This window comes from Acomys russatus, chromosome 8 (genome assembly GCF_903995435.1).
Source record: "Acomys russatus chromosome 8, mAcoRus1.1, whole genome shotgun sequence".
Taxonomy (NCBI): Eukaryota; Metazoa; Chordata; class Mammalia; order Rodentia; family Muridae; genus Acomys; species Acomys russatus.
The window spans coordinates 59,812,135-59,884,223 of record NC_067144.1 but is presented as its reverse complement, the minus strand read 5'-3'; the positions used below and the strand labels follow the sequence as shown (position 1 = coordinate 59,884,223).

The window sequence follows — 72,089 nt, the reverse complement described above, 5'->3', positions numbered from 1 at the left end:
TAGATTATCCAATCTGAAGTGGTCAGCCTAAACATATGTAAATATGAGCAACACTATCAGGCTTAATAGGTATGTATATATACAAATGTCTATATATATAATTAACAACAATAATAAAAATTTTAAATTATAAAAATAATTATAAAATTATAATAATTAATAATAATTTTAAAGAACATAACCGATCAAGTGGGTATGCAGAATTTGAACAATGGAGAAGAATGATGGCAATTTTATTATATATATTGTATATATTGTATTTATTGGATATATATGTATATATAATATATATTATATATTGTATATATATATACAAATATACATATATCAGGCTCTTGTATATAAAATGTTTAGATTACTTATATAGACTAACATTAATCTACACTACTATTGGTTGTACAGAAATGGAATATACTCATCCGCTATTGAATTAAAGAAGAATAAATTTCATCAAAGGGAACCATTTCAATGTTTTTGAAGTTGCTGGTGGAGGTGCTCAGTCTGTGAACTATCTCTCTAAACTATTATAAGCGCACACACAAAATAAACAGAGCGTAGATCTTCACCACCTGTGAACCTTAGCATGGTGGTAAACACCTGTTATTGTTGTTAGGGATTAGGTAGCTAAAGGAAAGTCCCTCTATACAGCTACACGACCAGCACGGTCTTCTCATTTGGTGTGCAACACATTATTAACTAAAATAATAATAAAATAATAAAAATTAAAGTATATAAAAGCATTTAGCTCCTTTATAAAGAGTATTTACCTTGTGACTTAGAATTCCCGGACTAAATGTCCTTGAGAAGAACATTACATTCTTTCACTATTCGGACTTATTCTGTATCATCTTGTGCCACATGCTAGTACAGCTAGCAGAAGTGAAAACCAGAAGCGCTCACTTGTTTCTCTTCTTGTGGGAGAGCATCATTTATTCTTCAAACACTATTTGCGTATTTTAAACAAATATTTTAATTTAATTTGCTATAACATCATGAACATTGTGTATTAAATAGAAGCTTCATACCTTATCTATGGCTATCCTACTGAAGGAAAACACATTACATTTATTCAACAAGCTTATGCTATCCTATCTTCTACTTCTATATTGATATTTTTATTTCTATAGTTAGAGGGTATCCAATTTCGTATATTCCTCTTTTAAAGCTTATTTCCCAATGCCACATAAATAATAACCAGTAGGAAAACATTCCAAGTTAATAATGAAGATATCATGTATAATAAGAGAAATAGGTCACATACTACATATCTGTAATAGACTTTCTAGTATGTTATATAAAGTCATTTAATTAATAAAAGAGTGATCAGCACTGAATTGAAAGGTCCAGATAGACGGAAGTACTAGAGAAGATCTACACGTCCCTCATGAAATGCTTTCCCTGGGTCGCAGTCATGGGGGAGAGGAATAGAATGAAATCGGGAGGGAGGGAGGAACAGGAGGATACAAGCGATGGGATAACAATTGAGATGTAATCTGAATAAGTTAATAAAATAAAAGTTAAAAAGAAAATGCTTTCTCAACTGCGGGAATAATATCCTATGGTAAAAGTTATACCAACCTTTTCAAAATAATCTTTTTACTTGTTTGTTTGTTTTTTGCTTTATGGAAATTTTATTGCAATATTCCAACAGCACGTTACTTTTTCTCTTCAATATGTTGTTCCCCAGCTTCTTTTGCCCCTTTTGCTCCAATGTCAAAGACCCAGGCATTGGCCCGGGCCATGTGAAGACGGCAAAAGCCTTAAATTTCTTTTCTTCTGCGATGACTCTGGCTTTCTCCTTTTTGTAGATATTCTGGTTGGATTTCACGGGTCCCATTAACTGGGTGGACAATTTAAGTTCTTCAGCAGAGCTGTATCTCCCTTCTTTGGAGCAGAAGGCTTCCTGGAGAAAGTATGCTGGCCGCAGCCAAATGGACACTTGGTTCAATTAGCCAATATGTAAGATCTGTAGACACAAGTGGAGCTGGCGAAAGCATGCCGCATTGCCCATTCTCCCGCACCAGGTCCCATCAGCCCCATAGTGAAATGCCCTACAGTTAGATACCGCAGCAAGGTCCAAGCTGACTGGGCCTTCAGACTGGAAGAACTCCGTGTGGCTGGTGTCCTTAAGAAAATAGCTCCCGCCGTCCGCATCTCTGTTGATCCAAGGAGCTAAACAAATCATCACTAAAGGCAATATGCGAGTATCCAAGCTCATACTTTTACACCAAATATTCTTTTTATGTAAGCAAACTATCAGTAAATAAATCTCCTACTACAACTGACATTTACCAGCACCATGTTTTCATAAACAACTTTAACTCATTAAACATTGAGTCAAAAATAATTTTAAAATATAGATGTCATCTTGCCCATCTCTAAGTGTTGGTATCATGAGTGGACTCAGGTGGTAGTTTTAGAGTTGTTTAAGCACCCTAGATCAAGACTCAATTATTTGCTTAATTTTCTTAATTTCTTACTCCCTGGTTCTATATACCTCCATACAACATTTACTTTTGTTTTTGTTATTGTGTTTTTCTTTGATTGTTTGTTATAATTCTTGGAAATAAAGTAACCAAAAGGCTCATAGGTGTGCTCTTCATTTAGCAATATGAAGTAGTCACTAGTCTCTCAGTGGAAGCAAATCATATCAGTTTTTATAGTGATCTTGACCTCAATCTCTCTTTTTCTACTTTGTTTTGTTCCTTTCATTCCTATATTGGGTTATTATGTATTATTTATATGACAATAATCTCTCCCCAGTAATACCTGGGTAACAATTGTTTGTATTGAGAAACATATTCATGTAATAACTTTAATGGCAAATAAAACTTCTTGTCTCTGTAATAATCTATAAGGAAGCATAGAAAGCACAATTAATATCTTAAAATATAATTATACTTATCTCTGATATTAGTGATTGAATAAATATCTATTTAACATATTTTCATTGTTTTACTTAAACTCAAATACTTTTAAATTTCTGTTATTTAGAAATATATATATATATATACACACACACACATATACATATACATGGAGGAACGTGTTCCCCAAATTTAATTCAGAAAATAGTTTCAAATAAGAAATAAATGGTGTCAGGTTTTAAGTGATTATATAAAAAGTTAATGAAGAAAAAAATTAAAAATAAAAATATAGAAAACAGAACAAAAAAGAAATAAATGGTTCAACGTAGAATAAGTCATGAGTATTCTAACACTGGAATCAAAATTATTTTTGTTAAAATAATTTGACATTGTAATTTGAATTTTTTCACTCACTCTTCACAGGATAATAAACTTATCAAATCAGTAGGAGTTTTTGAAGTGTGATTTTTAAAAAAATAACCTTCCTATAAACGAAACTAACTAAAAACATGTTAGTGCACAAAAAGTCAGAAAGAATGAATCTTTTATTTAGATAGAATTAGTTGTGTCCTTAAATATTTGTAAAGAAAGCTTATAAGGGATTTTCTTATATGATGTTTTATGATATGACTTTTCTACCAATTTTCCTTTTATTCCTATAACTGTGATGCTTTTCAGTAACTTTGGATCAGAAACAAAGAAAAATTATTCATTCTGATAAATCATGTTTTCTTATGAAAAACATTAACCAGCCTATGAAACTTAATGAAGTCTATATTAAATAGTAAGACTTCATATAATCTAAACTTTGACAAACATTACATAATAACTTTGGGACATATTATGACTACATTAAGTACAGGTGACTGAGAGTCTATTATGTTCTTGTGAGCTTACATGCAAAATGATATTCTACGAATTGTGATAACCATTGTAGGTCAAAAATTATATTATTGTGATATATTTTCTGATATTTTTGCCCTTAATAATGTTTAAAAGATTCTGATATATTTCTTGTCTTTTAAAATATTTTAACTACTATATGCTAACTGTATAAAATAATGGGCAAATTATCAGTTTTATTAATTTATTCCCAGGTGCTTTTTTTTTTCACTTTCAATGTACTAGCCACTATTTCCTTCATCCATTTTAAATAATCATTACCAATGATTATAGAATCCAATCTTCTGCTTTTAAAACTGAGTCTCTGAAATAAATAATAACTTTTTAAAATTGTAATTATGTTTTTATTGGAAAAATCTTATTTTTAAATTTTTTATTGTGTTTCTTTTTTAACATATATATTTATATTATTACACATGAATAAAATAATTTCCATATAGCAGGAAGAACCATGAGACAATCAGGAATTATATAAATGTTACATTCATAGTGATTTGGCCATTTGTATTTGGCAAACATGATGTAAACATCTTTCTTATCCTGTTGAGTCTAAATATCTGAATGGAGATTATTATCTATCATATCTCACCTTTAATAACTTAAAATACCCACCTTGATCTAAAAACATCTTAACTCCTAACCTACTAAGCTTAATTGAAAGACTAAATTATCTGGTCTTCAAACCCACCAGAGACTAGAGAAGGGATAAAACTCAAATACCTGAGAAACCCGGTGTGCAGCTTCCAAAATGAAAAAATTACTGAGACACTTTACTGCCTTAGAGTCATCCAACACTCTCTATAAATGTGGAGCATCATCTTCTGTCTTCTGTCCCAATATAGCTGACAGACATACTTGTGAGGCAGAAACTATTAAGGACTTGTTTACCCTATCTTGACAGAGTGTGGCCCTCAACTCTGCCTGCATCTAAACTTGCCCATTTTTAGGGCAAATTCTGTCTGTGGCAGAAATGGGGACTTTTTCCCCATCTTACAACCATCACAATTGCTAAGATCAAAATCTCAAGTGACAGAACATGATGATGAAGATGTGGAGAAAATGGAACAATCCTTCATTTCTGTTTTGAGTGCAAACTTGTACAACCACTCTGGAAATCAACCTAGTGCTTTCTCAGAAAATTACCTCAAGACTCAGCTATTCCACTACTTGGAATATACCCAGAAGATACTCCAGCACACAACAAGGACATATGTTCAACCATGTTCATAGCAGCCTTATTCAGAATAGCCAGAATCTGGAAACAACCTTGATGTCCCTCAGTCAAAGAATGGATAAAGAAACTGTGGTACATTTACACTATGCAATACTACCTAGCAACTAAAAACAAGGAAATCTTGAAATTTGCAGGCACGTGGAGAGACCTAGAGACAATCATCCTAAGTGAGGTAACTCAGACCCACAGAAACACACATGGCATATTCTCACTCAGAAGCAGATGTTAACCACTTCATTCAGGTTAACCATATTACAATACAGATACGATGAGACAACCAAGGTCCTTCCATATGGGATGTGGACCTAGACCTCCTGATGAGAGGTAGTAGATGAGCAGAAAAGTCTTTGTGTGGGTCTCACAATATGTGTAGTAGTGACCACTTCTGACATGGATTCAGGTCTCCTAATGTTGTTCACTTCTACCCTGGTGGGGTGGCATTGCCAGGACACAGAGGAAGAGATTACAGGTAGTTTAGAGACACTGGATAAACTGAGGTCAAACATTAGGGCAAGAGGGTTTGCCTTTCTAAGGACTAGGGGAGGGAGGGAAAAGGGGTGAGGGAGCAGATGGGATCAGGAGGGGATGAGGGAGGGGGGCTTCAATTGGCATGTAAAGATTTCAAACTGCAGAACAAGCAGGTAACTAATATTGCTAATCCCACTACATGGGACTAGATCAGAGACTGCCTTAGATACGAAGGTTTATGCATAGACAAGGCTTCATGTTTGTCATAGATTCTCTGTGACTTATAGTTAGAGGCCATTCTTAGTACGGCATGAAGGGAGATTTGCAGATGATTCACTTCTGTTCATAAAACGAGCAGAGAACCAGCCTTAGTTGTTCCGTACATCCTGCACACTTCATACCATCACAATGGTAGAACTATAATGCTTGTGAGAAATTATATTTTCAGAACAGAAGAACTAGACACCAACACTGGATCAGACCTGACAGGATTCATTACTCTCAACAAGCTAAAAGCTGACATGTTGCACCTTCCATGTTTCAGCCCCAGGCACCTTAGTTTCTGCTACCCATCAGAACAGGACAGCTTCCAGGACAATGTGGTAGAAAGCTTCTGACCTCAATTGGTCCAGAAGTTCAGACTGTCCCACACAGGACTCCTACAAAGCCTGGATCATCACAACTTTTGAAAAATGGACCACAAATGCTATCTCTGGCTTACTTAACCAATTTCTTCAATTGGGGCTTCAAAGGAATTATTCCCCCCTAGCAGCTGGAGGAAACCTTAGGAGAGTGACGTCCCATTTCCTTGACGGGGATTGGAAAGGTTTCAGTTAACTTTCTTGGTCTACAGATGCTTATTTTCACTGGGAGTTGGTTATAAGTTTCCTCCTTTACAGAGAGGAAATTAGGTTTGACTCAAGGACATATCTCTTTTCCCTTTATCTTTCTTTTGTAGGTAAGGAGATAGGAGCTGAAAAGAAGGAAAGGGGGATATAGAAATATAAAGGGAGGATAGAACAAAAGTAGATTATTGAATCTACTCCTCACCTCTTGATTTTAATTGTTACTCACAAATAAGGTTATTTTTTAATTCAGTGGTGCTGAGTTTTGTATATTGATGCAAATCACGGTTGTTAAAAACTAATCTAATTTTATCACAAGAATATATACTCTAGGTCCAAATACTTTTTTTTTTTTTTGCCTACAAAATCTTCTGTTTATGTATTGTAATAAATAATTAGGGAAAGGATATTGACCTAAGGCATTTGAATGACGTCTGCACTTAAATTTCTGAAAGCATTAACTTTATTGTATCTAAATTATAAGATATTATGATCAAGTGAAATGACATTAATTGAGATCAGGAAGATATTAAAGAATAATGTGGTGGCATGAACTAGGATGATAACCATAATTGGATACATTACTTCAAACATTTTCATGTGGATTCTTATCAATACTTTCCAGTGAATGATTGCAACCTAATGATTCTCAACACTTCAGAATATAATTCTTATTTAAAATGATCACACACTGAAGCATAGATGTGCAAAATAGTGCACATACCATATGGTGCTGCAACAAAGAACACTGGGCCATCAGAATGTACTGCAACTCACCACTCCAATTGGGAAGTCAATATCTATAGTCATCACTGTTCTTGGGCACATAATCTTTAGTCTATAAAAGGCTTTATAGTGTTTCTTTCCCCTTCAAGTTAATGAAGCCCTCTCTGTAATATCAACGATATACAATGTAATCAGGAAGTCATGTAGTCCTCAAATAAGTCTAAATTTCTGTAGTTCTAAATTACAGAAAACTTTACATCTTTATTTTATATATTAGAATTATTTTTATCCGAGGTTAGTTAATTGTACATTAAGTTGTAGTGGCTGCTAAAATTTCAATTTCCATTGATAATGGCTTTATGATGTATTTATTGGTTTTTGTCAATCCTTGAATAATTAATTTCAGGGAAGAAGAGAAATACATATGGGTGAACATGAAAAACAAAAAGGAGGTAAAGGAATAACATAGGATTGGAGAATGCTTTGCAGATTTGTCAATTCAGTATGAATGTTAAAGTATAGGAAAAAGTTAATTTATAGATATGAGGACACTTTTACATTTAGTGTTAGATATGTGTCATGTTAATTTTTAAAATATTTCACAATGATTTTCTGCAAAGTTACATTTCCATTTTGGAGATCACAAAGGGTCACCATAATAACATAGGCAATTTTTTTTTATTTCAATTGTCTACTAGAACTCAATTAAAAGACCCTACAACTAAGGATACTACACAATTTGGTTAGATCATAGAGAAATAAAGCTGGAACTGATCTGGAAACTTTCTCTATATTTGTTATCTTTCATTGTCCAAAAGAGTTTCTGGAAGCTGCTGAGAGAAAAAAGTGTTGATTATCTTCCTCAGCTATGAACTTAAAGCCTGTGAGCTATTGTCAATGAGATGTGAGGAAAAGTGTACCCTCTGACGCAATAGAGGCACAACTTCTGACCTATTAGAGCTGAAACTTGCTCTACAAGCAGTGGAAATTTATGCCTGGTTCTACACAAAATATCAAGCTCCATTGACAAAGAAGGTCAGAGGCTTTATGGGGGAGTTTACTACTATGCTTTTGCTAAGCAAACATGTATTCAAAGTACCTCCTAAATACTAATTTTTATACCCATAAATGAGTTCTATATCCAGTGGTCATAAAAGAACTTCTACCTCCAGCAGGTGATACATAATTCTGAAACATATCTGGCTAAAATGTAAAGACTCGCTGATGATGGAGTCCTCATCCTCTACAGAGTTAGCGATAAAAATCTTCAAGACTACTCTTAGATTGCAAAGGAAAGGAGTAGAAAGAAATAAAAAGCCCAGTCATTTGCTACAGAGTTAACTATAAAGCTCTGCAAGACTACTATTAGATTGCAGAAGAAGTTATATAAAGAAATAAAAAGCCCAGGATGAGGAAATGTGCAATAAAAAAGATATTTTCTGCAAATGAAATAGTCATTGCACTCAGCAAGTCAATGCCACAACTGTTAGCTGTACAAATTTAATCCATCAACATTTCATCATGAATAAAAGAGGGGACCAGTACCCTCAACTGTATCAGAAAAACTATTGGTAACTAATGTTTTCTAAATAGCAGGGTATCACTCTCTTCAGTTTTATAGTAACAGATAAACTAGCCTTGCTTCCTTGAAAAACTTTAAACCAAACTCAGGCAAGCCTACTTGATCACAAAATAAAATGAAGACATAAAAATAAAGAATAGATTTCTTATGTACAAAGATCACAGGGAGAAAGCTAGGGGTGTGAGAGAAATGAGCTGAGAGGGACAAAAGTGACTGAAATTCATTATGTAAATGTATGAAAGTACCAATCAAAAATAATGGATAAAAAGAAACTATCAAGTAAGTCATTCCTCAATTCTTCAAATTAAAATCTCAGAGATATGCTAATGCTCTAGAAACACATTATTTCTTGAATTAATTTAAAATAGGATATCGGAAGATAGAAAAATCTAAAAATGAAGTGGCATAAACTAATGTAGTAAGTAATAGAAATCAAAGAAATAGTACAATTTTGAATTTTGTGATACACAGCATCAGTATTCTACTCTTCTGCCTTTATTCCCCTTGCCTCACCCTCTATGTGTTGACAATGCAGCTGGTAAAAGTAAAGTTGAATCCTGAGCCAGGAGACTCAGTAGATGAAAGTCTTGAATAAGGTTTTTATTGAAAACTGTGTGGCAAGTAAAAAATACCTAAAGATATGCATCTAACTTTCTAAGTGTGATCTTCACTACATTTCTGGAAAGATGCACAGATGTTCCAAGTATGATCATAGTAGATGCCACCAATAGATTATTGAATAAAAGATGCTTTGACTGGAAAACTGGATATGGTGAGATTTGTGTTTATATCTTATATTTATGTTTCTGTTGCACTCACTGTGAAATTTAATTAATTTTCTCCATATTAGAGATGATGGATGTTGATTTTATTCATAAAACTTATTGTGAATTTTACATTGACTTATAAGCTACATTTTCCCATTATTTTTAACGTATACATCAAATTTTAGCTATACTATTTTTATCTTTAACATAATCTAATATACTTAAATCATAGAACAGTATGAATGCACATAACATACTTGTTTGAAAATTTGCCTCTCTTTAATGAAGGAAAACATAACACTGAATATACAGGGGGAGGTAATCCCCCTCAGGAACAGTCATAGGGGAGGGGAATAATGGGAAAATGGGGGGGGGGAGAATGGGAGGATACAAGGGATGGGATAAACATTGAGATGTAACAAGAATAAATTAAAAAAAATATTCTCAACTCAATTGTTTGAATCAATTGCTCATTCTAAAATTCAAAATAATGGCCCTGTTTGAGATGGTAGTGAAATGCCATCCAAGTCTTTCTCAAGCACAGATAAGAATAAGGTCAGGAATGCAGGAACACTCCTTTAGTTAGTGCCTTTAGCAACCACTCTATGGCTGACTGACAGGACATTTGTTGAGCTTTAATTTGTACAAGGCCCTGGTTTCCATTTACAATGTTGATAATCTAAATAAACAAAAATAACATTGGTTTCATTCTGAAGTTTTGGTGATAGTCCATTCACCATCTAGGGAAGTCTGTGTTTTAGACCATCAGGGAATTTTATCAAGAAAATGAGGTAGGTTAATTTAGTTTTCTATGGTCAAGCTACTTATTTACATGTATTTATTACCTGTGACCCATGTAAGTCATAATTGGTAGAGACAGGACATGAAAAAAGATTCTGCCAGTAAGTATGGAAGTGTATTATGTGGCAGCCTGCGGCATCCTTATAGACATTCATGTCTGAGGAAAGTATTCCCCAACTACAGCTACTGAATGTCCATTTGTACTGAATTCCTGTTTTGTGTTGGTCTTTTCCTATCATTTGACTTAGAAAGAAAAAGGAAGCCCATACATAGGGTATGGAGTGAAAGAGTAAAGGGGTATTTTAGCTGAAAAACTGTCTACTAGCTTGAGCTATACCTAAGGCCTATATGTATGTCTGAGATATTTTATCTTTCTCTTCTGTCTAATTGCTATTAAGAACAGGTAGCTTTTTAGATTTTCTCAGTACTTTTCTTAATGTTCACAAGCACTGCCTTTGACAAATCTCCTAAATGACACATCCTCTAAATGACTTATTCCATCTTGTCCTCTGTCTCAGAAGTTGCAAGCTAACTTACAGAACTTAAAAAAAAAAAAAAAAAAAAAAAAAAAAAAAAGTAGTGAGACTTATACAGCATGTTAGCTTTTAGATAAGAGGTAGGGAGAAACAAAAAATTAAAAGAGAAGACAGGAAGTAAGAAGTAACTACTTTAGTGTACATGAATACCAGAGCTGACAGAACACAGACCACAGCTGGAAGCATGCAGATGCATCAGCAAGACTGTATCCCTGTCCCTAGATCTGACATTTTAAATATTAGCCTTGCTGGTACAGTTAAGTGTGAGACTATATCCAGAGGAATGGAAACTGTTTCTTCTTTCTTTGTTTTTTCATAGAGAAGCATTGTCCTTCATTTTTAGCCACTGCTGTTTAAGAGTTATGGACTCACATGAATAAAATCTAAATAAAGATAGAAAAAAACCCTTGTTCTGGGGTGGGCAACAATCTTATAGAGGATGTTCACAATATTATCATCTTAGTTGATTTTACCCAGTTTTGCATTAGGATTAGAAAAGTGCATTGAGAGACCTTGGTACTTTATTTTTTTATTTTTATTTTATTAATTTATTCATATGACGTCTCAATGGTTATCCTATCCCTTGTATCCTCCCATTCCTCCCTACCTCCCATTTTTCCCCTTACTCCCCTCCCTTATGACTGTGACTAAGGGAGACTTCCTCCCCCTGTTTATAGTCATAGGGTATCAAGTCTCTTCTTGGTAGCCTGCTATCCTTCCTCTAGGTGCCAGAGACCTTGGTACTTTATGAAAGTAAATTATCTGTCTGTCTGTCTGTCTATCTATCTATCTATCTATCTATCTATCTATCTATCTATCTATCTATCTATCTACTCAGATAGTTTATGTTGGCCACATACTGCTGGCCATGGGTCCTGCTCTAAAGCATGCTTTGTATACACAGTGAGACACTGTTAGAGAAAACTAGGTTTTTTGTTGTTGTTTTGATTATTGTTTTTTGTTGTTATTTTTGTTTTTTGTTTCTTTGTTTGTTTGTTTTTTGCTAGTGGTTAACAGTAGAAATAGTTTCTGGGTTAGGGATAGGACTCAATTCTGCTTCCTCTCTTGGTGCTGGTACCCCATCCGGTTTAGACATAAGCAGGCCCTGTGTCTGCTACCACCATGTCTGTGAGTTCATTATGCTATGCCTACATGTTTTGTGTTTTAAAGGACTTCTTCCTTGATGTCTTCAATTCCAAAGGGGTTTTCTATTCTTTCTACCTCTTTTTTTTTTGCAAAGTTTCCTGGGCCCTGAGTGGAGGGATTTGATGAAGTCATCCTATTTAGGACTAAGTGTTCAAAGTTTCCTTACTTATTATACGTTTCTAGTTGTGGACCTCTGTTTTAGTTCCCAAATACTCCAAGAAAAAACTTATTTGATAATTGTTGAGACAGATCCTTATCAATTGATTCAGAAGAATGTCACTAAGAGTCATTTTATTGCTATGTCCTTTATCAGAACAATTGTGTTTGGGTTTCCCATGTTTCTGGTCTAATTTTTTTCATGTGCTTGGTCACCCATGAAGTGCCAGGAATGAGTTCTTTCTGATAGAGTGGGCCTTAAATATTTTCAGATAATGGATAGTTAATCCCATAATTTTTGTGCCACTATTGCACCTGCATATTATGCAGGTAGGTCACTATTATAGATCACAGAGTTTGAAGCTATATTGGTAGTTATCTTACTTCTCCTGTAATTTATAGAGCACCTTTCAGTACCATGAACATTAATTAGTAAAGGTGAAGCCTCTAGTTACTCAGCATCATGACTTTCCTATGTTCAATGAGATGTGTAGGTGTTGTCTTCAGTAATACGGGCTAACCATCAACTTGTGTAGAACAACCAATACCATTGACAAAAGCATAAGTTGTTTCAAGGATTAGACGGTGTCTCTTCTCTTCAGCCAACAACTCAATTAGATGTAGCCCACTCCTGCTATTAGAGATTTTACATGGTGGCAAGAGATCATTAGTTTGGGATTTGTTTCTCCCATCATTTGATGATTCCATTTAGAGTCTCTCATATACGCATACATTTTAACAAGTATCTACTGTAATAGGTTTCTTTGTGATGTCCTAAGACTATGTAGGGGCAGCTGGGGAAAATTTCAACCATGGAGAATGCAGATGAGAACAGGAAGTGTTGGCTCCTTCCCTCCTCACAACCTAGCACCATAAAGTCAGCTGCCCCACAATCAACCATAGTGAGAATTCATTACCTTGACAGTTATGAGACATCACTTCTTGTTTGACTTACTAATGTTCAACCCGACCACTACCCTGCAGAGCCTGGGAAATTGTACACAGACACACAAATGTTGCCCCAGAGAGTCTGGCCACCTCACCAAGGGGATAAAGATACCTTGGTTCCCTCAATTAAGTGAGCTGTCTCATTGAAGCTATCTCTGGAGAAGGCTGTTTCTTGCACACTCACCACCAACCATGAATCTGCATTACTTCCCTCCCTCCCATCCAGCTACAGGACCTGGATACCCAGATAGGAGAAGTGGATATAAGGCAGATGGTTTCCACAATATGCTTCAAATAGTCATAGTGGTAGTTGTATTTCCTCATTCTCTTCCTTACCATCCTCTTCCCTCACCCTCTCTGTTTAATCCTCCATTCTAGTTCCCTCCCCTCTCTATAACTACTGTTTCTACATGCTTTTCCCGGAGAGATCCTTTCTTCTCTCCTAGTTCTTTACTCTATACGTTATCTTGTTGTTATAGGTACTATATCAAGCCTACAGAAAGGCTTAAAAGCTATTAGCTACATAGTATGATAATTTCCTTTTGGGATTTTGGTTACCTCACTCAGTCTATTTTCTCTAGTTCCATTCATTTACCTGTGAATTTTGTGACTCTTTTATCACATGCATGGTATATGTATTGATATCCTGCTCACTTCATTTAGTGGTATTTCTATGCATATGATTTCAGGGCTGATGACTTAGTATTGGATAACCAATTAGGAGACTTTTTCTAGCTTTCAACATTCCTATAAGTTGACTATAAGTCTTTGTGTAGGTATGCGATCCATGAAATGCCCCCTTTAATTTTATCATGTCTGTTATTTTACTTATCATCTCTACACAAAAGTGTAATATTAAAGAGAAAAAAATATCCTGATATTGCATTAAACTTTAGTTAAAATTTCAGGAGTGAAATACGATACAAATTAAAATTCCTTTGATACCATAAATAGTGATGGGTAAAATACTATGTCATCAAAGTCATCACCTCAATGGAGAACTGATAGTGAACAAGTGTGAGCCTTGGAAGAACTTTTGCAAATGTTCTGCTTCTTGATATAGTCATTGTTTGTATAGAGAGATTATTTTGTGAATAGCCAGCTACATGGACGGATAATGATTCTCTACTAATTTTCTGTATGTTCTACATAAATAAAAAATATCCACAAAATGCTATCATATGGTCTACAATAGGAGAGCTTCATTTAAGAGGGTTGTGGGGCATAATAAAATATTTGTAGATTCATTTTATAATTATTGTATATCAAGTTAATAGAACCCTTCTCTTTATGAGAACATGAGAACGTATGTAAAGCTTAATTCATATTTTCATGTGTTAGCTGTAAGAAACTTCAGTATAAAATTATGCATTTTTATACAAGTTGTCAACTTTTTACTTGTTTATCATCTAGTATTTTTAGTATGCTTTATTTGCAAGTTGTTCAAACTACTTGGAAGAAGAAAAAACATGCAAACATAAATTATTGGAGCTACCAACTGACATGTCTAGAAATATCTTTTCTACCTCATTTGCATAGTCATCAGTATAGTGAGTAGAAATAATATTCTCATGCACAGTAATTTTTTGTGTATTCTTTTATTATACTTCCAGAGCTATGCTATATAATTTTAAAATGCTACTTATTTAAGTTAATGCCACAATATACTAATTACATAAGATATAATAGATGCATTGGATGCATTGAATATAGATTTTTAAGTTATTAAAAGGTCTGTTTCTTTAGTTAGAACCTCTTTCTAGTTTGAGTAGCAAGTGGTACATGTAGGTCTTCTATACACCTGTAATAGTTAAACTTAAAATTAGTTTCACATAGAGTTGGGGTGGTAGCTCAGTGTGTGAACTGCCTGATTCTTGAGCCAGACTAGGTGCAAATCATGAGCACTTATGTAAAATTTGGTGTCTGTGTACTGTGTAAATTCAACAACAAGGCATGGAGATAGGTTGATCCTTAGTAATTTGCTGGGTAGCCAATCCAAGGTAAACAAAAAGATACCGTATAAGTCAAAGTATGTGTCTCAAAAAAGTAACATGAGAAACAATCAAGGAAGACATCCTGACACCCAGGGGTGTGGTGGCATGTGTGTAACTGCACACACATACAAGTCCACACAACTCACACATATACACACAAATACAAACAGCACATACCCATATACACACACACAGCACACAGGCAACATACACATACACACACCACCGACACATGCACAAACACTCTACACACACAAAGAAATTTTATGGAAATAAATTATAACTTAAATATCATACAATATAACTCAAAGACAGGGAGAATGTGGACTTTAAAAGTGTTTTTATGTACTCTGTAGGTCATTATTGACATTGATTTTGTTTATACTTTGCTTATGGGGAAATTGCTATCTCAGTGTATTTCTTCCTCAGCAACCTGGAAGACCTCAGAATTCAGTGTTAATTATTTAGTGATATGTTATCAATTCCATCATGATTTAAAAATCCTGAAAAATAGAGTCTCAATTATTTTATATTAATTCCATAAGTAAAATATAACTCCTAGAATATGCATTTATTCTCCTGGTGATGTTCTCTCACACTTTCCAATTTAAACACCATGAAATAGCAGACATAAAGTACTCATTGAAGCATTAGGTACCCATATTCCCATTTTTTACTACTCAAGATTAACAGAACTTTTTCATTAAATTCAAAGAGAGAAAACTGCACATGGCCATTTCTCCCTGAGGATTAGAAAGCAGAAAACTTCTTTGCTGAGGGAGATAGAAAGAAATGAACTTCATGTAGAGTTTTCCAACTGGTTTAGTATGTTCAGTAGGGGTGCCATCTACAGCAAAGCCAGAGGGAAAACAAGATCTTCCCTACCTGTGCAGCTTCCAAAATTAAGTAATCTTCAATCTGCTAAGACAGAGGTACTAAACATTTTGATACTGTCTCTCGAAGTTCCCAGTATTATTTATCTCTTATTCTTTCCAAGCTTAATGTGACTCCTCTTCTTTTCTTTATTCAGTCTTCTGCTGTGTGGTCTTTTTGTCCATTGTGACAACATGTTAAGATGGTTTTAATACAAAAACCAAACCAAAACAAAAAAACTAAATATTCATGGTCATTGGAAGCTTGGTTTGTTGAGCAGAGACAAAAAACAGAGCTCCACACTGTTGCTCTAGGAAGCCCAAAGAATTCCCATAATTCTTAGGGACATTGACTCAGATAAAGCCTGATTCTTAGTTTTGATGCAAATAAACATTGAAAACATATAAGTGTGAATCAAAATAAGGTGTGTCAAATGTAAGGGTAAAGGCACTTAAGGAAAAAATAGGGTACATTTAAGAGTAGGAATGTGGGCTTCTCAAAGAAGAGTTACAGATTATTAAATGACAATTTTTGTTAGCTGTTTATTTTTATTTGTATATGCACACACACTTGTGTGTGTGTGTTTATCCATGTGAGTATATATTTATATCTGTGCAGATGCCTGCAGATGCCAGAAAAGGGTGCCAGATCCATTGTAAGTGGAGCTACAACTTCTGCTAAATCCTGAGTATCCTGCTTAGAACGGAGTTCTGGTTCTTATGGTTCATATCATAGAGTAGCACTCATTCTAACTGCTGAGTCACTCCTCCAGCTACAAAGAAAATTTTCAATATGTGTTTTAAGAGGAAAAGGACACTCAGAGTAAGAGTAAGAAATACTCAAGTATGCATATGGGTCTCTCAAGAAGCAGAAGTATCCTTAAGAAACACTTCCACTCCTCTCTTTCCACTCTTTTCTATAAGTAAGATTGTAAGACATTTCCAGAGGTCCCTTAGAGGAAATTACAACTTGATAAAAATAAAACGAGCAATCACCAGCTTTGCACAAGTAGGTGGGGATATATCCCTTTACTATAAAGGGACTTTCTAGTGAGTTTCTGTCGAAATTACAGGTTTATCGCTGGGAGAAGGGGAAAGCAGTAAGCTATTGTGAAAGTGCTGAAATTCTTGTTTCTCACTTCACAAGAAGCCTCAAGTAAACTTTGAGGTGAGCACAGCTTTGACTTTATGGTCGATAAGGTCAATATTTCCGTTGTCCTTCTGTCCTGCACCATGATGTATTTTGCTTTCTTTCTGTTCTCCTTTGTATTAAATTTCTGGGGAGTTTACTTGTCTAAATATTTCTGTCTAAATAGTAGTAATTTTTTTTTGCCCAAGTCGATTGAGCAAAGAATGACTAATAGCTAAAATGAGGGTCTAGAGAGATGGCTTGCTGAACAGTTACACACTCTGGTTGCTCTTCCAGAGGACCACAACTCGGTTCTTAGCATTATGTTGGGAATTTCACAGGTACTTAAAGCTCCAGGCACACCTCTACACTTTGCAGGTCCCACATATATGAGAAAAGCATACACACAAAAAGAAATAAAATAAAATATAAAAATAACTAAGGTAATTATTATTGGAGAGCATAGTTAGTGATTCTTATTTGGCAAAGGCAGTTGCATCTTTTTATTCCTTGTCATTTTGTTTGTATCTGCGATGTCACTTGGGAATGTGGATTTCTTTCCTGACCCTGTCTCTGTTGAGCATCATCTCATATTTATCATTGTTCACGCTTCATTGATTTCAGGTCAAGTATGGATCATTAATAGGTCAATCCTCCATGTGCCCAGTGTTGAGTTGTGATTGGAGAGATAGCTTGATTGTAACTAGAATAACCAAGCAAGCATGTGACTGTGACTCCCGGCTGTGTCTGTTCGGGGCCACGCGATGCTACCTAAGGCCTGAGAATGTGGTAATAAGGAAGGGGGAACCCAACTCATCAGACTTGGGTTGTTTATAGGTTTTCCAAGTAACCCTAATTCAGGTATTCTGGGAAGACACGGATGGCATGGTGAAGGCTGGGATCTAAATCGGTCTTCTGTCTGGGATGCCTTGCTTCACTACACCTATGCCTGGGAGTCTGGTGGAGGCATTGGTAGCCAAGATTTCACATGTATTAAATTTTGCTTAAGTCTTTTATTAAATAAAGAACTAATCAAAATTTCCAATAAAATTGATTCATGCTTGCATAATTTTATTTCTTATATTTTGTCTTTGGGACAACCAATGTCCCCTCATGTTTAGAAGTGTGGTATAGCTGGGTCTTGAGGTAGAGCTATTCCCAATTTTCTGAGAAAGCATCAGATTGATTTCCAAAGTGCTTGTACAAGTTTGCACTCCCATCAGGAATGGAGAGGTGTTCCCCTTTCTCCACATCCTTGGTAGCATATGCTATCACTTGAGTTTCTGATCTTAACTATTATGACAGTTGTAAGATAGAATCTCTGAGTCCTCTTGATTTGCATTTCCCTGATGAATAAGGATGTTGAGCATTTCTGTAAGTGTTTCTTGGCCATTGTTGAAGATGCTGTCATATTTCCATTTATGGTTTTGGGTTCTTTGCCAAAGATCAAGTGTCCTTAGGTATGTGGCTTTATTTCTGGGTCTTCAATTCAATTCCATTGATCCATGGTCTCTTTCTATGCCAGTACAATGCAGTTTTTATTACTGTTGCTGTTATCATTAAAAATATATAAAGAGATGAAGCAGATCTGACAAGGAGAGATTTATTTGGGGGAAGGAAAGTGGAAATGAGTTAAGGTCAACCATAAGGGTTGAGAGATACAGAGACAGAGGGAGAGAAAGAGATTGGAGAGGTGCACCAGAATCATGGAAGGAGAGAGAGACCAAGGCAGAGAGGGTGGAATAAAGAGAGACAGGGTGCTAGGTTGGCTCTTTTATATTTGCTGCAAAGCTGAAGGGCTTCTGACACACACCTGGTGGCAGGTGATGATGTCAGAGGTTGCTAAGTAACATAGAGGCAGGCTAGTGAATCTGTGAAATAACAGTTGCTCTGTAGTGCAGCTTAAAATCAGAGATGGAGATACCTGCAGAAGCTATTTGATTGTACAGAACTGTTTTAGCTATTCTGTGTTTTTGTTGTTGTTGCTGTTCTTTATGACATTGAGAATTGATCTTTCAAGGTCTGTAAGTAATTGTGTAGGTATTTTGATAGGAATTGCATTGAATCTGTAGATTGCTTTAGGTAAGATTTTTACTATGTTGATCCTACAGATATAAGATCTTTCAGTCTTCTGATATCTTCTTCAGAAATTGAAGTTGTTGTCACTTGCTTGATTAGTTACACCAAGATATTTTATTTTATTTGGGGCTACTCTGAAGGGTGTTGTTTCCCTAATATCTTTCCCATCCCATTTAAGATACATTTCTTAATAACTATTCTATGTTTAGCTCTATATTTACAGTGACTAAATATTGTGTGTGTGTGTGTGTGCTATAGTTTCTGCAAAATACTGAAAAATTGGGACACTAATCAATTCTCCCTGCTTCCTCAAAAAAAAAAACAATAAAAATAAATTGGACTATATATTAATTTAGGAACCTGTCAGGTAGAGGTATGATAACCATTGCAGAAAATGTAGGAAAATGACATATAAATGAATATGAATGAATAATCACACCTAGTGAATAGACTATAAAATGGACACATTAAACCTACATTTTAATTTTTATAAACTATTAAGTGTTCTGTTTAGGATACATATGATATAAACAAAATAGAGAAGTAGTTTACCTTCTAAGAACTAAAAATCCAAATACAGTGATCATTAAAACATTTGTATGATAAGGTTGTTATATAAAATATCAATGTCAGGCTGGAGAGATGGCTTAACAGTTAAAGGCTAGGCTCACAACCAAAAATAAAATGTCGGTGTAAAATGTAAAGACAAATTTTTAAGCCTTAAATCTTTTTTAGGATATTATTTTATATTGTGTAGAAGTAATGGAAAACTATATAACCAGATTACTGCATTTGAATAAAATATAATTTCTTATTATTGAATTTGTAAGTATTCTCTTTTTATATATTTATCAATACACATATAATTTTATATTATCTTCTTTAAGAGCAGTTTTCTTGATAATGTTCTTTGGTTTATATTCTCTACAAAAATTGAGCCATTTTTATTAGTTAATATCCCTATTAAAATTTATTTTTATTCATTGTTTATACTGGCACTACTTCCCTCATGGACATTCTTAAGTCATTTCCAATCACAGCTATATCAATTCTTCTCTCTTCTAGTACAAAACAGTGGTTTCTCGTGTCACTCTTTCTGTGCTTTCAACATACAGTTTTAAGTATTATAAACCTCTCATAAGTCTTCAGTACTAAGAAAATACACTTCTTTAAAATTTATTAAATATATCAGTAAAGATTCAATTTAATGAAAGTTATTCATATTTTTCCTTTTCTTGACTTAACATCTTTATTAACATCTCTGAAAAACTGATGAGGTGAACCCTAGCCCTTTTTATTTTATTTTAAATATCAACTTTGGATCACAGCAGTGTATTATAATCTGTTTGAAACAAGAGATTACCAAAGTGTATGGATTTCTCTAAAAAGCTCTGTGCCAGTGTGGCATGTGTTGTATGAAATAAAGCAGTTAGCAGTTGGCAAATAGGAACCTTGCAAACGTCCATCTCCTTAAATCTGGAAGCACAGAAGTATTCAGAGTTTCTTAATCAGTGACTTGGAATTCATTTTATATGAGAAGGTGCACTACTGGTTGTACATTTAATGTGGTAGTGATATGTATGGTGCATGAATTCAATAGGAAAACTATGTTACAAGTGGAACATAGTAAAAAACACACATTATGCAAATGACCTAATGTCTGCATTATTTAAATTATCAGAAAACAATCACTCACTACATGATAAAAATTTGAATATGTTGTATAACATTGCAATTTGAGTGAAAATGTTTTTGCTCATAAAAGTTTTCTCTTTTGACATTAATTCTTTCTTAACCAAGTACTCTTGCTTTGCCTGGTGCTGTTTATTTATCTCTGTCTGAGTCCTTGTTCCTCAATGAAAGCACTTAGAAACCATAAAAACATGCCCAATGAAATTCCAATATTGACTAACCTGATCTCCACATTGTATATGGGTACTTTTGAGGGAGATTGTGCTTTGTTACTTTTAAGTGTTAAATTATGCAATTAAACCATCCAGTTGTTGATTCTGATTTCTGAAACTTCATTCAGAACATGTTGTTATTTGTTGATAGACCTGTTGTATACACAACATATAAAGATGAAGTCTTAACATGAGTTGGATGTGTTCTTAATCCAAACTCACCACTGTCCTTATAAAGACCTTGATTTGGACATACACAGGAACATAAGAAATGTGTCATGAGACCTAACAGGCAATGACAGAAATTTTGTTTCAAGAAAGAGAACGGAGCCACAAATTTTATAGTACTTTTAAGAAGCTAAAAAGAATATGTGAATAGATTATCCTTGACAAGGCCTAGTGGGACTGAAGTATGCCAGTGTCATCATCCCCAAGTTCTGTAGTCAAGAACTGCTAAAATGAACACTTATACCGTGTTTCACATGTACTCCATGTAGTCATGGCAGCCAAGCCAAATTAATAAGATAATTATTTTTTTTTCATAGACAGGGTTTTTCTGTATAGATTTGGCTGTCCTGGACTCGCTTTGTAGACCAGAATGGTCTCGAACTCACTCACAGATATCCACATGCCTCTGCCTCCCCAAATGCTGTGATTAAAGGTGTTAACCACCATGGTCAGGTATGATTATAATTCTTTAAGAAATCTATTTGTGGTATCAGGTCAAAATATAAGCTTTTCAGCACCAAACATCATTATTTGCATTTGACAGTTTACATGTTTTCATACTAAGATTTGCTGCTAATTCACATATTTTTAGAGTGTGTGTTTGTACATGTATGTATACATGTACAAATGTGGTGTATTGCATTCATGTGTGTTAAGATATATATGCCTGTGCACTAGTTTATGGTACAGTAGAATGTGTTATACCACAACTGATCTATCAAATTGTCTGTATAGATTTGCTGTCTTGGCTTTTACAACACTTCAGCACTCAGGTTAACAGCATAATCTCCCTTCTTCCTTCCTTCATTCCTTTCATCTTTCCTTCTTTCTTTTCTTAATGTCTCCTTCTTTCTATTCCTCTATTTCCTTTTCCTCCTTCTCTTTCTTTCTTTTTGTTAGCTTTAGTTTGAGTATCCAAATACAGATGCTCCAACTGGAGGCTTAGTCTTTATTACCTCCTCAGCCATATCTCTAAGCTTTCTCACTCACTTTTGATATGGGAGATCATTCTTTATTACATTAAAATATGGCAAAAGAGTTATAATTTTTCGGTTCTTTGATAATGGCCTTTGTGGACATACATTTCAGTCAAATTTTAGTCTATTGCTTTGCCTTTTTAAGGCCTTTTTCCCTCAAATAAGAAGCATTCACCTTAAAATGCTACATAGTAATGTATAAACTTATTTTAAGTTACATAGGGTATATATGCATGTATGTGTAAATTATATATAATATATTAAAAAGTATATATATATATACTTTTATGTACATTTAAAATATAACATGTAGCATATGCTTATGGGTAATAAGTACACAATAAGTTATACCCAGGCATATAGTATTGTTGAGGTAATATTTTGTGAACTGTGTGAAGGTTGAATTGTTACTTCTGTACCAGCAGATAGCTGAGACTGTCCCAACTTTGGCATTGTTATCCTTGTGGGTCAGCACCTGCATCAAATTTTGTAAACACTCTTCTTCCCTCATCTTTTTATTGGCTTAAAAATGATGTTTCAGGCAATGGCTATGCAGGAAAGAAAAAGCAAGACATCTGGATTAAGAAAAGGCTCTGGAGAAGAATCAGACACTAGAGATTCATTATTCATGTGAGAAGGAACAGGTGCTGGGACTGGGTAGGAGAGAGGTAGAAGGCCAGGTGACAGGCTCTGGATTTGAATAATCAGGTCAATTCAGTTAGACAACATAGCTGGGAGGTAGCTCAAGCTTTGGCCTAAGGTATAATAAAATTAATAACTTTTTTCAGTCTATTGTCCTGAAGAGCAGTATTTGTGCTAGCATATTATCTAAAATTATTTCTAAAACTGTTCTTCAAAGATCCTGACAGGATGGACATGAACAATATAGACCTAAAAATGCTGCTTTTTACTAAGATTTTATTTATGTGACATGCTTTGAACAATCTTTCTTTTCTTGTTTGATGGCAAAAGCCAGAGTCTGATTACTGATACCTGACAAAATTTGTCCTAAAATGCTCTTGCTTTGTCTTTTTTAAAAATTTGTTTTGCTTGCATTCATTTGAAATATGTATAAGCATTTTCTAACTTTAGAGAGAAAGGCTACATCTTAAAAAATTACTTTTCTGCATTTAAACAAAAAATTCTTTATTTTAAAACAAGTTCATTTTTTATATTTTTTAATTATTTTTTAATATTGGGGGTTGCATATTTAAAATTTTTTACATATACATTTATATTATTACCAATATACACAATAAACTACCTACAGCAAGAAGAACCATGAAACAATCAGGAATTATATAAAAGTTATATTCATACTGTTTTGGCTATTTGTATTTGGCAGCCTTGAAGAAAATATCGTTCCTATCTTGTAAAATTCTGAGTGTAAATCAATATATATTAAATCTCGTCATTATCCACTTGAAACATCTATCTAGAGCTAAAAACATCTTAACCCCTAAACAAGAAAGCTTAATTATAAAGCTAAACTATTAGTTTTAATATGGTTTGTTAAATATTTCTTCCTGTATTACTTTGACTTAATTTAAAAGGTAAATACGAGTTTCAAATTTAGAATATTGTCAAAAAGATTTAACAGATATTTATAGAACTTTTCACTCAAACACATGGGATTATACCTTCTTCTCAGCACCCCATAGAACCTTCTCCAAAATTGATCACATAGTAGGTCACAAAGCAAGCCTCAACAGATACAGGAGGTTGAAATAATACCGTGTATCCTATCAGATCACCATGGTCTAAGGTTGGACTAAACACACATGGAAACTAAACAACTCCCTACTTAATGACACCTGGATCAGGGAAGAAATTAAGAGAGAAATTAAGGACTTTCTGAAATTCAAAGATAATGAAGGAAACATACCCAAATTTGAGGAAACACATTGAAAGCAGTGTTAAGAGGAAAATTCATAGCACTAAGTACCTTTACGAATAAATTGGAAACATCGCACATAAGCAACTTAATGATACATCTGGAAGCCCTAAGGAAAAAAGAAGCAGAAACACCCAAGAGGAGTAGATGTCTGGAAATAATCAAACTCAGGCCTGAAATCAATAAATTAGAAACAAAGAGAAAAATTCAAATAACCAACAAAACCAGGAGTTGGTTCTTTGAGAAAATCAACAAGATAGACAAACCATTAGCCAAACTAACTAAAAGGCAGAGAGACACTATACAAATCAACAATATCAGAAATGAAAATGGAGACATAAAAACAGACACTGAAGAAATACAAAGAATCATAAGATCCTACTTTACAGGCATATATCCACAAAATTTGAAAATCTAAGGGAAATAGAAAATTTTCTTGATCAATTCCACTTGCAAAAATTGAATCAAGATCAGATAAACAAATTAAATAGTTCTATTTCTCCTGTAGAAATAGAAGTGATCATTGATAGTCTTCCAACCAAAAAAAGCCCAGGGCTAGATTGCTTCTGACTAGAATTATACCAGATCTTCAAAGAAGAGCTAATACCGATACTCTTCAAGCTACTCCGAAAGATAGAAACCAATGGAACATTACCAAATTCATTCTATGAGGCCACAGTCACATTGATACCAATACCCCACAAAGGCCCCCCCAAAAGAGAGAATTTCAAACCAATTTTTCTTATGAACATTGACACCAAAATAATCAATAAAATACTCTCAAAACAAATACAAGGACATATAAAAGACATCATTAACTATGACTAAGTAGGCTTCATTCCAGGCTTAATTTACAGAAATCCATCAATGTAATACATGATAAAAACAAACTGAAAGAAAAAAAAACCACATGATCATCTTCTTAGATGCAGAGAAAGCATTTGACAAAATCCAACATTTTTGCAGAGATTGGGAATACAAAGTACATAACTAAACATAATAAAGGCTATATACAGCAAGCCAATGGCTAACATCAAATCAAATGGAGAGATACTCAAAGAAATTGCTCTAAAATTGGGGACCAGAAAAGGCTGACCACTTTCACCATATCTCTTCAGTATAGTTCTTGAAGTTATAGCCAGAGCATTAAGACATCAAAAAGAAATGGATCCAAATGGTAAAGGAGGAAGTCAATTTATCCCTATTTGCAGATGATATGATAGTGTACATAGGTGACCCCCAAAATTCTACCAGAGAACTCCTACAGCTGATAAACACTTCAGCAAATTGGCAGGATACAAAATAAACTCTAAAAGGTCTGCAGCCCTCCTATGTACAAATGACAAACACGCAGAGGAAGAAATTAGGAAAACTACACCTTTCATGATAGCCTTAAGCAATGTAAAATATTTAGGAGTAACTCTAACCAGGCAAGTGAAGGACTTATTTGAAAAATACTTTAAATCTCTGAAGAAAGAGGTTAAATATGACATCAGAATCTGGAGGGATCTCCCTTGTTCATGGATCAGAAGAATTTACATAGTAAAATTGGTCATCTTACCAAAAGCCATTTACAGATTCAATGTAATCCCTATCAATACCTACACATATGGAAAAACTAAAAACCCAGAATAGCAAAAACAATCATGTACAATAAAAGATGCTCCGGAGGAATTTCTGATCTCAAGCTATACTGTAAAGCAACAGTAATTAAAACAGCATGGTACTGACACAGCAATAGGCTGGTAGATCAATGGTATTGAATTGAAGACCCAGAAATGACTTCACACATATATGGTCATTTGATTTTTGACAAAGAAGCCAAATCTATTCAATGGAAAAAGGATAGCTTATTCACCAAATGGGGCTGGTCTAACTGGATGTCTACATGTAGAAAAATGCAACTGGACCTATATTGGTCACCATGCACAAAACTCAAGTCCAAGTGTATTAAAGACCTTAACATACACCAGAGACACTAAATAGGTTAGAAGAAAAAGTGGGGGAAGAGCCTGGAACACATTGGCACAGGAGACAACTTCCTAAGCAGAACACCAACAGCCCAGGCCTTAAGGTCAACAATTAACAAATGGGACCTGATGAGGCTGAGAAGCTTCTGTAAGGCAGGAGACACTGTCAACAGAACAAAGTGAAGGATCTTCACCAACCCTACATCTGACAAAGGTCTAATATCCAAAATATATAAAGAACTCAAGAGATTAAACACCACCAAACCAAATAACCCAATTGAGAAATGAAGCTCAGAATGAAATAGAGAATTCTCAACAGAGGAATATCAAATGGCTGAGAAACACTTAAAGAAATGCTCAACATCTTTAGTCTACAGAGAAATGCAAATCAAAACGACTCTGAGATTGCATCTTACACCCATTAGAATAGCTAAGATCAAAAATTCAAGTGACACCACATGCTGGTTTAAGATGTGGAGAAAGAGGAACACTCCTTCATTGCTGGTGGGAATGAAAACTTGTACAACCGCTTTGGTAGTCTAGCTGGCACTTTCTCAGAAAATTAGATATAGCGCTTCCTCAAGACCCAGCTATTCCACTTTTTGTAATACACCCAGAAGATGCTCTAGCACACAGCAAGGACATTTGCTCAACCATGTTCATAGCAGCCTTATTTATAATAGTAAGAACCAGGAAACAGCCTAAATGCCCCTCTGTTGAAGAATGGATAAAGAAACCATAGTACATTTACACTATGGAATACTACTCAGCTATTAAAATCAAGGAAATCACAAATTTGTGGACAAGTGCATGGGACTAGAAATGATCATAATGAGTGAGTTAACTCAGAAGCAGAAAGACTCATATGGTATATGCTCACTTATAATTGGGCACTAGCTCAAAAGGCATGTACCAAGAAAGTCTTCACTTACCAGGAAATTGGGATAGAGTCCTACTGAGTCTCTACTTAAGGGAAATATAGGAGAGGGGGAAATAGAAGGACCTGGAGTGTCCTGGAAACTTACACAAAGAACATCATGATGGGTGCATCTGAGTCTGCTCAAACTATTGCATTAACCAAGGACAATACAATAGTAAATATCGAACCCCTATTCTGATCTACCCAATGGACAGGATATTCTCCACAGTTATGTGGAAAGCAGGGTCTGACTTTGGTGTTATCCTCCCTCTACTAGGAGACTTCTACTTAGAGAAGATCCTCTTCAGTCTCTATAGCTCCTTCTACTAGAAGTCTCTACTACAGTCTGCCTCATATCCTCCCAGAAAGCTACCCTAATTTAGGTCTCCAGCTTGTCACAGAGTTGCCTCTGCCCACAGTTTCACTTTTTTCTATAGGCCTTCTGTCCAAACTGGACCTATGTCCTCTACAATGATGTAACCAATGCGCAGCTCAAGCTTCATGTAAATCTTCTAGTAAGGGTACTCTCATGGAATTTGTTACCAGCTTTTTTATCACTTCCGCATGTTGAGGCTGCCTTGCCCAGACCACAGGGGAAGAGGACAAGTCCAGTTCTGGTGTGACCTGGTGTGTGTGCATGTGGGTGGCATGATGGGAATAGGGGCTCCACTTTTTAGAGGAGAGAGAATGGGGAAAGGGAGAGAGGGAGGAACTGGAAGGTGAGAAGTGGTGGAGCTATAGCTAGGAAGTGAAGTAATGAGAGAGAGAGAGAGAGAGAGAGAGAGAGAGAGAGAGAGAGAGAGAGAGAGAGAGAGAAGAAGAAGAAGAAGAAAGAAGAAAGAGAAGGAGAAGGAGAAGGAGAAAGAAGAAGGAGAGAAAGGAAAAGGAGAAGAGTAGAAGAAAGAACGAAGAGAAGAAGAGGAAGAACATGAACATAGCACAACAAATTACAATAAAACTAGATATATACTCTTATATCAAGGCTGGACGAGGCAACCCAGTAGGTCCCAAGTGCAGGCAAAAGAGTAAGAAACAACCCTCACTCTTACTGTTAGGAATATCACAAGAACACAAACTATATAACCAGATGGTACACATAGAAGACCTAGCTCAGACCAATATAGGCTCCCTGATTATCACTTCATTCTCAGAGACACCCTATGACCCCTGCTTAGTTGATTCTGTGGCCCTGTTCTTGTGGTTTCCTTGGTATCTCTGGCTCCTGCACTCCATCCTGCACTCCCAGGCCCTTACAGGGTTCCTGGAGCTCTGCTTAATGTTTGGCTGTGGGTGTTTGCAGCTGCTCCACTGCAGATGCTAGGAAGGTCAGTGAGAGATACCATACAGGAAAGAAATATGGAAAATTAAGAAAGAAACACACTCAGTGGAAAGAAAAATGAGGGCAGAGAGAATGATTTTACTACCGCATGTTTGTTTTATGCCATTCCCAGAGTTTTCTGGCCTTCTTTGCTTTTTGCTACTGTACCAGAAATGATAAGTAAAAAGTAAAGACAGCAGAACATAGATTACGGTTGTGTTTGAGCAGGATCCCTATACCAAGAAGAGATTTTATACCTTATGAGCATATACAGGGGGAGGATGTCCCCCTCAGTCACAGTCTTAAGAGAGGGGAGTAATGAGAAAATGGGAAGGAGGGAGGAATAGGTGGATACAATGGATGGGATAACAATTGAGATGTAATATGAATAAATTAATAAAATATATTTTAAAAAATAAGGTTGTGTTTGAAAACTCAATATTTACACTCATTTTACTAATCAACAAACCTCATGGACAAAAATCTATGTATTGTTTGAGTTGTTGGATTTGAGGTTCAGTGTTTATACTAATCAGAGTAATGTGTTATAGTTTATAAAGCAAATTAACACACTACAATTAAAAAAAGAAGAGAAAATATTTCACGTATCTGTAACAAGTTCAAACTAAATTACAATGTTTCTCAGAAATTTTTAGCAATTAAATTTTCTCCATTTTCATATTGTTGTAATAAGAAATGTCATTTTTGGTTATTTCATCTAGTTTCTTTAAATTTAGTATTTTTTATATTTAAATTGCTTCATATGCTAAGTTACTCTATGTACAACATTGTATTCCAATATAGTATATAGGAAATAACATAACTTTTATTTAAAGTAACTCTCAAAGCTAAATTAAAAGAGTTAAGAAGGAAGTCATTTTGATAAAATATCATAAAGATGACCATTCTAACACATTTATAATATTATATGATTTTATTCCATCTATAAAATATTTGAATAAAATTAAAATGTGAATTTAGTCCAAAATAATGTATTTTATTAAATTCTTCACTATCAAATATCTTCTGATACATGTTCTCTACAGGACTCCTCATAAATTGAAAAATAAATCTAATAGATTTAAAATTTATTATAAATAAGTAACATATTTAAAATTTATTACAGATATTACTAAGATCCCATGAATCAGTAGCTATAAAACTGCATTGTTTATTTCAGTGTCTATATCACTGACTGTCTCTTTTTGTTTATGCCACTCTCACTCTCTCTTTTTCTCTTTTACACACACACACACACACACACACACACATGCATGGTGAAGAAATAAAAACACCACATTGCATTCATAGTTTGGGGCTGAAATACATTTCTGAAGACTAGTTACTAATATTAAGATTTCAAGTACTTAGAAGATTTGTAAATATTTCAGTTATTTTAACATCAAATGTTCATAAACCTCATTTTGAAATTCAGAGAAAGAGAGAGAGAGAGAGAGAGAGAGAGAGAGAGAGAGAGAGAGAGAGAGAGAGAGAGAGAGAGATTGCCATTTTTTTAAGCAAAATTCTGTCTGTGGTAGAAATGAGGACATTTGGTCCAATGGCTTGTTTGCCACATTTGAAACCATCTCCATAAGCAGGTTCTTTTTTGCTCATCATCCTCTTTGAAGTAGACTGGGTATTGCCAGGAGTTAGCCTGTCTCATTGTCAGAGAAGCTTTAAAATAATAAAACATTTTAAAAATACATTTATTTTATTACACATGTATAAAACAAACTACATGCAGCAGGGAGACCATGTGACAATCATGAGAATCATGAGTTCTATAAATGTTACATTCATAGTGGTTTGACTATTTGTATTCGTCCAGCTTGAAGTAAACGTCATTCCTGTCTTGCCATATTCTGTATGTCTCTGAAGTTTTTGAATATGTCATCTGACTTTTTTACTGTACCTTTCTATAGAATCACTTCTATCTGTTGCACGTAAAAGGTATATTCTTGTGCTAAAAGTAGACTAGTAATTGCTATGACCATGATTTGATCATCTAAAAACTAATGTGTGTAACTTATTTTTCCTAAACAGCCTGCAATAGCACTTTCAAAATATTGGAAGCAATTCTTATATTATAAATAAGTTATATGGGTACCATAATCAGAGTAGAAATATATAATGAAGAATAAACTTACATTTAAATTCTGTATCACTGTATTTAAAATTAAACTTAATTTGCATCTACATAAAAATTCTATACCAGTAAATTAAAAATAACTTTCTGAATGACAATTGTGGCATTCAGTTGAGGAATAGATTCACTAATCTACTTTTTATTCTTTCTTCCATATATATATCTTTATACCCCATTCTTTATTTGCAACTCTTATCTCCAAACCTCTGAGTCTAACCTTGTTTTATCTCTAAATAAGATCAATTATAACTTGTAACAAACTCCCATTGATAGTAACCCTCTATAGCCCAAAAAAGCAAGCAAAAACCTACAGGAGTCCCCTTAACGGAAATGGGGTATCATTCTCTTACGGGTTCTTCAGACATATTTGGAATGAATAATACCTTTGTAGGAGCCCATATAAAATTAGGGAAATTGATAAACAGGCTAGGAACTACATTTGTGGCCCAGTTTCTAAATGTTGAGTAATTCCAGGCTTAATTAGAGTCCTATGTGAGACAGTCTGAAATGCTACACCAATTGGAATGGAAGCTTTGTTTGAAACTGTACTGCAATGATGTAGTTATCTTTTTCCTGTGTAATTTTGGTTGTAGCTTGTCATTTTGGGTTGGAGGTTTCCTTCTAGTATCTTCTGTAAGGCTGGCTTTGTGGATAAGTACAGTTTAAATTTGTTTTTGTCATGGAATGTATTGTTTTCTCCATCAGTGGTTATTGATGGTTTCACTGAGTAGAGTAGTCTGGCCTGGCATCTGTGGTCTCTTAGGGTTTGCAGGACCTCTGTCCAGTCCCTGCTGGCTTTTATGGTCTCTGCTGAGAAGTCGGGTGTACTTCTGATAGATTTGCCATTATATCTTACTTGGCCTTTTTCCCTTGCAGCTTTTAATGTTTTTTCTTTGTTCTGTATATTTTGTGTTTTGATTATTATTGGTAGGAAGATTTTCTTTTCTGCTCTATTTTATTTGGTATTCTGTAGGCCTCTTCTGTGTTTATGTGCTTGGGGAAATTTTTTTCTATGATTTTGTTGAAGATATTTTCTGGGCCTTGGAGTCTGGGATCTTCTCTTTCCTCAATGCCCATTTTCCTCAGGTTTCATCTTTTCATGGTGTCTTTGATATCTTGATTGTTTTATATCAGGAAGTTTTCAAATTTAGCATTTTCTTTGATTGTTGCTTCAAGTTCTATGATTGTATCTTCTAGTCCTGAGATTCGTTCATCCATCTCTTGGCTTCTGTTAGAGAAGCTCACCTCTGTGTTGCTTGCTTTCTTCTCTAAAGCTCTCTTGTTTCCAGTTTTCTTCTCTGTGCCTTTATCATTGTTTTCATTTTCATCTTCAGATCGTGAACTGTTTTATTTGTTTCCTTCACCTGATTGATTATATTTTCTTGAATTTCTTCCAGTGCCTCTCTATAGGACTTTTAATGGCTTCAATCTGTTTGGCTGCATCTTCCTGCATTTTTTTTATGGATTTTATTCATTTCTTCCATTATCATCTTCATTACTAAGTTTTTGAGGTCATTTCTTTTATTTTCATTGTGTTTGAGTTGTCATTGTTGCTTTTGTTGGGATAACTGGGATCTGGAGATGCCATATTGTTTTGGTTTTTGTTGTTTGCATTCTTATGCTGGCCTTTAGTTATCTTGCTGTCTCTGATGTTGGGAGGTAGCTTCTGGTGTCTTTCACTGGTCGTTGAGACCTCATAGTTGGTGAGTGATTATAGGCCAGGGACCCTTGCCTGTGTGGATCAGGGAATTCTTCCCTGGGACAGGCAGGTGACCTGGTTTCCACTCCAGGTAACTTTGCTCCATACCTTAGGCTCCACACTGGGTCAGCAGAGGTAGGCTTCTGCCTGGTTCTGTTTGCTCTTCTGGGAGTCATATCACCTTATAGTGATGGATACCAGTGTGCTGAGACACCACCATGATTCTAGGTCCTCCTGTCCCAAGGCATGGAGTTGGTAGAGAAAAAAGGACATTAAGTAGTAGAAATGATAATTGTTTATGTGAGAAAGATATACTTTTAAGGAAAGAAGTAAACTGAACAAAGAGAAGAGTTTCAGAGTTCAACTACAGTGCTGTAGAAAGAATGGGAGGTTTTATGTCATATGACATTTGTTTTGTGATTGTCTGCTTAGGCGGGCTTTCTTGAGCGTGCTGTATCAGTTACATAGTTCTAATCCAATGTCATGCATCTTGTGTAAGCTCTGCCATCTTTACTGAAGATTTTTTATTTTAGTAGTACAATGAGCCACAGGAAACTTTCAGACACTCTAGAGTTCCTCTGCACCTGTGCCAATGGTTGGCTTCTGTAGAGATGTTTGACAAAGGGTTTTTCTCATATGCTGCTTTGTAGCCTTTGTGTGGGGCTTTCCAGACTTTACTTTCTTTCCTGTTCCATTGTCTCAGAAAGTAAAAACATGATTCAAGAATACTGGCCTTTGGAAAAGACAGAGATGTCTTCTGACCCTAACTGCCAAGATTATTGAGATATGTTACTTAAACATGGTACTTAAACTATGTGGAAACAATAAAAGTAACTGAGTGTAAAGAAATAGTGTTTGCAAACTGCTTTCTTGGTCATATATAGGAATTGCTGCTACAGTTAAGATGCTACCACTATGTACTGTGTATCGTTAAAATAAACAAATAAATAAGATTCAAAAAGAAACAGAGAGAGAATTAATGAAAGGAAGAAAGAAAGAAAGAAAGAAAGAAAGAAAGAAAGAAAGAAAGAAAAGAAAAGAAAAGAAAAAGAAAAGAAAAAGAAACGGTCCTGGGAGCTGTCCCACTGGCAGGATCACCTTGCAAGATTACAGAGGAAGAGGTTACAGGGAGTACAGTTAAGACTTGATAGGCAGACATCTGAAGTTGAAGAGGAGTACTCCCCTTTCTGAGGACTAAAGGAGGGAAGGAGAGGGGATGAGGGAGGAAGAGAGATAGGGTGGTAATGAGGGAGGAGGATATAATCGGGATGTGAAGAATTTAAACTGCAGAACAAGCAAGTAACTTATATTGCTAGTCCCACTATATAGAAATAACTCTGAGACTGGCTGAGACATGAATGTCTAGGCATAGACAATGCTTCTTGTTGGCTACAGAATCCCTATGAATTGCTATTAGATGCCATTATTCATATGGAATGATTGGAAATTTACAGATTACTTTTTTTCTGCTCATACAATATCAGAAAACCAGCCTTAATTGTTCTGTCCATCACGCATGCCATATACACTTACAATTTTAGGACCGTATAATGCTTGTGATAAATTATACGCTTTCATAACAAAAGAACCAGACACTGACATTGGATCACACCTGACAGGATTCATTCCTTTCAGCATGTTGGGCACTGACATCCTGCATCCTTCATGTTCCAGCTCCAAGTGCTTCAATTTTTGTTCCTCATCAGAACAAGACAGCTTCCAAGACACTTTCTATTGAGTTTTCATGATTGACAAATACTCAATTTCTTCTATCTCCATGAAAATAAATATTTTGTCTTTTGTTTTATTTTCATATTGTAACAATGAAGTATTTTATCCCTGTTCTTACAGGTTTGTTTCTCGGGCTTCCTCTTATGTGTTCAGTAAAATGTGAATGGCTTTAGTTACTATTTTTTATGAAATTATTTTTGTGTTTATGTGTAACTATCTGTGTATGGTTTAGCGTGTGTGTGTGTGTGTGTGTGTGTGTGTGTGTGTGTGTGTGTGGGTGTGTGTGTGTGTGTGTGCAGTTGCCCTTAGAAGCAAGAAGTGTGTTTCAGATTTTGTGAGGACAAAATTTCAGGCACTTGTGGGTTGCCTAAATGAACAGTGATAACTGAATAGGGTTCCTCAGAAGAGAAGGGAATCTCCTTAACAAATTCATCTCTCCAGAGTCAGGATTTACTCTGCTATCACAGGGGCCCAAATCAAGATCACCAACATCAGGACTGAGAGTTGTCAGTTTGTGGAGCTTTTATATGGATGATCACTAGTGTTGTTTATCCAACAATCCATATTTTTAGATAATGGATGAATTTCTTTCCATAGCTCATATTATCTGTCAAGATTTGCACTGAGAGTCCTTTGCATCATCAGATTTGTTTTGTGAGAAGCAGTTTGTAACAATAATTATTTAGAGTCCTGTGATTTTTAGTTTTTCTGCATCACAAAAATGTAAATAATTGGGTAATTAAAATAAAAGAATATTTTGTAATATTAAGCTTTTTAAATTGCTTCTTTAAAATAGTTAGATTTTCTTTAATTTTATACATTTTGATGTGTCATAATTCAAAGCCACAGGATTCAATAATAATATGTCTGATCAATCATAGGCACTGTACAGCAATTAGATGGATCTTATTCAATAACAGACATGCAAGCAGATGTGAATTCATGTAAACATGTAAAAAGAGAAATTATATATGTATATTTATATGTACATACATATGTACATATATAAATGTATATATATATATACATAAAACAGATAACATTGATCATGTTTCTAAGATTTTATTCACGGTGATGAATTTCTATGTTTGCATGTTTGGAGAAGGAGGTTATTTAATTTTATTTTCTACTTTTCTTGATTTGAGACAAAAATCTCATTTGTAGGATAGGTGTGCTAGGAATGCACTGTGTAGCTCAATCTTTCTTTGGCCTTTAAAACACTTTGCTTCGACTCCAAAGTACTGAGGTTGTAAACATACACCACAAGCACAGTGAATTTCTGTTCTTTATTGTTGAAATCCATTAATTATAATGAAGCAATTTGATAACTTAAGATTGTTCATATGTGTGTAACTTGGAATGTGTGCACATTATATTTTACTGAGTACATGTGTAACTTTTTGAAATATTATTTGATAAATTTTTATTTGTCATAGGAATATTCTGGAGGAAGAAATTTATCTCGTTTTTTCTCTACTCAGTTTAATCCTTCATGTTAACCTGTTCCCTTCTTATTTTTAGCTTTCTTATTATATTAGGATTTTATAGACAAAAATAAAATTGTATGCCTTGAGTAAAAATTCTAATTAACTTTTGATTGCAACTTATCCATTAAACTAAGGCCCTAGAACAAAATACAAAGCAAGATTTCCATAATGCAATTGCTAGTATTAATTGCTGAATGAATATTCCTCAAGAAAAACATCTAATCATATTGACAACACTACACAAGAGATAACATTACAATATTAAAAACCAAAGTGTGTTTTTTCATAACAAAATATACAGGCAAATTTTGCACCATGTTTGAGGGAGAAGTTGCAAATTCCTATTCAAATGGGCATTAAGTCTGCACAAATCATGTTTTTCACATAAATGCACACTTTAGTAAATTTTATAGACATATATTTTTCTACAGCAAATCACAAAATCATATAAAGGAATCAAAATGATAATCTCAAACTTCTACTCAGGAAATGCTGATATATTTTATTTTGGCTATCTACAAAAGCATAATCATGTGTGCTATTTTACAAAATGTGAAAAGGAAGAAAGCTGTATACATTAAGAAGATGATATTTTCACAAATCGCTAACATTTTCCACAGTCTTCATCAATACACTGTAAGGACTTTAGATAATACCAGCAAGCCAGTACTCCAAGAAACTTAAACATTTTTTATGACTTTTATTGCTATTCCATTAAGCATCTGAGCCAATCTTTCTGTCTCCACTTTTTGTCATTATTAACTGAGTTTGATGGCATTTGAAGCAAAACAGAAACAGGAAACAGTGAAGCATTAAAAGCTTATGACATTTATTGTATCTGAGGATAATATTTAAAATAATCTTTTCTGACATTTTAAAATACAATTCTATAATTTAAACAAAGATATAAAATTGTTTTGAATATATATACATACATGTATATGCACATAAAATGTTTATCTTTTCCATTTCTTAACCCACAAAGACTTTTGGGTTTCTTCTGTCAGCCTGATTAAATACTGTTTCAGTCATGTACTTTAAAGATAATACAAATATTTTGGGTCCCAAATAATAATATCTAAAATTATTTATGTAAATACAGATTACACCAATAATACTACATTTATATTATAGATAACAAGAAATAAAATTTTTGGAAGTTGTATAAATTATATCTATAAATGATGCAAAGTTTAATTGCTTATATGATTATTAAAATTCCAAGAAAACAATATAAAACATAAATACAAAACAATCACATAAACCCTTCTTATACGGATATCCCAGACCTTTAAAATTTAAGACTTAGTTTTAAACTTCCATATTTTAAAGAAGTTGAATTATACTAACATCTTAAAAATTGCTTCCATTATATAGGTGAAATACTAGAATATAATTTTAATTTTGAAACTAATCACTATTCTTTTTGTATGATATTGGATAAAATTTGATAAAAATTCATGTTTTTTTTTAAATTTCTTAACTAAAAAATATACAAAGGGCCAAAAGAAATTGTGATAAGAAACAGTTAAAGGAATACTTAATTGCTTGATTTGAGATTGTAAGTATGTCAATTTATCTATGGTGAGTGTTACCAAATGTTTTTGTTTTCTTATAATGATGTTGTGGTTAAGGCTATAAATTCCAAACATTCAAACATTTCTTTAAAAAAAACTTTTTTTAATGTAAAAAGGGAAAAGCTTTGTCACCACTATTTGTGGTCTGCTTTTCTGAATCTACTCTCTGCTCTTCCACTTAGTTATACCAGAGAAATGGAACAGTCCCAGACTGCACTCTTCTCCCTGACCCCTGACCTTAATTGGTGTTGCAGCATTCAAGAAAGGGGGCAACAATTTGGAGGAGACTCTTTACATTCTGTATTCAAGAAACAATATCAAACAATAAAATGACAAGTTGCCTATAAGTCATTAACCTTTATGAATGGCATTAGTGCATTACTAAAAAAGCATGCAGCCCAGACACAGTGGTGGATTAGAGGAAGGCAGATTTCTGTAAGTTTATGATCATCCTGGTTTTCAAAGGATTCTGGCCAGCTAGGGTTACTCACCAGGACCCTGTCTCAAAAAATAAAAAACAAAAGGCGTGGTATTAATTTCAGCATGCCTGCCTTGTAAAAACATGAAAAGAAGTCATGATTGTGAGCTACCTGCAAGCTTTCTTCACAATCAACTCTGTCACCTTAACTTTCCAGCACAAAAACTTTAGAAAATACATTATGTTACTTATAAAATATCCCATATATATATATATATATATATATATATATATTCATAGATGATTTGGTTCAATAATACAGCCTTCTAATTCACTGAAGATTGAGAGGAAACAGAAATAAATACCCTCAAGCTACTGAAATGTTGGTATAATTTGTAGTCTAGAATTCATTACTCATATAATCTGAAACTATTATAGGACATTGGAGTATTTTCTGGTCAGTGTGAGCTTTCAGAATCTTGATCACTGATAACTAAAATGTCAAAATTAAAATTACACTAATAGCACCAGGGAAAAGACATTGATGTTTTATTTACTCAGAAAACAACATTAAAAGAGAAAGATAATGTTTTGTCTCTTTTGATATTTTTCTTGCTATAGTTAACTTAGCCTTTTACTCTTCTGACTGTATATCAGATCATCGATATAAAACTACCATTAACAGAAAGAAGACAGATTCATAGAACAAAGAAAATATGGAACGTTGAGGAGCAGAAGGCATTCAAAGTTCCGGAAGAAGAAAACATAAAGTGTTTACTAAAATCTGAGCAGACTGGGGAGGAAATTAATCTAATGAACTTATGATGTCTGCAATCTGTGACTCAGCTGTACCATCTGGACTCTTGCTTGAGCTCTGATCAATCAAGGTTTCAAGCTTTGTCTGGCTTAGAGCCCACTTTCTATACTGGCCTTAAAATATTTGTACTGTGCCCTTTCCCAGTAAAAATTAAGACCTAGTAAATACCAGCAACCTACATATTTGATCCTATAGCCATAAACACAAAAATATCTATTTGCTAACACCTCTACACCCTAAGTTGACAGCATTAGAAGCCATAACTAATAGAATATTTTTATGTACATTAAATGAGGTCACAAGGCTTTCAGCAAATAAGCCAACTTTATGAAAAACAACTTCTGTACAATATATGAAATAGCATTTGGTCCTTGAATTAGAAATAGGTTAGGGTAGATAATTCACAGGTTATTGTTACATGACAAAAGAGTGATAGACTGGAATAACTAAGCAAATTTTGCTAATTACAGAAAAAATATTAAATTATTCTTAAATAAAACATATATACAGAAATCCTGCATCAGCATCACTTTGTTTATTTCTCTTTTACCTTTCATTTATCCTTAAATCTTTAAAATCTTACATATCTCAAGATCATAAAAACTGATCACTAATTAAGGGAAGCTCATAAGTATCCTTATAAAACTTTAAAAACACAAAGAGTAAAAACAACAATGAAGTCATAAAATTCTGTTATAAGATTCGATTGAATTATGATGTAAAATTAACACTTTTTTCATGTCAGGAGTTTTGCGAGAAGATAAAACTCAGGGAAAGTTCCAAAGATTCCATATATGAATAGACCCTCATCTTTCACATCCTTCACTAGAAAGGTTCTCTGGTAATATTGGCAAGCCTCCATTGACAAATTATCATAAAATAAATGAACAGTTTGGAGATATGTATATATATATATATATATATATATATATATATATATATATATATATCCACTATTATGAATTTTTTGCAACACAAGGAATTGCCTTTATTTCGGTATGCATCTACATTTCAACATTTAGTGGTCCTGAACAGAGTGGGGAACATGACAATGAGCCAGGAGGTGCCTGCAAACACGGTGACTCAGAGCTCCTCCGAGTCCCTGCCTAGGGTCTGAGGAGCAACACTGAAACACGAGTCCACAGGGTCAGGGCCTTGAGTTCCCATCAGACCCTATGCGTAGCCAGGGTGACACAGAGCCCTGTTCAAACCTCTTCAATGTGTAAAAGCAAAGTGATTATGGGGAAAGGAACCAGCTCAGAACTGTGTGCACGCAGGACTCTCTGCACGACCTTTCTCTATGTTGAACCACCAAGGACCCTGAGGGCTGGCGGGTCTGAGTTATCCCCTGACTGTTCTGTTCACCTTGAAACCTGAGCTCACAGCTCATGGGTTGATGGTGGTGGCAGGGCCGAGGACCTGGCCTTGCCTTCTCAGACTGGTGGCAAATGAATGAGGGTGGTCCCGAGCTAAGTGAGGGAGGCCAGGTTCTTCGAATCTCATCTCATAGCTTTTGGCCACAGCAACTGTTGGGTGGTAATGGGCAACAAGAGAATTGAGGAGGAGGAAAGCAGCACCTCTTGATAAAGGTGGGGAGACGGGGAGCCCTGAATTCCTCACCCATGGCCAATTTCAGAGGGAGGGGAGGATTACAATCTAAGCTCTGTCCAAAGGTTGCAGTAGAGGAATGGTGACAATGGCTTGGATGTGGCATCACTTAAGACTTAAGAGAGTAGGGGTGCCGCCAAGGCACTCCAAGCCCAGCAGTAGTCCCACGGCTGCCACTTGAAGCCGTTCCATCTATTCTTTTTTTTTTTTTTTTTTTTTCCTTCCATCTATTCTAAGGGCGGGGTAGGCAAAGGCCGACCCAGGGCACGTGCCAGCAGCAGGTGATTGTGTGACCTGTCTATTCACAGTTGCATTAGTTGTGCCCACCGCTCCCAGAGGAAACCAATTTCAACACACCTTCTTGATCCCAGAAGTTCAACCAGGCAGACAGCGGTTACACTCAACAGAAGATGGTACACAGCACAACTTAGGGATTTCAAATGGGCAAGAAATTAGTATCAGAACAGTGTCTCACGATGAAGTCTGAGTAGAGCTTCCTCTCCAATACTTTGAGGTTTACAGATGTATCTAGAAAATTCACTACTGTGGAAAATGAAGACTTAGGTGGATGGAGAGGGGAGCCATGGCCCTGGTTACAAGTTGCTGTAGCACCGTCCTTCTTATGGCTGTGGCAGATTCATGGTCTCTTTTGACATCATCAAGCGTCGAAGTTCATGCAGGACGACTTTGATGCTGTGGGAATTCTGCCATTTCGCCAGCGCTGCTGTGGCCCTTGGGTCCACCCCTTCATTTGAACTATTTATGCCACTCATATTGACTTTTTTTTAAAAAATATATTTTATTAATTAATTCATATTACATCTCAATGGTTATCCCATTCCTTGTATCCTTCCATTCCTCCCTCCCTCCCATTTTCCCCTTACTCTCTTCCCCTATGACTGTGACTGAGGGGGACCACCTCCCCCTGTATATGCTGATAGGAGGCCTCTTCTTGGTAGCCTGCTATCCTTCCTCTGAGTGCCACCAGGCCTCTCCATCCTGGGGACTTTTGTTACAAATCTTACAGATGGGGGTGCTTTTTGGTATTTAGGCCTACATTCTAATTTTAAGGCTGCATATTCAGTTTTCATAAAATCTTCTTGTTGGCCCAGTTATCATCCCTTTCCAGCTTGTAAGCGTCATGTTTTTGTCGTCCTCTAGACTCCAGCTAACTGTGCCATTGCCTACTCCTTTCTGGTCTTCTGCCAGCTCTTCCAACAGTCGGAAATTTTAAGAGACTTACTCCTAAGCCTGTGGTGGCTGCCATCTTACATCGTTGTTGCTTGACTATTATGAAATTTAAAAGGATTCTTTCACTCTCATAAAAATATTGCTTTGATGATTATAGTTCTCACACCACATATCATCAAAGAAAATTCTGTCTGCAACCGACAGAGACTGCTGCAGAGATCCACACCTGGTAAAAATGCAGAGAATCCATGACCATTGAAACCTCTTCTTATAAGACCCTGGGTAGGGCACATAAGTGGAGGTAGAACCAATGTTAGAGCCAGAGGCTAAAAATGATTTCTGGTATTCTACATCTTCTATACATGCCAGAGATGTTGTACCCACGAAATCTTAACAGTGCCATATTCTGAACAAGGTCTAAATAATAATAACACCAACTTACATCTCAGAGTGAATGTGGGAAAATTTCACAAGGGCCTATAACCTAGAAGACATATGGCAATCAATGGCTAATGAGGCAGGGAAAAATCAACTTAGTCTAAGGACAACTGTCCTGATCAATCTTGTCTTAAGTGGTCAACTCTAAAGACATGTACCGCAACATTGACTGGATTCAATAAGTTTAAATATTTAGACAGTACAATAATATACACATATATTTATGTGTTTGTGTATGTTTGTATGTGTAACAACGATAATTAGAGAAAACAAGGTGGGCGTGGAGAGACAGAGCAGACATTCCAGTGAAGGAAGGACCACTGAAATTGATGTAAATATGATGTCTTTATTTATAATGGTCTCAAAATACAAAAAAATGAAAATTAAAATTTGCAGTGTCCAATATATTTTGTGTGTGTGTGTCTAAAAAGTAAAAATAAGGCAAATATTCTGTCTTCCACATCTTCATCCAGCCTCATTAGTCATACTACAGAAACTACATAGTATTGAAGTCCAGCTTCAACATCAACTGGGGAAAATTGGGGCAGGGCATGAATCCTGTGGCTGGCTGGCCGGTGACCATGTGTACTTTCTCTGAGGGCAACCTTCCAAGATGGAAATGATTGTTACTGGTAATAGATTCCACTGATGGTAGCATGTGTCTAAAAAAAGGGGGAAAGAAGGAGAGAGAGGAAACACCCACACACACACACACACACACACACACACACACACACACACACTGGTGATGAATATAGACTCTGGCAGGTAGATTTTGACAACCCATTTCTTCTTTCAAGTTTCTCTCACTTTAAAATTCGTACACACACACACACACACACACACACACACACACACACACATGTTGGTGGATAGAGCAAACTCCAGAGTGAGTTCCAACCCAACCAGCTATTGTACATATGTACTTTGGTGGATGGAACAAGATTCCAATGAGCAATTTCCAACCACCTTATACACATACATGCATTGTTGAGGATGGAAAAAGATTCTAACAACTTTATGCACATACACTCATTTTTGTGGATGTAAAAAGATCCCAACAACATTCTTACTTCTCCAACAACTTATATATCTGAGCCAGATCTTCCAAGTAGTATAAAAATCACGTTTTGCTTGCATTCTATTTTCTTCATATGAATGGTTACAATGAGTATAGGCAAGAAAAACGTGTTCCTCAATACCTTCACATGATTAAATATTGTACTTATCATGGGAGAGAAACAAACATGAAAAACATGTTATTTCAAGAATCTACATACATTCGTAACTAAACAATTTGTTATATATTAACAGGTTATAAACAAGTAAGGTAATTTCTCAGCCAGCTTTTCTTTACTGACAGGCTGCAATCTGCGGTTACAAAGAAGGAATCAATTATCTTAAGAAGTAATCTTAATAGATCTTAAAAGAACCACAAATCTAAACTTCTATATAAAAATAATCAGCTGTTACTACTTTAAATCCTAAAGATGCTCATCTTTTTCTTAATATGTTTTATTAAATCAAATCAGGAAGCTGAGGGCAAAAAAAATATAGAATAAGGAAATTAATCGTCATCTCAGTCAGCAGCCCCGCTTGATAGAGTCACATCAACCAAACTGCTACGGGCCACTGTACATTGTACTTGCTTGGCCAACCTCAACCTCTCTTAACTTCAGTTATCCTCCAAGATATCATGCATCAGAGCCAATAGCAAAACACCTTTACCTAACCTTGCTGAACGATATATTTTGCCAAATTCTTTTTAGGAGTAATGAAAATATTAGCAATCTACATCTGTAAATTGTTTTCAAAGGTGGTGCTTGAATCATTAATCTGCTTCAGCTGCAATGCCTGAAAAAGATCAATAATTTTTATTGAGTATGTCAGTGATACTGCCCAGTAAGGGGCTGGAAGCCCCGTTTATAATACTCACACGATTCATGTATTAAGGGAATTATAAGAACTGCAAAGTTAACAAGCAGAGCTATGCTCCATAACAGCGTGAAGTCTCCAGACATGTAGATCTCAGGATTATGTCTCACCGAGACAAAACCAAAATGGGTTCGCTAACCAGTGGGCCCCATTCCATGAGTTCTAGAGCCGTTTGCTCTTCCCCTTGCACAGCCGCCAACATACATTACTATATTATATACACCTGCATAATCTTCATTGCATAGGCATGACTATTCATATTTAATATTAAGATTTTCTTAAAGGGGCTAGATAGACGGATCAGTCAAAAAAGGCTAGTTCACAACCAAAAACACAATATAAAATAAAGACGCAGATAGTTTGAACTAAATGTCAGAGAAGTATAGTTCCAGATATGTATACGTAAGAAACACTATTAAGAGATGTAAGATAATTGTTCTTAGAAAATAAAAATTATGACTTAAGAAAGATGACAGTCCCAGATTTAAAAGGAATGACTATGTCCACACAATGTTGTTTGAATGTTTCACACAATAGTATAGACAATATCTAATAAACTTGGAAGTATCAACATTCAAAAATGTATATTCTCTTTACTAGGCAGTTTCTGGTACATCAGTGGGTTCCACAGAAATGTTGTCAATAATTCCATTTATTACATATATCATTAAGGAAAGTATTTGGATGCTGTAAATTAGACAGTGAGTGTGCTTTTAGCATTTAAACAGTGAACTGTGAAAAAGAATTAAATTACTGGCATACAACAGCAAAAGAAGGTCAAAACACTCTGCAGTATTGTTCCTAAATATTATTAGTTCACTATAAACATAGCCTACAAAGGCTTCATGACAGAAAGATAATCTATGTAAATCTTTTCTATATCACTGTATCATATATTATGGTAGTTATCTGATCCTTGTGGATAATTAATTGTTCAGTTACTACATCTTGGATGCACATATTTTAAAGGAACATGTACAGGTACTGAAAGAGGTCATATAATCTTAGTTGCCCAAGACAACATAATTTGGCCTTACTGAAGATCCAGAAATCCCAGATTTTAATGGGATATCTGTTCTTACCTCAAGAAAGCGCTTCTGTCTGTCAACAGCAGGAGATTTTGCATTTTGTTTTCTTCCAGTTAAATCCTTCCAACATGTTTCTGACAAAATTTGAGGGTTTAGGCTCCAAATTACAATGGATAGAAATAATGAGATTTTTAAATTCTAAAATTCTATATGTTAAGAAAGAGATATTACACAGTTGCTTCAAAATTTCAAATATAAATAGCTCTCTGAGCTCATTATGTTTAGCAGGAATTTTACTCTTTTAACACCAATTGAAATATTGAATTCTTTGAGAATGAATCACAAAATATGTGACATTTTCCTGATGTCTCTAGCTAACTTCTCAGCAATATGGAGTCTTTCATGGGGTGATCTATATAGGCTGGGACAAATGAACAGAACCTCTGATTTCAGTAAATTAATTTTTAGCTTCTATATTTGTGGTGTAATTATATTTATTTTATAAAAATAGTTTTTACTCTGTAGTCCATATTTTATTTTGTGAGATATTAGCTGCATTCTCTTTCCTAGGCTGAACTAGTACACAGTGTGATTCCTTGGTCTGTTTCTTACTCCTCCAGTAATGAAGTTTAACAGTTCTTTTTGAGCTTGTTTTATGCTGTTTTTCACAGCAGTTATTCATGAGACATCTAACAATAGTAAGTTAAAAAAAAAAAAGGTACTATTTAAGCTCAAGCACCCACTGTTCTCATCCTGGAAATTATCAGTGAAAGTCCTTCAGCTAGACATCCTTGTTGGTTTCCTACCTTGATCTTATTTATTATGACACCAACATACTCTTGGAAGAAGTAAAATAACCTATATTTTAAGTCTTTTAAAGGTCCATTTCATATGTTTCTGATATCATGCTGGGCTCTCTTGCAAAGATTTCTATTACATTCTTATCTTTTTTATCTTGAGAAGTATCACTAAACAAAAAAATATACATATATATAAAGTTATTTGTATGTTATAAAAACTAATGCATGATATTTAGTCTATATTGCTAGTGTTGTAAATGATTTGTTATTAATTATTTTAAAATTCAGTATATTTCTTAAAATGAAAATGGCCAGCCTTTACCAGACTTTTAAAATTGTATGCATATATACATAGTATTTTTATTATAAGTATTTGTTATGTTTCTTATATCTTATAAAGGTTCTAGGGTATTGAAGCTTTAGTAAGAAATCAAAGTCTATATATGTCATGAAAAGTTTCTGTATTTTGTAGCTTAGCAATCATTCAAACTGTACTATATAATACATTTAGAAAATTATTCCTTTTCTTTATTGCAGCTGGGTTCCAATGTTCTGATAGAGTGTTTTCATTTCTTAGTGACTACAGTGGCATGTTACTATGTTTGGTATCTATTCAGTTTAATTATTTTCTTCATACCTAAGTAGATGACCTCAGCAGTCCTTGATGAAGATGTTGATATTATTTGACTTACAAAATGTTGTACCATCTTTCATTGTTTTTTAAGAACATTATGTAATGCTTTATCCTACAGATAAAATTTTTCCAAGTTAAATTTAATGAAAAGTTTTTGTTATTATTATTTTTAAGGAAATTAGAGAAAGAGGGACAGTGTATATGTTTGTGATTCCAGTCATCATCTGGAATAGTTTTACATTAATTGTATACAGAAATATTTATGTCAGTAATTTTACATTAAATTGTTCAAAAAGTAAGAATTGTGTTGACAAATGTGGTATTTAATGAATATAATAAATCTAACAACATGAGAATGTTTCTAAGGTATTTTTCCAAAGGAATAAGAACTAACAGAAAATGAATGATACAGAATCTTGGAGGATATCCAGGGCATATTGTATGACCAGTATCTGATGTTGTGCCTTAATAAAGTAGGAAGTTTATGTGGGGGAAAAAAGAGCTAATTGCTTGGATGAGTAGCTGAAATAGCTACTGTGTTTTGGCTGTACTGTCTCTCTGTCGCGACCCTTCCGACCAGTGGAAAATAAGGACACGACCCGAGTGTTCTTCTCCAGACGGTTTATTCAGGAATTTTTTTTAACAAGCTTCTTTTTTTCCCCAACCCTGGATCCCCGCTAATATGCTATACCTCATCTAATCAGCAGCCCTTATGTCGGTAGCTCCAATTGGTTCCCGATAAGGCGGGATGCATACGTCAGAGCAAAGCGCGGCCCACAACCCAAATAAAGACTTGTTTACCAGAAGCAGAATTGCAAGTCATTTTGCCTGGCAGGTTGCCAGGCGCCATCTTAGCGAGGGTGATAGCTTCAGCTTCCCACATCTCTCTAATACATTTAGGTTATAGTGCTAATATATTTTAAAATAATACTAAGAATGGCAGTGGTGGGACATGCCTTTAATCTCAGGCAGAAACAAGCAGAACTTTGTGAATTTGAGGCCAGACTGGTCTATAGAGTCAATCCCAGAACAGCCTTGGCTGTTACATGGAGAAACTCTTTCTCAATAAAACAAAATAAGAACAAACAAAAAGCAAAATAAAATAAAACAATAACAACAGATATACATCATAAAAACGCATGTTATTCTGTATTCGTGACCCATGGTACTTCTTGTGTGTGCACTTTTAAACATCTAAACACAATCTTGACAGTGGAAGTAGAAGGGGTTGTTGCAGGTTGTTTATGTACTGGGTTCCTGACCATGCTTCAAAGAATGGGCATTATTTGCACATTTAAGTGTTTACACAATACTCATTAAAAATTTATCTCCTTTGTAATCCCACCTAAGCCTAAAAGAATTATTAATATGTAGTGAAAAAATAATTTGCAGTTTTTAATGTTAAACATCTGTGAAAAAGTGTCATGAACAGAAAATAAAAATACAAATGGAAGATTTTTCCTCAACTGGCTTCTTTTCACTAACAAATAGAGGATGATCAGTAAATCGTTTTTTAAGACAGAAGATCTTCATTGTTTTCTCAGACCCAATTATGCCAAGGGAGAAAATGTGTAAGCTGTCAACATTTAGGAGTCCTATTTAGTTTTTAATGTTCCTAATCATTTTGTTCAATACTAGCCTGTTCCTACAAGAAACAATTTACTGTACTTAAGAGGAAAAGAAATTTTAGTTTATCATTTGAAGCACAGAGAATTGCAAAGTTAAATTGTATATGTTATAAAAGTTAATTTTGAAATGAAGTATTACAAAGTTAAGTGGAAGTTCTGAAATGGATGGTCTCTCAAGCAGAAGAAAGACCCAAAGGGAAATATAAAAATTCAGTTATTAATGAATTGCAAAAGGTGATAATATACAATTAAAATTATTGATAACATCAGTAAAGAAAACAAAAATAAATTACTTATAGAGAAATGAAATCAGTATTTTGAAATTTCATAAATTTATAAATACAATATGTTGTATATATAAAAAATTGTAGATTTTAAGTATTGACTTAGAATAATAAAAAACTTCAAGCTACATATATGTCAAGAATTAGGTTTATAGTAAAATTTGAATTTGAAGGCAAGTGACATGGCCCCTTGGGAGAACATGCTCATACAACTCAGCCAAAATAAGATGGATTCACAGAAAGCCTTGGGAAAGGAACAAACCAACTGTAAAATGTTATTTTCACTTATCCATGTGTGACATAGCACACATATGGATGGGCAGGCACACACACACACACACACACACACACACACACACAAACACACACACACACAGTCATAGGGAATTATGATAAATTAGTATAATTAAAATAATAAATAAAAATTAATTTCCATTTAACCAAATCTTGGTGTGGTTTTTTTTTAAAAATATGCATTAGCACTAATAGAAGGGGACATATATTTTAAAATCTTGATTAATCTAAAGGAAGCAAAAGAAGGAAAGAGAATATGACAGAACTTAAGTAAGCAGTAAACAAAATGCAAGCCATAAATTCAAGGCAAGAAAAGATCACTGGGATGTATATTGGAGACATAGAAGGATATGAACCATATTATATTTTTTAAAAGTAAATTTTGAAAAATAGTTGATCATATATATTTTGAAAGTTGAATGAGAAGTAAAGAGAAGGTGCTGATGGGGAGTGATTGGTGAGTTTAGAGTTACAGTACGATATAAAATGGTTCTAATTGAACTACTATGTGTTAGTATACCAATAGATCTATATGTTGAATATTTAATGTCCTAGGAATCATATTCCTAAAGTTCTTATCAAAGCAAATGGTAAATTCTTGATGATCTGTGTTATCATGATTGACCATCATCCAACGGTTATATGTTTAAAGTTCATGTGCTACATTAGGATGTACATGTATGTATGTTATGTATTGGTCACAAGATAAACTTAAATTCACTTTAAAATAAGAGCATGTTAAGGAATAAAATGTTCTTACTGAGGCAAAAGAATATATACATATATGTGAACAGAAACACAAATATATACACATGGGACAAATACACATATTTGTTGTAGACTATCCACTGGTCCTTACAAGCATTGAAGTTCCTAGATTACCAGTCTTCTATTGTTTCTGTAGAGATTTCTGAAGATATGAAATTCTATGTTATTCTATAAAAGCCTAGCCATATGCCTTTGAGGATATTTAAATAGATTTTCATCAAGTAGGCTTGGGATAGTCAAAATTATATTATTGGGGCTAATCAAGAATACAGTTTCCTATCAGGAAAAACAATGGTGAACCCAGGGTTGGGCCCTATCCATTAGACACACTTCAGTCCTTTCCATTCACAGAAAACTTAGGTTGCTGCCCTCAGCTAGCAGTCAGAGAGAACTTTAAGAAAACAACTTATCATATTCTTAAGGATTCGTCATAAACTAATTAAAGGTAAATGTTTGCTTTGGGAAAACCTGAGTTACGTCAGATTGTTGCTGCCTGAAATTCTTTCACAAATATTTGTTGTGGTCTTTTCTCAGTTTTTGTCTTCATTTATTGAAGGAACTTTAGATTATTTGCATTATCAAATACTTTATTAACATATACTAATGTTTTCCAACATTGCTACTTCTATGTGCATTCAATATTACATTGAGTTAATGTGATTTCCTTCTACTGAAAATGGGCCACTTGTCTATCTCCTTTTGTTGAATTCTACCTTCACTGTACAGCACTTATTTTACTTCTAGAGCTCATTTTGTTAAACTTGTTATGTGTGTAATCTCACCCCATTTCATTTTATTTTATTTTCCTGTTTAGAAAATAAGCTCCTTAAATACCTATTCTTGAATGACTCTTTTATAATTGGCTTTTCCATTTTTCCATTTTTGCATCTACTCAACTCCCAAGAAGGCTGGAGACTAGGATGTTTTGGCTGCAAGCTAAGGAAGAATAAGTTTGTGATTCTTGTGAGTACATTGCATTTTACCACAAATCTTGTTCCTATATTTGCTCAATAAAACACACTTCCTCCCATATCTCTCCTGATAAGACCTTGCCCTACCCATCTTGCTTTGTCACTTTCATCAAGTTGTTTTCATACTTCTAACAGATTAATGTAAGGGTTATATGTGAACCCATTTTATTATCTCTAATACAGTGCATTAATCCTGTGTTAAAGCATTGTATTTTGTTCAGTCTATATGCCCTTAAACCATTGAGCCTATGTACTACTACATTGTAGGGATTCCTTTTAAATGCCTACTGAATAGCATATTTAATTATTAATTATTCTTTCCTAAACTGTGGATTGCTCCAGGCATATTAGAGAGATACTTGTTCCAACTAATTATTTTATATGCAACTCATAACAAAAATTAATCAGTAAATAGATAACAAAATGTTGTTAAGTCTAACTAAAAACTAAAAATTATAATATGTTCCTCTCAAAAAAGTGACTACTAGACATTTTTAAGCACTTAAAAGTTCCCATTCATTCTTGTTCCATTTTTTTAAGTAGTTCATGCCATTTTAGTTTCCTTCAATGTATTTAACTTTCAACATATTGAAGTAATTGTTGCTGCCAACTCAAGTACATTTATAAAATCATTACATATTATAAATATTCATACCAGTATAAAGACCAAAGTAAAAATTGCCAATGAAGAACTTATATCACAAGAAATATTTTTCCTAAGACTTATATCTCTAGAAAACAAATATATAGGCAAAAGGACATTATTCACAAAATAGATAATCATATACAGCCATACTCATTTTAAAACATACATACATAGCTAAAGTTTCTTGCCATTGACACACTATTATTATATAACTATTCAGAAAATTTCAAGAGACTGGACTATTGGTAATGCCCTGACACTGACACTGAAATAAATGCTATCTTTTTTTTCCTTCAGAGAGGTTTGTATTCTGAATAACAAAAGTAAAATAATTATCAGGTAAAGAAAATTAAAAATATAAAAAATAACAAGAACAAATAATTCTTTAAACTTTAACTAAAAAAATTTTAGGAAAACATTGAAGTTAAAGTTACTTATAAATAATATATAGTCAGAAGAGGTAATGTCATTTCCAATTAATTAAATCAAGTGTTGTATGATTTGTTTAATAAAACAAATGATTTTTACTACTAGCAACATATGGGTAGGTGGTTGGAGTCTTAGCTGAATTTATTTGTCAAAAAATACTTGATCCACTAATAACACATGGTTTTAGTGTTTCTAGACTACAAGATACATTATGGAAAGTTTAACAAGGAAGTTTAGGAACCAAACAAATATTTAAAGCACATGTTAAGGTTTTTTGCAAATAGACAAATAAGAATCATTGATAAACATATCTGGGTATGGTAGTTCAGTGATAACCCAGAATGTGGGAAGTTAAAACAGGTAATAACTGATTTAAGACTAGATGTAGGGAAATAACTAATTCAAATCCCCATGCCAAGGCAATTTCTCAAAAAGAACAACAACAAAAACTTGTCCTAATTGCTTTGGCTATAACAAAATACCATGTAATAATAAACATAATTTCTTCATTACACTGAGTTTTGTTGACAGATCAGTAGGGCAGTGTCTTTGAAAACTGGTGAAAGTACAGTTTGGGTTCCTTGGCAGGGATACTTACTTCATTATACTTTCAAAGTTAGCACACAAGGTCGCAGGTATTCTTATAGCACTTTCTTTTCTTTTCTTTCTTTTTTTTTTTTTTTTTTTTTTTTTTATTAATTTATTCTTGTTACATCTCAATGTTTATCCCATCCCTTGTATCCTCCCATTCCCCCCCCCCATTTTTCCATTATTCCCCTCCCCTATGACTGTTCCTGAGGGGGATTACCTCCCCCTATATATTCTCATAAGGTATCAAGTCTCAGAGGAAGGACAGCAGGTAGCATTTTCATATACAACTAATTTTTGTTATTCCTTTGTCCCATGTACTTTTCCATGTGTGTTGTCTCCTCTGAGCCCTTTTGCCTCTAGTATTAAGCATAGTATAGTAATAGCAAAATCCCCTCAACAGGACAGACCATCTTTTTTTCCAACTCACATTTACCTCTTTAGCTACCTGCCCTCACCTCCCTATAAGTACATGTATACAACAATTGAAAAATAACATCTACACATTGGAGAAAACACCAGTGTTTATGAACTTAGATAATATCACAACTTTTATTTTCTTTGGCCCTTTTATTATTAAAGTTTGTAAACTCTTCTATGAATAAAGAAGGAAAAATCTTTCCTTGGTTGGTCTACTTTGAATTTCTTTGAGTCAATAAGATGCATCAGTCTTGAACGTGTGCCAGTTCAAGACTTATCCTAGGTTTTCAGAGGTTTTACAATCTCTCATTATCAAGTCAAAAGTGACTTTTATCCTTTGGAATCAAAAGTTCATTGTGAAATCATGGTAACTCAGAGGATTTTTTTTGCTCCCATTTCTATAAACTGTTGTCACTAGAATTATAATTGAGCAATGATATTTGGAAATGAGTGGCAAAATGTGATGCTTCATACTCAAAATCTTATAGAACAGCTCAATAGGAATAGACACTAGTAAGACATGCTGGTGCTTAAAAGGATGCTGACCACCTCTTTTCATACCAGTTCCATTGTTCCTGGCTCTCTAGAATGTGAGTTACTAAAGCATACCATAGCCTATATCTAATCACTATTACTTACAAAGTTTGGTCAACATAGACTTTTGACTGCTATGTATAGTAAAACTGTGGCATTGTCTATTTACCACAGCTTTATATTTTCTATCTGTTGTTGTTATTTCTGTTTCTAACAGGTTTGCTCTCTCTCCTTTCCATACTACTATCTATATGTTTGGGGATGTCTTCATTGACCATGGTTCACACAATAACCTTCCTTCAATATATGGCGTTTCCTAATCTCAGTTGGAAAACTTGGATGAGCTAAACCAATTATTATGTTCCTAAATCCAATTCTTTAAGTTACACATTTCTTTTTCTTTTCTTAAATGTACAGGTAATGTAAATTAAAAGTCATTTTTATTTGGGGCAAGGAACAATCACACAACAAATACAGATATCAGGCTTCCCTACTCCTGTGAAGATTATATGATTATATTACTGTAAATAGAGAAACAATTCACTCAGTTCTTTTACCCCAATTATAAGTTGTTTTTTTTTATCTTTGGTCTCAGTGTCAAAGAACTGAGAAATCTGAAGGTGTAGTGAGTTTGTTAGTGGATAGTCTGTATTTTGTGTTGCTTTGGACTCTTAAAAGCATGCTTTAAGGCACTAAACTTATTCCATGGCCTTTCCTGAAAACTCAGTAAATGCCCAAACATAATAATAAAGGAAAATCATAATGGAAGAAGGTAAAGCCATAGGCACACTTTTGGCTTCCCTAGAGATCACATGTACCTGTAAACACCGACAGGGCTGTCAATGACATTTGTGTCGGTGTTTCCTGAAGCTTAAAGATTGTCATCAGTTCACACTTAATACTAGTATGTGATTTGCTGACTTCTACCATGAAAGAAGTTCTCTCTCTCTCTCTCTCTCTCTCTCTCTCTCTCTCTCTCTCTCTCTCTCTCTCTCTCTCTCTCTCTCTCTCTCTCTCTCTCTCTCTCTCTCCCTACTCCCTCCCTCTCCCCCTCCCTCCCTCCCTCTCTCTCTCTCTCTTCTACTTCATCTAGTTGATTATTACAGAGGATCTTGCCAATCTCAGAATTTGTTTAGGTATTGTTTTGCACTTATGGAGCTAGAAAGTTATTAACAAGATGCATTAATAATTTTAAAAATTTACTGATAATTATTGTTTCTGTATTTTTATATCTACAAATTTTTGAAGGGCTACCAAACAATGAAGTTTTAGATTTCAGGAATGTTCTCCGTGGAGACTGTAGTATGTGCAGATGAATGATGTGTCTTCATTTATTCATAACTTATTGGGATGCTGCTCTCACACTTCAATTGGAGCTTTTCTGAGATTAAAAAAAAATGTTTTACTTCTCCAAGAAACACCTTCTGTAAAATAGATTATTCATAAAGTTTACCTCTGTGTCTTTCACAGATATTTGCTATGCAATGCATTTCTTCATAAAAACAACAACAACAACAACAACAACAACAACAAAAATACTTCTGTATTTTAGTTTAGTAAAAATCTATGTGTGGGTAAAATCATTAGATATCACATATATAATTGAGTGTACCTCCATATTAAATTGTGCGAAATGCCCTTATTAATGCTTGGACTTATCATGTCCATTAAACACTCCTAAAAAAATACTGCCATGTCAGTTTTTCCCTCTTGAGACTCAAAGTTTGACAAGTATGCACACATGTGTTTTCTGCTGGGATTATGCAGAGGTAAACATTTATAGGCTTGGTTATCCTGATTTTTTTTTTCTTCATGGAGACGAATGCTTGTGTCTGTTGACATTTCAATCACTTTATTAACCATTTGTGTACAGTAACTTATGTTTCTAACTTTTTCATTTTATATGTTTATCTAAATTTTAGACATATATTTGTTTTGCCTTCTCTGGTGAATGTGTGTGTACATGCTGTGTCCGTGTGCTTGTGTGCATGCACAGTGAATTACGTGCATTGTGTCTGTTTGAATGTGTGCATGCAGGTATGTGTTAAGGAACATGTGGAGATCAGAGGTTTGGGTTGGTTGTCTTTTTCTATCATTTTCCACTTTATATTTTGAAAAAGGGTCTCTGACTTAGCTGATTGAAGTATTCTGGCTAGTCAGTAATTGGGAGAGACTCCTCCTGTCACTGGCTTCCTAGAACTTGGTTTACAGCTGCACTCTGTCTTGGGTTGAACTGAGGTATTTATGCTTGGACAAGTATCTCATTAATTGAGTCATATCTCCAGCCTATGTATATGCAGACCTTCATGGTACCATGATTGTTTTTTAATCCTCAACATTTTAAACTTCTATTTTTAGAACTTTGGAGTATTTCATATATGTATGTGTGTGTATCTTATATATTATATACATAGTTCATATATTATATATAAGTTATATATTACATTAATTTCACTGTCTGTATACAAAAAGTGTATATATTTATATATATATTTGCATAATATATTATATTTTTTGCAATTAAAAACTTATACATTTTACAGTTTACTATAGTTTGTATATATTAGTTATAAATTTATATAAAATGATATATCTTTATATATTTATGTAATAATATATAGTAAATGCACGATATAAATTGTATATATTAGCAAATTTTCAGTATCTATTCATCTCATGTAGATACATACCCTCTCAGGTAGGATATGTAGATCTCTTAAATTTGTCCAGAAAAAAGAAAGCTGGGTTGTATAATAGTTCTATCTTAAATTTTTGACAAATTTTTAATCTGATTTCCATAGTAGAGATTGATTTTCAGGACCAACAACAACAGATAAATATTTCTTCCAGTTTGAATCCTTTCCAACTTCCATTGTCAGTTCTGTTGTTACAACCATTCTTACTGTCCCAATAAGGTATCTCAGAGTAGGATAATATGCATTTTCTTGATTGATAGGGGAACATATGACTCTTTAAAATAATTATTAGGTTATTTATTCATTTGTTGTTTACCCATTTGTTGAGTGGCAGTTTTATTTTCTGATATTTAATTCCGTATCTCTTTGTAAATTCTCTTTCGATATTAGCCCTTCCTATGAAGTGGAGCTGGCAAAGATTTTCTCCTACCCTTTGAGCTTTTTGCCTTCTCTGATGATTGTATTCTTTGGCGTGTAGATTATTTTTATATAGCTCCCTCTGTTCAGACTGAGGTTATTTCAATGATGTTGATGATCTGCTTGAAAATTTCTGGCCTTCAACAAGTCTCACTCCAGAATAAAGGCACAGCATTCATTAATCTAGTATAATAAAACAACTTTGGCTATATTTAATGTAATACTTTGAGCTAGTTTCTTCCTCATGATCATTTGTGTTTCTCTGTACATGGAGAAGTGGACAATAACTAGCAATAATGTTTTACAGGGTAAAGCACCAGGCAATTGAATTTGATCATCTCATGCCACATGCTGGGGCAGACTGGTTATTATTAATAGCAACTTTGTTTTTGATTATGATTGAAGTGCACATTCTGCCTTCTGGTAGCCAGTACTCTCTGAGAAAACAAGCTCTGTATTTTTCTGTAAGCAGTGAACACTGCATTAACAACCACTGGTGCCTCCCTTTGTCAGCTCTGCTCAAACATCAAGGTTGTTTGCTTGAACCCAATTAATCTGGTAACTCTTGACAATGAACATGTGTGAAAAAAAATTATCCTTAACCTTGTTTGAACTGCTCTTATGCCCTTTTAAAGATAAATACCGACGTTTCCTAGAAATCATTTCAGGAGTTGCAAGCCATAAATAAGTTGTTGAAGCTTAAAACTAATAAATGACTGAAGTATAATAGGAAGCAAGAAGAAATAATTTCAGATGGAATTAGAGTAAATTTGAAAATGAAATTGACAAAATGTGGAGACTCCTTTCTCATGGAACTCCTATTAGGGATAAGTGTGTGCTGATGTATTTCACATAGCCCATTATAATTAATACTATAACTTATTTATTTTTTAATCACACAGTTAAGCTGAATTTTGGTTTTAAGATTTGTCAAGTTCACGTTTACTCACATATCAAATAATTTTGTTTAATAATGGCACAAAGTCAAATTAAAATTATTTAGAAATATTAGTGAAAACAATTTGATATTTTACTAATGCAAATTGTGTTTCTAGTCTACAGTTAAATATCATCAAGGAAAAATTTTACATAAAATTATTGGTGACTTAAAATTAATTACCATTAGAATTAGAAACTTAATAATTAGTCTTTTTACCTAAGGATCAAGCATTATTTGTTGTACTCAGTAAGGGAAAAAGCAGTGATGTCCAGATAGTATTTAGATTAAAAAAACACATTGAATCTCATTGCAGAATGCAGAGTATATAATTTCCTACACTATTTTCAGCTAATGCATCACACTTAATATAGTAAACATCATTATCCAAAGGAAAGTAACATCAGTGTTGCCACATGATAATTATTTTGATACCCAACTCAGAAGTCAAACAGACTCTAAAGTGACATGCTGATCTCCCATTACAATCCATTTTCTTCTTCCTCCCACTCAAGAGTTTGACTCAGCAAATCAACACTGCCATAGCCTCCTAAGCATATTTCACTGTAATTGTTTTATCTTTGTAGCAGATACATTTCTTTTTCTGAATACCACCTTGGCAGGTCACTTGTCCCATCTGTCACATAGGCATAACTATGCCTGTTAAGTCACCATCAGAGAAAATCAATATTAAGCATTATACCCCTTGCATTACAGAAATGAGTGTGCCAAAGAACTAAGCAATCTGCAACTTGATTTCCTGACCTTACCTAGAAAGAAAAGGCAAGCCGATTAAGCATTTGGAGGTACAGCTTCCCATCTTCCTCATCTTTATTTTTGGCTTCAAATACTGGCCTGCCTGTCACCTTCTCATATTTATTATGCATTGTTGGTGCTTGACATTGCAATGAGTGGTTTGGGATTTACAGTTTTTATTTGTTTCTTGCCTTTAAAAGGCAGTTTAATGGAATGAACAAACATGAGCAAATAGATTATATTGCTAGGCTCATATGGTTAGAAGAAATAGTAAATAAATAAGACAAGAACCTATGGAAAACCTTTACACAATAAGAATTAGAACTGGTTAAGGGTGGTTTAGAATGTCTGAAGTGTCCATGTGAGAGCAATAAATAGCTATAGGTTGATATTACATAGAAGTGATCAGTTACACTAAGTACTTCACTAATTTTCTTCATAAATAAAATAATGGAGTAGGATTGAAAGCATTGGATGGTATATTAAATAAAATAAATAATTTGTACTAAGACAGCAGTAATACAAGCTGTAAAATTAAGTGTGTGAATTCATTCAAATTTTATCTCTTTTAAGTTCCCAAATTGTAGAAGTAGAAACATCTAGTATCTCAGAATCCAAATCAAACACTAATTTCTTTCCTGACTGCACTTTGTGAATTTAGTGTACTTCTCATACATTTACAGAGAAAAATGACTCTTAATTCAAAGGCAGAAGCAAGAAGAGCAATGGTCCACTACTTCTGCAGTCATCTTGATGAAATTAAGCTCTTGTTATTTGTTATTAAATTCCAATCCAATATAATTATTATAAATTTAAACAACATATATAGGTCTTATAAAATTTACCAAGGGTACAAGAAAAATATATAAATGCAACATACATTACTTTAAGAAGTAATCTGTGAGTGAAGAAAAGAAGACCTTATTCAGAATAAACATACTAGGAACATCTTATATGACTTTGGAAGAACTACTCTCAGTTTATTTATGTTAACTCATCTATTACAAAATGCTATACAGAAAACTTTCACATTCTTTCCTCATTAAAGATTAAATCTATCAATTCTAATAAATTAAATTAGCATAGTACACAGGATCTAGCAAATTCAAATTATCAGCCCATAAAAATCCCTATTTTTGACAAATCTGAGGATCTACTTATTGCAACACGAAGTTTAAGTTATGCCATCATTCATGAATAATACGATAAGCATCATTTATTTTACCATGTATCTATGGGTATTTTAGTAAGATATCATGTATAGGATGAAAGTTCCATAATAATAAAATATAAAAAAAAGTTCAGACATGAGATACACAAATATAAGACTTTTCCAGGTTTATTTGTAACATCCAAAAACTAGGAACTACTTTTGATGCAATTTAAACTATTTGTGTAAATTCAATGATACTGATCTTCTGACTCTTCTTACTTTGTTAAAGCCGTGTGTGTGTGTGTGTGTGTGTGTGTGTGTGCACGTGTGCATGCATGAATATATTTTCTGATCAATTCAATAGATTATTCTATCCATTGCACTTCTGCTTAGATATACAAAGCAGTTTTGTGTTATCCATGGCATTATATTCATTACAGAAAGATACAAATTAGTACTATAATTATTATATATGTTGTATTTGGTATTATTTCTATTACAGGATATGCCTCAGTCAAAAAGGAAGTGCATATCTGATTGTTATTAGTAGGTACAATTTCATTGTGTCATATAACTGAAATGAAAATATTTAAGAAAAAATATCTAGGACCGAAGGATCCAGAAGGTTCAGGAACCCCACAAGGAAACCATCAAGCCCAGCAGACCTGCACCCAGGAGAGCCTGCACAAACTGTTGCACCAACAAAGGACAATGCATGCAGTAAACCTAGACCCCCTGTTCAGATCTAGCCAATGGACAGCTCATTCTCCAAGGTTATGAGGAGATCAGGGGCTTCTTCTGTCATGAACTCCGTGCCCTGGATTTGATCATTTCCCTTTAGTGATGCCAGACAGACACACAGACGAAGGGGAAGCAGGCTATCTGGAAAAGACCTGATAGGTTCTTTTCACATGGTGGGGGAGGAGTTCCCTTTCTGTCAGAGGCCTAGGGGAGAGGAATAGGGCAGCAGGGGCACAGAGGATAAGAATGAGAGAATAAGAGTGAGGGGGATAACAACTGGGATGTAATCTGAATAAGTTACAATGAATTGAAATTTAAAAGGAAAATTGCTTTCTAGTATAATGTCAATATTCACATTACATCATTAATGTAAATCATACCCTAGTACATTCTAAGTAAAAATAGTTAAAATGGGACATACTGTAATTTTGTAGACAAGTTGGCATATTGTCACAAACTACTAATAAAGTAGGGTTTTTAAATCAGGACCATAGATTTGTGTGTCTTCTTTTATATTTACGTACACACACACACACACATATATATATTATAAGATGTATTGTTTTGAAAAGTTAATACATTTTCAATGAGAGTACCTGCACAATACTATGTATTATGTGTTATCAAAGTTGCTGGAATTGTCTGAGCAGAAGAAGGAAGCAGTGTTGGAGGAGGTGAGTCACTGGGGATGTCCTTTGATGTTTCATAACCTGTTTCATCCCTAGTACTCTCTCTTTCTCTCTGCTCCCCACCCCAAATCCTACTTTGGAATGACGATGTAAGATGTCAGCATAGTTTTCAGAACACAGGTACAATGTTACAACAACTGAAAAATAACTCAGGATGAATTTTGGATAGAAGGTTTTGTGAGTGGGTAGGTATCCCCTCCCACTGGAAGTCCCGCTGACTATAGATAATAGCCACTAGAGGCTCCACATGCCTTTCTGTTTGGAATCTCCACTAAGGTGACCCACATAGACATCCTGGCTCCCCTATCCCAGGTCTCTGGCAATTCCCAGGGCTGTCTCCCACCTCTGATTTCTGTTCTCTAACCTGTCACCCTCCCTACTCCAAATCTCTACACCTGCTCCCCTCTCCATCCACATCCCATCTCCTGTCTACAAGATGTGCAGGGACAAGGATGGAGCAAAGATCAGGAATGACCAAATGAAGACTAGCTCTACTTCTTCTCTGAGATGCTCCAGCACACAACAAGAAAATTTGCTCAACCATGTTCATAGCAGCCTTATTCATAATAGCCAGAACATGGAAACAGCCTAAGTGTCCCTCAGTAGAAGAGTGGATAAAGAAACTGTGGTACATATACACTATGGATTACTACTCAGCTATTAAAAACAAGGAATTCCCGAAATTTGTGGATAAATGGATTGAACTAGAAATGATCATAATGAGTGAGTTAACCCAGAAGCAGAAAGAATCAAATGGTATATACTCACTTATATCTACATACTAGCCCAAGGGACATGTCCCACAAAAGCCTTCACTTACCATGAAACTGGGACAGAGGGGAAGGCATCCTATTGGGACTCTAAATGAGAGACCCATGGGAGAACAGCAAAATAAAAGGATCCAGAGGGTCCTAGAAATCTACAAGTAGAACAATATGATAGGCCCATTTGGGCCCTGGGGTCCCGCTCAAACTAAGGCACCGCCAAGGACAATACAGGAGGTAAACTTTAAACCCCTTCCCAGATCTAGCCAATGGTCAGAATATTCTCCACAGTTGAGTGGAGAGTGTGATATGACTTTCTCACGTACTATGGTGCCTCACATTTGACCATGTCCCCTGGAGGGGGAGACCTGGTGGCACTCAGAGGAAGGACAGCAAGTAGCCAAGAAGAGACTTGATACCCTATGAGAATATATAGGGGGACGTAATCCCCCTCAAGAACAGTCATAGGGGAGGGGAATAATGGGAAAATGGGGGGGAGGAATGGGAGGATACAAGGGATGGGATAAACATTGAGATGTAACAAGAATAAATTAAAAAAAAAAAAAAAAAAAAAGACTAGCTCTACTTGAAACCTATCCCATGAGAGATAACCAATCCCTGACACTATGAATGATACTCTGCTTTCCTTGTAGACAGGAGCCTAGCATAACTCCCTTGAAAGACTTCACCCAGAAGCTGATGAAAACAGATGCAGTGACCCACAGCTAAGCAGAAGACAGAGCTCAAAGAGTCATGGAAAAGTTAGGGAAACAACTGAGGGAGCCAGAGGGTCAAGGATGCCACAAGAATAGCAATAGTGTCATCCATCCTGGCCTGTGGGGGCTCTCAGAGACTGAACCACTAACCAGAGAGCTTGCATGGTCTGGTCCTAGGCCCAGAGCACATATGTAGCAGACGTGCATCTTGGTCTCCTTGTGGCTCCCACAACAACTGGAGCAGGGGTTCTCTCTGACTCTGATGTCTCCATTTATATCCAATTCTCTAACTGTTCTGCTTTGTCTGGCCTCAGTGGGAGAGGATGCACCAGGTCTTGCAGTGACTAAATGTACCAGGGAAGGTTGGTACTCATGGGGGATTTCTCCCTTCTCTAGGAAGGACAGGGGAGAGAAGTGTGTGAGAGACTGGAAGCTGCAATCAGCACGTGATGTGAATACATAAACATATTTTTTAAAAAGAAAAATAACTCAACCAATTAAAACTATAATGAAAACAATGCAGGGTCAAGAAATCTGCTTAGTTTCTGCAAGAAAGTATGCTGGCGTGTGTGTGTGTGTGTGTGTGTGTGTGTGTGTGTGTGTGTGTGTGTGTTTGTGTGTGTGTGTCTGTGTGTGTGTGTCTGCGTGTGTGTGTATGTGTATTTTACTAAAATCCAGTTATGAAATGAAATGTACTGAGGCAAAAGCAAGACTAAAATCGCAGCTGCTGAACAGAAAACTTCAGGCATAGTTAATATATGAATGTGGAAATGAGTGAAAAGGAGAAAAACATTTATTAATATCTATCATATTCCAGAGTTTCATGCTTGAATATAATGTTTTATTTATAGTATCTCATTTTTTTCTAATGAAAATTAAAACCTTCTATGTCTAGCACAAAGAGAAGAAATGCTGAAATAAAAAAGCAAATCCCTGGAATACTGTTTATAGGTATCGATAAATCCTTCTACTACAGCTTGAGTGAGGTGGCGGTGGCAGCAAAGAGGTTCAAGTTTGGATATATTGAATTCAGTTTTTAAGGAGATATGTTTTGTAGCTATCTGAACATCTACTCAATTTCACATTGAATGATTCCTCTATAAGACTGAAATCTGCTTATTCAGTCTTCGGAATTCTTACTGGAGCAGAAGTAGAATCATATTTACTCTAAGAAAGATTATCCTCAGGTCACTATTTCTTATCAAAATGCTAACAACAATCAAACTAGAAAGCTTCGGTGAGGAAAAAGATTGAGATTGTCACAGCTGTATAGAAATAAAATCACATTCAAATGCTCAGAATTGCCATTTCAAAAGTAAAGTACATTTATTGAACTTTCATGTATGTTTTTACAGTGTGTGTTTGTGTGTGTGCGTGTGTGTGTATTGATATGTTTGCATATGTATGCTTGAAAAGGACAGAAGTGGTGATCAGGTGTCTTCTACTGCTGTCTCCAATGTATGTATGCTGGTGATGTGTATGTGGGTATACGTGTTTACCTCTTATGCTCGTTATGCCAGTGTATACAGAGGCCAGAAGCTGATGTCAAGTATATTCTTGTATTAGTGTCCACTTTATCATCTAAGAAATGATCACTCATGCATCATTAGACTAACTGTTTAGTCAGACTGATTGGCAAACACTCCTCTGGGGTCTTTCTGTTTCTGCCTCCTCAAAAATGGAATTTCAGAGTCATGGCACCATACCAAATGTTTACGGTGTAATTGGGGATCCAAATTCAAGTCTTCAAGAACATTATGATAGGTAGATTTAGGCCCAGGGGTCCTGCTCAAACTATGGCTCCAGCCAAGGACAATACAGGCAGTAAACTTCAAACACCTACCCAAATCTAACCAATGGTGAGGACATTCACCACAGTTGAGTGGAGAGTGGGGTCTGACTTTCTCACGAGCTCTGGTGCTTCATATTTGACCATGTCCCCTGGATGGGGAGGCCTGGTGGCACTCAGAGGAAGGATAGCAGGTTACCAAGAAGAGACTTGATACCCTATGAGCATACACAGGGGGAGGAGGTTCCCCTCAGTCACAGTCATAGGGGAGGGGAGTAAGGGGAAAATGGGAGAGAAGGAGGAAGGGGAGGATACAAGGGATGGGATAACCATTGAGACGTAATAAGATTAAATTGATAAAATAAAATAAAAGAGTATATCAACTTGAAGCTTACTACAACACATCTATTTTTTGAAAGAGTTCCAAGGTCTTCCTGTAGTTCATTGTGTTTTAATGTATGTTGAATATGGCTATTTTCTGAAAATATTTACTTTTCTTCTTTAAGAGAATAAACACATGTGTTAGAAAGTAAAAAAATCCAGCCACCATCTTAGACATGTGCCTGGGATACTTCAGCTGTTAAAGCTGCTGCCACGTAAGAATAAGGACCTGAATTCAGATTCCCCGCAATCATGTAACAGCCCAGGTACTGCCCAGTACACCTGTGTTCCCAACAGTGATGACATAGGTAAGAGGGAACCTTGGATGCTGGCAGAATGATTTAATTTAAATTTTGAGCTCCAGATTGAGTGAAAGATCCTGTGTCAAAAGGTAAGAGGGGTTAACTGTGAAGACACATGACACTGTCCACAAGCTTCACATGCATGTGAACACATATGTATACATCCCTTCTCTCTGTGTCTCTCTCTGTCTCTGTCTCTGTCTCTGTCTCTCTCTCCCTGTTTCTGTCTCTCTCTCTGTCTCTGTCTCTCCCTGTTTCTGTCTCTCCCTGTCTCTCTCTCTGTCTCTGTCTCCCTCTGTCTCTCTCTGTCTCTGTCTCTCTCTCTCTCTCTCTCTCTCTCTCTCTCTCTCTCTCTCTCTCTCTCTCTCTCTCTGTCTCTCTGTCTCTCTCACACACACACACATACACACACACACACACACACACACACACACACAAAGGTTCTGTTACTGTTTTGGAAATGAACCATAGATAGTAAAGAGCAAATAAATTTTTTCAGTTTTCTTTTCACTTAAACAACTTGTTAATAAGATGTTACTGTATTTTGTTTCAGTTTTCGTTTTCTAAACATTTTTCTTTGTTTCTCATTTTTGATGTAGCAAAAGATGCTAGAAGAGTTGAGTAAATATTGAGAGATAGTACCTTCCTTAATATTGCAAAAGTGCATAGAAGAATATAGGCAAAATGGTTTTATAACTATTTGCTTTTTATTTACTGTAAAACAGAAGCTTCAGATTCATAACAAGAACTTCTGCAGATTTTACTCTTAATCACTCACACAATTTATAAACAAGTCTCATAATTACAACTGAGATTTAAAAATGGATGTTTCTTCCTTTGTACTCTCACATGTTTAGTTTTCTATGGATACTTTGGAGTTCACGGTCCAAAGGCTATTTACATTCTGACAGTATTTCAGAGAACTGAACCGAGAGTCTGAGAAACAAACAAATAAATCTCTAATAATTGAGTTCAGAGACTATAACTGGCTTCAAGGTATAAATTTGGGGCAGTTGGCTTTCCCAGTGCTGTAAAATAAGAACGCCCAGAATGATGCTTTATTTTGTCTCCTAAGGTCACTGTTAATAGAAGGATGAAGCTGAGATCATAAGTTAACACAATAGTTACAGGGAATGAAAGTCACTTGCAATGTGGTGTTTAGAACATTTTTTCCTCATTTGAGTCTATTAATATGATTAGTTCTGTGTAAAATATTTTAGTGCATATCTAGAGAGTTTCTCCATAAGAAACTAAAGTGAAAGTATGATCTTAGAAAGTCCTCTGATTTGTACAAAAGACATGGAAAACTGTGGACTAGAGTGTTTATAGCAAATATAAACATTCTCTATTTGTTAATTCATAATATTATTTTTATCTATTTTCTTCTAATATTAAATAATCTTTAAAGTTAAAACTTATGACATATAACATGACTTTCCCAAATGGTGCATTCTTATCTCAAAAAAACAATTGTATCATTTCTGTATAGTCTTAAGTATTTACTTTTATATTTAATTATAAAATTTGTAGACATAAAGCTTAAATTTGATATATAAATTGGTGGCATGAAAGCAAAGAAGAGTCAAGCCTAGCTTTAATCATATTGAACTGATGTTCTTAGCACAGAGAAGAAAGGTCACCTTTTTCTTGCATTATTATCTGGAACAGCATTGTCATATATTTGGAAAGAATCTGGAAAACTGTTTAAAATGAAATATAAAGCAAAGCAAGAAATAATTTAACAAGTTTTCCATGTGACAAAAAATCTTAAATTAATCATTAAAAGGAAAGGGTCTAATGCAGGAGCTAATAAACACTTTCACACAAAAATTTCAAGTGCCACACAGATTTACAAATTATCTTTACCCATCACCCCAAATATAGGTAATGAACGTACATGATGAGAGAAGAAATTCAGACAACTCACTGAATCTTGAATATTTAACAACATTTTCACATAGAATAAATCCTCTCCATTCATGTCATTCAGTAGAAAGTTGGGTGGAAATTGTGTTATTTCTTTATCTCTCCAATCTATAGCTGCTCTTGTGAAGCGAGTCTTATAACACCACTTATGGTGACTTGTGGTGCTCAAATGAGGGAATATGGGAAAGGGGTTTAATATACTTTAGATCATTTCCTTCCAATGTATACAAAGTGCTGTTAAAGGACGTTGAAAGATATTTCTGTTTTCTTGAAACATGGAGATATAGCTGCTGTTTTTTTTCTGTTTTTTTTTTTAATTTTTTTAATTAATATATTCTTGTTACATCTCAATGTTTATCCCATCCCTTGTATCCTCCCATTCTTTCCCCCCCCCCTGGCATTTTCCCATTATTACCCTCCCCTATGACTGTTCCTGAGAGAGATTACCTCGATTACCTTGATGCTCATAGGGTATCAAGTCCCTTCTTGGTAACCTGCTGTCCTTCCTCTGAGTGCCACCAGGTCTCCCCCTCCAGGGGATATGGTCAAATGTGAGGCACCAGAGTATGTGACAAAGTCATATCACACTCTCCACTCAACTGTGGAGAATGTTCTGACCATTGGCTAGATGTGGGAAAGGGTTTAAAGTTTATCGCCTGTATTGTCCTTGGCTGGTGCCTTAGTTTGAGCGGGACCCCTGGGCCCAAATCTGCCTATCATAATGTTCTACTTGTAGATTTCTAGGACCCTCTGGATCCTTTTATTTTGCTATTCTCCCATGCGTCTCTCATTTAGAGTCCCAATAGGATGCTGTTTCTTAAGAAATAATATATTCTTCTGAGGATGCCTGTCTTCTAGTTAAAAAATCCCCTGTATATGCTCATAGGGTAACAAGTCTCTTGTTGATAGTCTGTTATTCTTCCTCTGACTCCCACCAGGCCTCTCCATCAAGGGGATGTGGCCAAATATGGGGCACCAGAATTTGTGTGAAAGTCAGTCCCTGCGCTCCACTCAACTGTGGAGAATGTCCTGTCCATTGGCTAGATTTGGGTTTTTGGAAATTTAATGTTGTATTCCCTTCAAGGGAAGAATCTGTCAGTTTAAAACCATTGCTTTGTAGACCCCCAAGGTTCCGATTAATTCCCTTTCCCCGAAGTAGAGTTACTGTCATTGGGATAATAATTTCCATTAGGTACATATGGAGGAATGCTCCTCACGTGTGTTGGTGCTCATCTTTTTATCTCTGAACTGGTAGTAGACTTCTGGATGGCTTTCTCCAGAAAGCTGTGTATATACTAACATGGTCTTCCTTCAAGGGGACTTACCTCTCCCTTCACTAGGGGAGTTCTAGTTGTGTAAATTGCCTAAAGTCTACATATGGGTTGATTGATGATAATTCTCCATGGCTATGACTAATGATCACCTTTTTAAAATGTGTTTTGTAATTGTAGTGTTTATAGAAATCAGACAAGAACTTCACAGTCTCTCTGGTTCTTCAATATTTAGGAACACCGTGGTTATCCAGCCAGTACAGGAGGTCCACAGGAGTAAATACATTATTCTAACATTAGTGCCTGACATATCGTTAATCCATCCATTTGTAGAGGGACAGATTTGAATGTGTTTATTATTTTTAATTCATGCATTCCAATTTTCTTTCATGTGATGAAGAGCTCTGGATTACTCAGCTGTTGGGGATAGAAAGGGAAAAAAGTATTTCATAGGATATGATCTATGTAACTCTCTATACAAAGTGCAGTCTAAACTGATTTTGGGAGATTTCAATGCTGCCTTGAGTTATCTCAAACTTTATTATCATAGGTAATTTTTTTACAATGTTAAGAATACAGGATGTTTGTTGTCTTAAAGGAAGACAAACCTCAGTGTATCTAATATCATTCTATTGATGTCTAATTATTATCTTGATCCATCCCAGATTATTTTCGGTTCTCTCTCCTTATGGTTTAATATTAGTGACCCAGTATTTTCTCTGTGTCTTCAAAATAATTTTCTCTGAGTCTTCATCACCTCACCATAAATGCTCATCAAGTTAGTCTGCATTGACTCAAATGGCACCCAGTAATTCACACTATCAAATCTGTCAGCAGTAAGGCTGAGTTTTTACAGGGCTGTATGGAGAAAATCTAAGTTGTGCGGCTTGTGCAGTCATAAATAATTAGTCAGCACACCGTAAGAATAATCACAGGTCTTTTAAAATTAATATGTTAAAGGATATGAGGAGTCTTCCTAAGTAATTTTGATTTCAAAAAGATATATAGAATTTCAAATTCCTACTTTGCATAAAATTGTTTTTGATTTTGTAATGATTTGACTGAAAAATATTTCCCCTAGATGGAGGAGAAGTGATGCCCACTTTACTGGAGGAAGCATGTCACAGAAAGCCATCTGTGGAACTACATCGCCCCACTCGACATGTAGTTTTCTCACTCCCTGATACAATCTCTTTGTTTCCTGATCCTGATATTTAGCCAATTGCTTGTTGTCTTACTTCTATGATTGACTTTTATTTCTCTGGAACTATAAGCCAATCTATGCTCTTTCTTTCATAAGTTGCTATTTTTTCAAAACAGAAGTAAGGCTAATACATTTACCTCCATAGTATGATTTCCAGTCATTTGAACGTATTATAAAAATACAGTAATTCATGAGCATGGTGGGATTTTTAATCATCATGCGCTAACATTTAATAATAATGACATAGCTAGTATTGTATTTTGATATTGCCATGATTTAATTCCAAAGGCTCCTCATTAAACGAGTATGGGTTTTATTTAATTATTTCCTGTTTATTATGAAAAGTTCCAAACATATTGTACACTAGAAAGTATTTTATTAACAATGTTCAAAATAAGTTTCTATGATGGCCTGTGCAAGCCAGAGTTATCACTACAATTAAAAAACAGTACAATATGTGAACACAAATAATGCTACTCTAATCATCTAGCACTCATGATAAAACACAGTCCACAAAGTGAGAGTCATATATTTGTTTATTAAAGTACACGATAGTTAGAGCCACAAAATTTCTAACAATATAAATTCAAATAACAAATACTTGGTATTTTAACAAAATACATTTTATACATGATGAAATTGATTAGCATTGAAGAGATTGATTGATATTGAAGAGATAACATTATGCATTTAGAAATTTGTCAACAGAAAATTAGGAGGAGGTTCTATGTTAATAACAACCAGGAATATCGATAATTGTTGAATTATGCTCTAACATTATATAATACATTACATCTGTATAAATTACACTTGATAATAAAACCCAATATGGGATTTATTAAAAATATGTATTTTTCAAAAGAATAATGTAGCAAAGAGAGAAAAATAATTGAGTATAATTGAACAGTGACAAATTAAACAAACAATTCCATTTTCTGCAGAACTGATTTCTATCATTCCTCAAAATTTTACACTGTGTCAATATCCTACTTTGTTTTAGAAGATATTCTCACATTTTCAGAAAAATATAACAAGTTTTCATCATAGATAACATGAAGATACATCAGAAAGCTGAGTATTTTATAGTAATTCACCTGTTCATTCTGTGAGTTTGATGTAACAGTGAGGTTTTTTTTTTTAAATAATGAAGACCATGTATTTTCATTTTATTCTTTAATTTTCAACAGGAGGTTCCAGAGGTTAAAGTTGGACCAATGTTAATAGCACAGTGAGTTTCTTCATTAAGAGTTATTCATAGTTCTTTGTAAGTCTCTTCTCTGAACCCACAGTGGCTGAAGCACATGTGAGGTCGGAGCATGTGTTCTAAGCCCGTTGGTGTAGGGCACTGATAGGGAGAGATTGTCCTCACCTGAAAAGAGCACACCCTGCAGCAAGACTGGAGCGTCAGTTCACCACATTTATCTTAAAAATAGTCTTTCCTTTAAATGGATGTGTCTCCCATCTTTAAATTCTCTCTGTCCCTCTGTCTATGTGTGTGTCTCTCTCTCTCTTCTTTTCCTATAGCTCTCTCTCTCTCTCTCTCTCTCTGCATTTTCTAAAATGTGTCTAACAAAGTCTCTTAAAATCAACGAATACTCCCAAAGAAAGTGGTGCAATGAAGTAATATCAAACTTAATTATAAAAATGTATGTTATCTTTTTAATAATGAAATACATTCGAATAGAGACTACTGGACTTTATTAATTCTTAAAAAATGTAATAGATGAATATACACTTATAATCGATTCTATGAGAAATGCATTTATTTCCACATAAACACATAGTGTGGCTTTGATAAAAGTAGCACTATCTAAATTGCTCTCATAAGATTTTGATTCTCATGAGTGAGTTAACCCAGAAGCAGAAAGAATCAAATGGTATATACTCACTTATATCTGCATACTAGCCCAAGGGGCATGTCCCACAAAAGCCTTCACTTACCAGGAAACTGGGACAGAGGGGAAGGCATCCTATTGGGACTCTAAATGAGAGACGCATGGGAGAACAGCAAAATAAAAGGATCCAGAGGGTCCTAGAAATCTACAAGTAGAACAATATGATAGGCAGATTTGGGCCCAGGGGTCCCGCTCAAACTAAGGCACCAGCCAAGGACAATACAGGAGGTAAACTTTAAACCCCTTCCCAGATCTAGCCAATGGTCAGAATATTCTCCACAGTTGAGTGGAGAGTGTGATACGACTTTCTCACGTGTTCTGGTGCCTCACATTTGACCATGTCCCCTGGAGGGGGAGACCTGGTAGCACTCAGAGGAAGGACAGCAAGTAGCCAAGAAGAGACTTGATACCCTATGAGAATATATAGGGGGACGTAATCCCCCTCAGGAACAGTCATAGGGGAGGGGAATAATGGGAAAATGGGGGGGGGGAGGAATGGGAGGATACAAGGGATGGGATAAACATTGAGATGTAACAAGAATAAATTAATAAAAAAAAAAAAAAAGAAAAAAAAAAGAAAATCCCCCTAAAAAAAAAAAAAAAAAAAAAAAAAAGATTTTGATTCTCATAAGAGTGAAGCAGTTTCCAGTCTCATCATTTGGTGCCATTAGAGAATTAATAAAATTTATCATTTGTTCTATTGTCTATGAGGATTCAAATAAAAATTGGATAAGGTAACATATTAGTACATGCCTATATGAGTTCCTTAGAATACTCAAATTCTAGACTGGGTCTCCCACTAACTTAGACAAGCCTGCAGATAGTTGAGTCACTTATCAGTATAAACACTCTATGATTATGTCAGAATACAGAAAGTACTTAGAACAACTGAAAATTGCCCAATAAAAAGCATGATTTTCCATATTCATCAATAATATGTGTTTAATCCAGAAGCAGTTGTGCACACCTTTTATTCTAGCACTCAGGGAGGCAGAGGCAGGTGGATCTCTGTGTATTCAAGGGTAGCCTGGTCTACAAAGAGAGCCCAGGAGAGGTAAAGCTACATAGAGAAACTCTGAATCAAAAAAACAAAACAAAACAATTCATCTTTAAACTGCAATTTCCATACACTCTAAAGGATCAGTGATAAGTAGTCTGATCATTATGGTTTATTCAAAACGTGTATTTCTATTTCTTACAGGCTTAATATTAAAATGTAAGCAAAGTTTTATATTTTCAGTTATTTTAATTGGTCGCCTTAAATAAGACCTAGCTAGTCATGTGCTATGCTCACAGCACTAAAAGTACTAATGAATGTAGATCATTCGCAGAACATCAGAAAGTATGACTCTAACCTTTCACACATTTGATTAGAATGCTACTTCTCTTGAGTCCACTCTGGTTCCACAGTTATTGTGATTGAATTATACTTTGGAAACAAACAAAAAATCCCCAAAGCTTATAGTACATTGATTCAACATAATTTAATAAAAGAGTATACACATTAGAGATAACATACTCAATTTCACTACCTAATTTTCTTTAATTTCACTTGAATAAGTTTTTACCCACTAGAATAAACTAATTCAACCACTTCCAACTTTCATTTTCTCATAATCTCAATATATCCTATTTCTGCTGTTAACATTGTCTTTTGGGAAAATTAAAAAAAAAAAAAAAGAAAGACAAAATTTTATTTCAACCCACACAGAAGTACTTTAGAAAAGAGAATATATATACCTAGGAAACAGGAAAGCATTTTCTATGTTTAATTTCAAATGTTAAAAAAGAAAACCACAAGTTTGTTCTTGAAAGTCTTTGATAACATCTTCTTCAAAGAATAAAACAATGACCTACTGTCCCAGACATTTGAAAACCTCTTTGTCACTATTCTTGGACAGTTTTGTGAGAACAGTGATATGTTCATATTCATAGAATTGTTGTATATTACAAATGAGAAGCCATGTGTACTCATAAGTCTACTGTTTAATAAAAACAACCTATACCTCCTAGTGTCTTTCAGAAGTCACTAGTTTCACAGAGTAGGATAAAGCCCCAAGAGCCCCTTCTGCATCTACAAGATACTCTTAACAGGCCTGCCTTGTGAGGTCCAGTGCA

General features: G+C 34.8%; 1 pseudogene; it reads right to left on the bottom strand.

The window, feature by feature from the left end:
• Positions 1–40,339: 40,339 nt before the first annotated feature.
• On the bottom strand, positions 40,340–41,013 carry LOC127193018 (ubiquitin-conjugating enzyme E2 variant 1-like; annotated as a pseudogene).
• Between the last annotated feature and the right edge of the window lie 31,076 nt (positions 41,014–72,089).